Source organism: Nicotiana sylvestris, chromosome 11, assembly GCF_000393655.2.
Source record: "Nicotiana sylvestris chromosome 11, ASM39365v2, whole genome shotgun sequence".
Classification (NCBI taxonomy): Eukaryota; Viridiplantae; Streptophyta; class Magnoliopsida; order Solanales; family Solanaceae; genus Nicotiana; species Nicotiana sylvestris.
Window position 1 is genome coordinate 152,806,724 of NC_091067.1, and position 72,089 is coordinate 152,878,812.

The following is a 72,089-nucleotide window of genomic DNA, read 5'->3' on the forward strand; positions in this document are numbered from 1 at the left end:
AATATAGGCTGTTTAAGAAGAATTGACCTAAAGCCGGTTATTCAACTACTTAAATTAAAAATAAGCGATGAATATACAATATTGCATAATCATGTATAATCAGTGTATTATTTATGTATACCAGATTCAAAAAGTAAACAGAGAATCCAATCTGCTATTTGTGTAAAGATCTCGTTCAGTTTAAAAGGTTACAGACCAGGCCCATCATGAGGCCCAAAAACCCAGGCCCATCATAAAGCCCAAAAAGCTACGGCCAGCATGAGATCACATACTGTTAATGCAAGACTTAAAGACAAAAGATTTTTCTTGTTACCTTTTTTGTAACTGGATTAGTTAGAAAATGCAAGTTCCTTATTATTGGAATGATTACAAAATTCGAATTAAAAATTATTTTTAATTTAACACTAGTTTCATAGTGTTAAATAAATACGGAACTAGTAACTGTTTTAAAGAAGGAAAAAAATAGAACGGAAAGACCAATTTTTTTTTTTTTGACATCTTTACTGTAGAATGCTTTTTTTTTTTTTTTTTTTTTTTTGTCGAAAGAAATTTTTAATTTCAACTAGTATTCAATGTACCACGCTTGCTCTTTTTGATTCAAGTAGCAAGTCTCAAAAATAACCAAAACTAGGATAACTATTTAAAGTATTCAATATAGGTTTCTATTTACATTCTTGTTGACCTGTTATATACACTTGAAATGTAATGTCTTTTGTTCTGTCTATAGCTTTCCTTTTCTGGTCTTGAAATCTTCTACTATTCCTTTCCATCCAGATATGATACACCACAACTGCAAAAATAACCCCTAGGATTGTTTTTCTTGGATTCCTGTTATTGACATTAGTTGATAACCAATTCAATTCAGACTCCTAGTTAGTGATGCTCCTTTGGTACCTTAGCCATACCACATTCCCTTCCACAAGCTTTTCGAGTACTGGACATGTGTTTTTTCAATATCTCTGTCACATAACACATATAACCGGGGCATCTGGATACCCCATTGTATGCGGCGAAATCAGAGAGTTCAATTTCTTGCTATTAAGTCACTTCATAAGAACACCTCAAGGCCTCGAGGACGCGAAGCTGTGATCGAGTTCCCTCTCTCGAAGCTCGTTGAGGCCCGACCTAAAGAGAATATTGATCGAGGCTAGAGTAAAATAGGGGATTCCCAAGGCATCCGGCTAAGTCTGACAAAGATGGCCTGTCCGGAGCCTGTATCAAGGTGTCGCATCTAGCCGTCCCATCTCCATACCTTTACAATTAATGTATTTCGTATTATATTGGGATCTCCCTCCTATATAAAGGGGATCTTTACCATTTTGTAAAGGGCTGTCGTTGCTCCAACTATTCTACATAAGATAAATAACAATTCTCTCTTTTCTCTCTAACTTATTCTCTCGATATTATTGCTCATATTTATTTGCCTTCATACTTGTTCTTCACTTATTGCTCGTCACTGGCCATAAAAAACCTCCTGTAATTATATCCTAACTGTTAGCTCTTTTCCGATTATCCCCGATAGCTCGAGCCGGGGCCAGGCATCGACCTCGAGGCCCCTCATCGGTCAGTCCGAGGCCAGAATAGCTAACCCTCCCGTTCGATTGTAATTCCATTTCAACTCACATTTCATCTTCTATTTTCACATATCTAGCATCAACTGCTTAGCAACTAGCATAAAAATAGATCACGTATTTTTAGAGTCTCATCAACAAATTTAATTGTTATTACTATTTTTACGGTAAACACTTTGATGCCCACCGTTGGGCTAAAAATAATTATAATTATTTTCTTGCTGGTTTCGTTACACAACGCAAGTTATCTTTCACACTTTTTCTTGTCCTAAGATCTTCGATTTCGGAGCTGGCTCAGTGAACAGAGTTGAGAACGGCATCTTCACCTTCTTCTAACCTAGAACAAAACTAAGACCTTAGAACAAGGACAAGAGCTAACCATGTAGGATCTCGATTAACACAAACAACAGACCCTTCAGCTGGAAACAAAAGAACCACCCCTGTTCTCCATCGTCTTCAGCACAGCCTGCGGCTTCTTCTTGTTCTTGAGACTAAAACACAAAAAGGCACAGACATATATACAAGGAGAAGCAACGGCCGTCGCCTCTTCTCCATCTCACAACCTGATGAGAACACCCTTTCCTCTTCCACCCTCACAAAACGGAAAAGATCTCCAGAATTTGAAACCAAAGCAGCGAAAATCGACGACAAACAGACCTAGACCAGCCGACGACCTTCAGTCCAAAACGAATAACAAATCAAGAACAGTAAAGAAAACAAAACAAGTAAAAGCTGGAAACAGTAAGAGTCCGAAAGCTCATTTCGAGTTTTCAAATTGAGTTTGGATGACTGTTTCTATCGGTTCTTTGTTGAAGTCGTTGTCCGAGGTCACGGTCAGTCATACGTCGAGGCTGCTCTCCGAGGTTGTGGGTTCCTAGAGTAGTTTCGTGTTTCTGCTATTTTCCGGCCCTCGTTATGCTACTTGAGGTCCAATTTCTCTTTCTTCCTGCGATTTTTATATATTTTCTGCCTTTCTAAAATTTGCTGTCTTGGTTGATATTATCGTTTATTGAGTAGTTGTTATGTTTGATTCATTGCTTCATAGAAATGAACTTGTTTGAGTTGCTGGGTTTAGTCATGATAATTAAAATCAAAAAATAGATATTAACGTGAAATAAGAGAGGGATTTGGGCTTAAGAATATTTTAATTACTACTGTAGCTTTATTTTATTCCCTTGGGTTGAGTAGTTGGGTTTAAACCAAAAGAATCAGAATTGGGTTTAAGTTGACAAGAAGGGGAATCAGAATTGGGTTTAGTATCTTTAGTTATTAATTTACTATTTTAATTTACAATAATTTCTTTTACCATATTATCAATCTTATGTCTTAACAAATATGTTAGGGATAAAAGATGGAGTAGTAATGAAGCAATACTTGAAAGGGAATTGTATCCCTTATTCCCTATATTGGTTATATTTTTCATATATCGTGTGATAGAAATTGATTGAGCTTTGTTTGATCTCCCAGAAGCGAAAGCTGAATCAGTAACAGGCTATAATATAGAATATACTGAGGAGCGATCTGTAATACTGGAAGCCAATGTCTCGATGACTCATTCTGACTGAAACAAGAGGCGAATCTTTATCAATTTTCAAATATTTTATTTTACGGATGCAAAAAAAGTTTTCAAAAATTTAGAAGGGATGTAAAAATTCTGAATTTGCAACATTATACTGTGAACTCTAATACATGCAGACGTAATTTTTAACGTTCTAATTCAAGTGTTCGAGCTTTAAGTGGAGAATCACATTTGATAGGGAGCACGCTCAAAGTAAAACTTTCTAGCGCGAATGCGGATTAATCGGTCCCAAGTATACCGAGTTAAAAAATAATGTTCAAAATATTAATTTTCATTTTTTCTTAAAAATATACAGTCAAGTTTTACTTTTTACTAAAAGAAGGAATAAACCATAATTTAGTCCAAGAATTTGACAAAACTACTTTTCCATGGCCATTTACATAGAACTTTTTCATTCACGGGTATGCCTTGGACTAAGGAAAATAAAAGTTAAGAATGTTCCTAGAACTAGATCTATAGATTATTATATAAATTATTTATTAAAAAAATTAGAGACTTTTTAACTAAAGAACAAGCTTTTTAAAAAAGAATTATTAAAGAAAACCATCAAAAGAGGCACCCAGTAACATGCGTTCTCTGAAATTTTAGTGTCAATCTCTGATCTTTAGATTCTAATCAATGTAATTGTCGGTTAAAGAATAAGTAATTTTATGTTGAACTTTTAGGAAATTTTTTATAAAAGTTAAAGGACTTTAATACACCTTTATCAAGAATGAAGTTTAAAATTCTTGTGTTTTTCTTTCTTATTTTTGTTATATGAACAAGAACAATATACGAGGAGATAAGAGAGAATTTAATATTATATATATAAACAAATTTACCTATATATACAGTGTAATTTTTCAGCAAAAAAATGTCGAACAAATACAACTTTAAGTTGTCAAAAGTTACAGCTACTGATTTATTAAAATGATCATATATATATATATATATATATATATATTTAGTTATTAACTCTACTTCTTTTTCTTTTAATTTTTCTAGTGGCATCTTTTAAATAGTAACATCTTTTTAGTTTAAAATTATTTTCGTATAAGTTCTAGAGGCTGATTAGCTTGTAAAAATCTATGTATGTACGTGAAACTAGTAGCTTTTATCTAGATGATATGTGTATTAAAAAAGTTATTAAGTATTTCTAAATATTTGATTGTAGATCTAATTATTTAATTTAATATCGTTATAAGAGCTCAAAAATTTAAATTTTTAATCTGCCTCTGATGATTTGTACTAGTAAATTTACAAAGCTTATACTACATGATAGTCACAAAAAATCCTTTTTAGGAAGATTTGAGCATGAGACTCAGATTTCAATTAGATAATGTTATTATTATAAGATAAGCTTAATGACCAAAATATTACACTTGGGCACAAAAATTTAGATAAAGTATAATTAAACTCCTAGTTTTTAAATGAAATCACAGATTAAAAGTGATTTGACCCATTTGACTTCTGAAAAAATAACTTATTTTATACAACAAAACTGAGGGTGGACATGTTACTCAATCCAAAAGGCAAAATGGAGAAATTATTGTTTAAATAGTTAGTTCATTTATTGGATCTCATTATATACCAAATCTAAAGCGATATAAATATAATACTGACAAAGTTCATATGCCCTTCTTGATGTAATAAATATAAGAAATGATCAGTAAAATGAGGAATTATTTAAGTGACAAAGAACTTGCTTCTAGGTTAATAGTGTAATTTTTTTTATACTAACACTGTATACAAATAGTTTAACTTCTGTCTACTAACATTGCATAATTTTTTTAAATCTTCAAATTATATCGATTGATCTTCAACAATAAATAACTTTATGTAACTCCTAATTTGATATATAATATAAAAATAATGTAAATGACCTACTTTAGCAAAGTATATACTGATATAACATAGAAATAAATTACTACAATATCAGTATAAACACGATAAAAGCTGGTGTTTATACAAAATTAATCATACTAATTTACATGGTTGAGTAATTAAGGTGAGATCATGTATTTCAAAAAAAAAAGGGACAGTATGGTGCACGCAACATCCCGCGTTCATGCAGAGTTCGGGGAGGGCCACATTCCAAAGGAGTGTTATGTAGGCAGCCTACCCTTATGCATGAATCAGTGGTTGATTCCGCGGCTCGAACCCGTGACTTATAGGTTCACACGAAGACAACTTTACCATTGCTCTAAGGCTCCAAGATGAAAATATATATTAATTAACTATAATTTAGTAATAAGAATATACGACAACAACAATAAACCTAGCTTAATCTCATACGTGGGGTCTGGGAAGGGTAGTGTGTACACAGCCTTATTCCTACCGTATAAAAGCAGGGAGGTTGTTTCCGATAGGTCCTCGTCTTAAGAAACGGTAAAAATAAAGTAACAAGCAATAACAACAGTAATATAATAAGTAATGAAAGCGAGTGACTTAGTAATAAGAATACGTGTGAAGATATATATATATGTCGTGCATTTATTGAATTGGTGTAAACGTAAACTAATATTACCCTATAAACACACACATGTGCACATGCAACTACAACATAAGCACACATTAAGAAGGGATAGAAGACATTCTTTTTCTTCCTTAGAAAAACAAATCTTCTTTCTTAACTAAATAGGTTATCCTTAATGTCTTCTTCAGAGATGATTTCCACAGTCCAAGATTGTCAAAGGGCAATAATGGCTGCACCATTCTTGACAAAAACATACCAATTAGTAGATGATCAAAGTAGTAATCACATTGTTTCATGGGGTGAAAATGACACTACTTTTGTTGTTTGGAAACCTCTTGAGTTTGCTAAAGATCTTCTTCCCAACTATTTTAAACACAATAATTTCTCCAGCTTTGTTAGGCAGCTCAATACATATGTGAGTTACCTCCTCCTCTCTCTTTTTATTTAATGATACGAGTTCAACTTAAATAAAACATTATTCATGATTCATATACACCTCGACTTGTTTAGGATCAAAGTTTTTTTTTTTTGTTGTTGTTTCTCTCGGAACTTACCAAGAAATATTGGAGTTTTATTCCTAGATTTCTTCTGCACTTCTTTTCTTTGATAACATCATGAATTCAGCTTAAATGAAACAGTGATGATTCATATAGTCGACCCCAAATTATTTGGGATTGTGGCGTAACAATTGTTGAGTATTTGTCAAAACTTACCAAGAAATAGAGTTTCTCTCCTGAATTTCTTCTGCATTACATAATCCTTTTTGCTCCATTTCTTTTATTGAAAAATATTTATGATTTTATAGAGAAATGCATATTTTCTGTTGCTCCTAAGGATATTAGCCGACAATATATATATTTTTTGTATATGTGTATATTATATACAACACATATACACATTTTAGCTAGCAAATACAATTAGTTTCGGCCAACCAACCATATTTGTATTTTGTTATATTTTTCATCTTCTTTTACTATTATTTAGCGATATAGTGTTGCTTTGAAGGAGACATGAAATTTTTGAGAGTGTTCATATATTAATTAATAGTGAGATTGTAAGAGTGAACTCAAAGAAAAAATTTATCCTTTGCTTTGTGTAGCTTAATTTTTAGACTAGTATTATTAATTTGTTCAAAGAATTGGTGAAATTTAAACCATATTAAAAAAAGAAATTTTTACACAAATAGTTGTTCATATTCATTGTTTACTTTTTCTATCCATATATATAGATTATACATTGATTAACATAATTATATACATATAATACATAAATTATGCATATATTATACCTTCACCTGCTATTTTTAATTTAAGTAATAAATAATAGCTAAGAACCTCAAATAAAAAAATAAAAAGAATAAGATAAAAAGTACAGCCACAAACAACTCCATTATCCAAGATTTGATATCTCATCCACATTATATATCTTGGTTTTCTAGTTTCCATTATGTATGGTTGGGTGCTGAGGCTTATTTTCTAACAACATAATCATTTTGTTAGGAAAACTTTCCATAATTCTACAAAAGGTACTTTATATTTATAAAGATTTGATATATATATATATATATATATATATGATTAGCCATGAATTGGCAAGTTTTACGCTGACTACCAACTTACCGCAATATGTCTTGTTTTTTTCGACCTTCAGACTGACAATATAAGCAAGCTCACACGTGCGAAGTTGCTTTATTCATGGAGTATCAAATTTCTGGTTTTTATTTATTTCTTTTTTCAGGGATTTAAGAAGATAGTTCCAGACAGATGTGAGTTTTCCAATGAGAATTTCAAGAAAGGGCAAAAACACTTACTTTGTAAGATCCAAAGAAGAAAGAGTACAACTCAACAACTTCACCATTTGAAACCCTACCATGAAAATATCACAAAAAACATATTGTATCAGCCAAAAACACAAAATAACCCTAGTACTGATGATTTCCTTTTGTTAACACTCACACAAGACAATCAAAGGCTGAGGAAAAGAAACAATTTACTATTATCTGAACTCGCTCACATGAAGAATCTATATAACAACATTATTTATTTCATTCAGAACTACGTTAAACCTGTTGATCAGAAGTCCTGTTTGTTTTTACTTAATGAAGGTCTGAATCTTAGAGTCAACGATCATCGTCATGATCATCAAGTAAATATTGAAGATGAAGAGCCAAAGAGTAGTAGTGTAAAGTTGTTTGGAGTGAGTTTATGTGGGAAGAAGAGATTGCACCATCAATTGATTGATCAAGAAGTATTAGAATGTTGATTAGTGAACATTTCCTTATGGAGCAATAGTACTGTAGATAGAACTTAGCTTTTTAGATTAAATTAGTTGCCCGATGCATAAATTTTTCTGCGTTTATGTAGGATGCACGGAAGGGCCGTGCTTCAAAGGTGTGATATAGACAGTCTATCCTAATGCAAGCATTAATGGCTGCTTCCATGGATCGAACACGTGGCATATATGTAAAAAAAGGGCAACCGAGTGAACTAAGCTCCCGTTATACGCGGGGTCCGGGAAAGGGCCGGACCACAAGGGTCTATAGTACGTAGTCTTATTCTATATTTCTGCAAGAGACTGTTTCCACGGCTTGAACCCGTGACCTATATGTAACAAGAAGACAATCTATCGTTGCTCCAAGGCTCCGCTTCACCAAATCTCTTCAATTATATGATTTTCGTTTAATTGACTTATTAGTTAGTGCCAAAACTTACACATACTGCTTAATACTCCTAATTATCTTGTCCCTTGCTTTATTACTTTGTAGTTCAAATTATGTTCTAATGATGCTGAATCTTCAACCGACGACTGATGTATACACAAAATCATATTAGTTCACAATAGTTAAGTGATACATTGGGTAAAAATATGTATTAACTAATCATGGTTAAGTATAAAAGTGCATATAAAGACACGTGTCATGTGTTTGGTTCAAACATCGGGTGTAATTAAATTTTTCTAGACCCGATATGTACAAGAAATTATATTAGTTAACCACGATTAAGTGATATATGAATGGTAGTAGTACAATTTTAAGTGTAGTTAAGATCTTGTACTTGCTATATGTATTTTATCATTTGTAGTACTTGCACAAAATCTTCAACTAATCAATTTGTAGTACCAATGAGTGAAGTAGAATGTGTGTAGTACAATATGTAATTTGTACTTTATTTTTGACAAAGACATCACATAATATACAAATTTATTGTCCTAGAAATACCAGTACAATTGTAGTACTGTGTTATACAATTTACACCTTCAAAATCTCCCCTTTATATGTTTTCAAGATCAACATGATTTCTCATAAAAGTTAAAGTGTCTTATATAAATAGGTGGAAGTGTTCAATAGGGGCAACCTGAGATCATATGTACGACGGTTTTTTTATTTTAATAATTTTTGTAATTGTGATACATATGTTCTCAGGTCGCCCCTGTTGAACTATTTTCCATCATATGATTTAATAAGATTTTTGATCGAGATTGTTGGTGTTGGCGATGTTGGATTTGATTCACTATCTCGATTTATTTTAAAAGATTGACCAAGGTGAGCTTAAGGATGAATAATTTTCTCTCTATTAACCCCAAATTGCATGTTAATTTTTTTTTCTATAACAATTATGCACTATTTCCTTGTCAACAATTTGATGAGATTCATGTCCCACATTATTCTTTGGGAAAACTATGCAATATAGTCACTTCCAAAAATTATAGTCGGTAAAAATATATTATTTGTATATTAAAGTATATATATATATATATATATATATATATATATATATATATATAAAAGTATGTATGTATATATGTATGTATAGCGAAATAATTATTTTTAGCCGACCGACTGAATGTGTAATTTGCCCCTTTTTCTCTTGTATCTTCTGGTTTGCCCTAGGTAATTTTTCATCCCAATATTGGTCCAGTTTCCTTTTGCAATGGGTGAGAGTAAGTTTATGGCCCAATTATATTTGGACTTAAGCCCAATTATTACCAGAGGCATGACAAATGTACAGACTTATTGCTTTATTCATTTTCCCGATGAACTTTTCAATAAGAATTAGAAAACTGGGATTATAATGCATATATATATATATATATATATATATATATATATATATATATATATATATATATACTAGTTTTAGTGTACGTGCGTTGCACGTGTATTTTGTGCCTATTAATTAAAAAATATATAGAATATTGAATACGAATGAATTATTATAATAGCAATTGATGTAGAGATATATACAACGATCATTTAAATTAAAAAAAATACTTTATCTGAAAATATAATTGTATTGACAAAATTAAATTCTAGGGATAACTTCAAGCTAGAAGTACTTTGGCCATGTTTATGGGAAAATTTACTTTTTTCAGCTTCTACCACTATTCGAAAGTACCTCAAAACACCTTAACTCTCCAAAATAAGCACATTTAAAAAGAAATATTTATCTTTGACTTCCCAAAAACTTGGCCAAACAGATTGGCTTACATATTTGGATGTGAGCAATGTGGTGAGAATCGACATTTTTTAATTTGTCTAATTCAATTTGAAGTTTGATCGTCCAATTCGTATAGAGGCGTCAAAAGAACATTAAACAACCAAACTACATTATCTTAACGAATTCATTCTATGAGCTATTGTAGGTTCGATAACTTTGGGAAAAGAAATATATGGACATATAATATAAGTATATAATGTAAATAATTAAAACATTAAATTAAAAGGAAAAAAAGAGAGAGGAGAAATTAAAACACAACCCTAAAATTTGTGAATTCTAATCAACCTAAAACTGCGTGAATCTTCTTTGATTCAAGTATCATAGTATGGTGTGATACAACATATGAACGAATATATAAGATTCAGGTTCACAACTAAAATATATAGGTAAATCATCAATTACAACAATAAAGAAAGCAACAATTACAACAAGAATATATTAACACAATAATTAAAAAAAAAAAAAGGAGAGCGTGAACAAAAGCTCAAACTTCTTATAAATAGATACAGGTAGTAAAAAGCCTATTGTATGCTAACACAAGGTACACATGGAGTTCTTTTGTTTATTAGCTAAGCAAAGAGGTTTAGCTATCCAAGTAATAATGATTCAAAGGTTAAGCCCTATAATTCGAGACATAAACCAGATTTTAGATCAGAAACTTGGAAGAACTATAGAGATCTAAGAGAGGTACTTTGGGAACTTGGAATTTTGTGTATTCACAATCAATTCATGAATTGCTTGATTTGATGATATTCCTAATATGGAAAAGCCTCCTTAAGGGTGGGTTAGCTTAGTCAATTCGGCTCGAGACGTCGTTCGTTGGCAAAACCGCCATAGAAATTTCGATTTTTCAATAGAACGGAGGCGAACTGATCAATAAGCAAGAGGCCCTACGTACTACAAACGAATACACCACAAGATCGAACTGCACTTATGCCTCTCCCGCATCAACCGCCCCCCCCCCCCCCATGTAGGGATTCTATATATTTATGTTTGGAGTGCGCGCGTTATGCGTGTGCCTGTGTCATTGAGTAATTTAAAAAAAAAAATATCTCATAAATGCTAGTATATGAGAAATTGTGTTTGAGCTATAAAATAAAACACATATGTTCCAAAAAAAGGATGAATATTGATCTTATATAGTTAACTCAAAGAAGTTGTCCTGTAGAAATCTTTCAATTTAAAATCTATTCCTGTTTCATAATTTTATAACTTTCTTTTCAGTTTTAGCAAGAATATGTAAGCCTTGAAGATTTAAGAGTTTTTCTAAAATACGTCTTGGATAGTTATTTTCAAGTTCATCCTAAAGACATAAATAGGGTCAATGAATCGAGAGAAAATACTTTTTTTTTATTTTTATTTTTATTTTTTTATCTTTGTTCTATTTCAATCAATAAAAAGCACCGCTAACAGCGTTTTCTTTGAGCGAGCGACATTTTTTGGAAATATATTTTAGTAAATAGGATTCTTCTAACTTTCTTTTGAATTGGATATTATGTACTTAGTAGTTAGTACATGGTAATTAATTATATCTTTTGATCTTATTTTTATTGCTATGATAAAAACATAGTAAATTATTTATAATTTCTTGCCAAATTAAAGATGAAGACAATGTACAACACTCATCAAATTAAAATTTCAAAAGCTTTTTGTATCTTTCATATTTAATCTAAAATGGGAAATATAAGATGTTTCTTTGTTTTTAAACTTTTAAGTTGAGAAAGATTTTCAACTTTTGTTGGTAGAAGGAAATTGTAGAGAGACCGAGGTTATGCCAAATTATTTATACGATAAATTTCTTTATAAGGTAATAACTAATTACATCTAAGCATTAATTGGTAGTATATTAGAAATTATTTTTAACTTGCTATCACAAGTTAAACTCACTATAATTTAAAAAAAAAGACTTATATTGTTAGTACATAGCCATGTCACAACCACCAATACATTAAGAAAAATGCTATAAAAAGATGTTGTTTATTTTTTTTTCTCAACATATAAAAGTTTTTGAGCTAATATAAAATGAAGAAATATGTAACTCAACAAATTTACTTTTGTAATTCTAAATATAACTATATATTTTTGCATGATTAGGAATAGGAGACACAAATTTAACTACATAGAATGGAAAAAATAAACGAATGGATAATTAGTATGTTGTAAATTTATATATTTATCGTTTATAGTTGTATTAAGCTTTAACGGATAAATGTATTAATAATTAATTTATTTAGTCTAAACTGATACCAGAATAAGAAAAGAAATGGACAAAAACTTGGGACAAGCAAGATAACTACGTTTCGTTTTCAAAAATTGAAGTCACCTACAAGGAAATAAATTATATTAATATGCTAATATTTAGGACTTTTTTACTTAGTTCAAATAAGGAATGTTTTGACAAGTACAATTTTTAATCAATTTTGAAGTACTACATATTAGGAAAATAACTTAAATTACAATTTTGTCCAAAGTTAAATTTATTTTTAAAGGGTAAAAAAGGCGAATAACATTTCGCTAAGGGCCTTCGTACTTTTAATATGGTATAAATATGCGAGATTAATAATACTCAGTATGGCTAATATTAATATTAGATATCCTATATTGTATGAAGTTTAAGATAATATTTAAATTGAATTATAAATCATACCGGTATTAGCTATAGTGAGAAAAAAAATGACAATCAAACAAATGATAAATGATCTCTCACATTGTAAAGTATTTTCGTATTAGTATTAGTGCAATTTTACTTGCAATTAGATTTTAAATTATGTAATAGTTGTGACATTCTACACATACAAGTTAATTTTATAACCTATTATCTTACATTATCCTAAAAGTAGTTTCTTATTTATTATTCCAAAAAAGTTAGAAGATTTCAGATGCCCAGAATTTACTTTACAAAACTCTCTGTAGTAGTGACACGTAAAGCAGCATTTTAGGAATGCGACTTATAAAATGAGACGTATAAAACCATTTATTTAATGCAAATTATAAGTCGCATTTATCATTTGGCATTTATATATTAACATTTCCGACTCTATAGGTTTAACATTTCCAGCTCTATAGGGAACTGAAAGTCAATGGAGTTTTGTCACAGAGTTCAGTTATTGATTCCTTTGGTTTATGTGATTGCTCTTTTTTCCACAATTTTCGCTGTTGTTTCTGCATCCAACGAGGTATGTCAATGTTTCTGTATTTGATTTGACCCTTTTTTTTCTTGTTATCTAATCCTAAGTCTAATAAGATTAACTTGTGTAATTGAGTTGATTGTTCGTCTTTCTTATATTTTGAACTTAACGAATAGATGATTAAATTCTCCTTTTCTGAAAGGAAGTCCGAATTTGAAAATAATCAATAAGAGTCAGAGTAGCAAGTTTGTAATTTTACAATAATGGCAATAATATACATAAGAATTTTGAGCTAATGAAACAGTCCGATTTTTGGAATCTCAACTTTGATGAGTTGGAATGTTGGATTAATATCGGCATTATTATACATTGAGTGTGAAATTGGTTATTTTAATTGAAATTTGACTATTATAGTACTTAATTCTTATAGGTATGGTATTTTAAATTATTTGTAAATTGTGCGCATGCCTTTTAGTTCTCGCCTTTTACTTCAAGCTCCACAGACCTTGTTGCTTTTTTGCGCGTTTAATAACACTGAAAATTGGAAAGGAAGGAGTACTTTCTAAATTGAACAGAAAGATGCAGTCTGGTGGGAACTTTCTTGTGGGATTCCTAAGAAGGGGATTTCAACGGGCATATCGGGGAGTCTGCTAGTGGCTATGGCGAGGTTTATGGCGGCTTTGGTTTTGGGGTTAGGAACGGAGGCGGCACTTCTCTGTTGGATTTCGCTAAGGATTTTGAGTTGGTGATTGCCAACTCTAGTTTTCCAAAGAGGGAGGAGCATTTGGTTACTTTTCAAAGTACGATGCCAAGACTCAGATTGATTATAAAGGATTGCAAGGTTATCCTGAGCGAGTCACTCACGACTCAACATAGGCTCTTGGTGATGGACGTCAGCATCATGATATAGAGGAAGAAGAAGGTTGTTCAGGGTCGTCCGAGGATTAGATAGGGTGCCTTGACGAAGGATAAAGCTCCGGAGTTGGAGGGGAGGCTATAAGGTCCTGGAGGAGTAGCGGGGATGCAAGCAATATATGGATGATGACGACAAACTGTATAAGGGAGGCGGCGAGAGAGTTGTTAGGTGTCTCGAAGGGTTACTCGCGGTCATAGGGGAGACTGGTGATGGAACGTCGAGGTCCAGGGAAAGGTGGAAGATAGGAAAGCGGCGTATCGGAGGTTATTGGAGAGTACAAACGAGGAGGAGAGGCGGAGCAACGAAGATAGTTAAGCTAGGAAGGTGGCGAAGTTAGCGGTCGCAGAAGCTAAGAATGCAGCGTTTGATCGCCTGTATGAAGAACTGGGGGCAAAGGCGGGGACAAGAAGTTGTTCCGGCTAGCCAAGCCGAGAGAGGGGACGGCTCGTGATTTAGACCAAGTGAGGTGCATCAAGGACGAGGAAGGCAGAGTGTTGATGGAAGACGCTAAGATTAAGCAGAGAACGAAGGGGACAGAGACATTGTGCTAGGTGAATTGGAACACTCCGAGAGTCACCCAGATTTTAGCTACTATAGGTGTATTAATGTCGAGGAGGTCGTGGGGGCTATGCGAGATGAGCAGGGGCAGAGCGACCGGGCCAGACGAGATTCCGGTAAAATTTTGGTCCCTAGGGAAGTTCTTTGGAGATGCCTGGAGGTGAAAGGTGTTCCAGTGGATTATATTAGGGTGATTAAAGACATGTATGATGGAGCTAAGTCTCAGGTTAGGACAGTGGGGGGCGACTCGGAGCATTTTCCGGTTGTTCTGGGGTTACACCAAGGATCTGCGCTCAGCCCGTTCTTGTTTGCTCTGGCGATGGACGAACTGATACACCATATTCAAGGAGAGTGCCATGGTGTATGTTATTCGCTGATGATATAGTTCTGATTGATGAGACGTGAGAGTGCTAATGAGAGGTTGGAGGTTTGGAAACGGATCCTTGAGTCTAAAGGTTTCAAGCTGAGTAGGACTAAGATAGAATACGTGGAGTGCAAGTTCAGCGACATGTCGGGAGAAACGGACATGGACGTGAGGCTTGCCGCTCAAGTCATTCCCAAGAAAGGGAGCTTCAAGTACCTGAGTCGATTATCCAGGGGGATGGGGAGATTGACGAGGATGTCGCGCATCGTATAGGAGTGGGGTGGATGAAATAGAGGCTGGCGTCTTGTGTGACAGGAAGGTGCCTCCAAAACTTAGAGGTAAGTTCTATAGAGCGGTGGTTAGGCTGTCCATGTTGTATGGTGTAGAGTGTTGGCCAGTTAAGAATTCCCATATCCAGAAGATGAAAGTTGCAGAAATGAGGATGCTGAGATGGATGTGCGGGCACACTCGGCTGGATAAGACTAGGAATGAAGATATTCGGGTGAAGGTGGGCGTGACTCCCATGGAAGACAAGATGCGGGAAGCTAGGCTTAGATGGTTCGGGCATGTGCAGAGTAGAAGTATGGATGCCCCCGGTTAGGAGGTGTGAACGGCTGACCTTGACGGGTACGAGGAAAGGTAGATGACAACCTAAGAAATATTGGGGAGAGGTGATCAGGCAGGACATGGTGCAGCTGCAGATTTCCGAGGACATGGCCCGTGATAGGAAGTTGTGGAGGTCGAGCATTATGGTTGTAGGTTAGGAGATAGGAGGCTAGTCTGATAGTGTTTTGTTTTAGGCTACTAATGGCCCCAGTTGCGTCCGTAGTATTTCATCAGGGTTGTAGGTTAGGTTGTAGGAAGCTAGTCTGGAAGTGTTTTGTATTAGGATGTTAGTGGCTCTTGTTGTGTCCATATTATTCCATCGTGTTCGTAGTACTGTGCCATTATTACAGTTTAGTGTTATTACTTTTCTCTATTTTTTGGTTATTACGTTGCTGGTGTTATCTTTCCGGATTCCTTTGTTGTTACTACTACACTGTCTTGTTTTCATCTTATTCTGCCGAGGGTCGATCGGAAACAGCCTCTCTAATCCTCCGGAGTAGGGATAAAGTCTGCGTACATACTATCCTCCCCAGACCCCATTTGTGGAATTTCATTGGGTTGTTGTTGTTGATTCCTAAGAAGTTTAAGTGTTAGTTGTTTCTTTGTCCTTTTGTACTCAATAAACTGAGGATTAGTTGGAAAATGGTTGGATCTTCGTAGTGGAATTCTTGTTCTGTACCTATGCAACTAAAATATTGGATGCCAAAAATGTTGGCATGAAGGGAAATGAGACTGGAGCTTTTCCTTTTGATAAAACTTAGAGAAAGTTTCAAAATTTGAATGCATTGAAAATGAAGAGTAGTTGAATCTTCTGGTGTGATTCTAAGAAACTGATTTGTTTCATTTTTCCTTCTGCTTTTGTACTCATTACTCAATGAACGAGAAAGTTCAAATTTGTGGAGGACCTCTCATTTGAATCATGGTGGATGAGTAGAAATATGAACTGTCATATGCACATAATCTTGTGGAGTAAATAAAACAAATAGGATCGTCGTATCAATGTCAAGCAGTTTCTTTTCTAGGATGGTCTAATCGATTTTTTATGTTTTGCAGTTTTGTGATGCCACATTTGTTTATGGAGATTCTGGGTGCAATATTCCACCGTCAGTTTCATCAAAGATACTGATAAAAGGAGGAACAGTAGTGAATGCTCATCATAAGGAGGCTGCTGATGTGTATATAGAAGATGGAATAATCGTGGCAGTGCAGCCGAACATTAAGGTATCTGTTAAAGTTTCTCTTTTTAGTTTGAGTTTGTTAATTGAGTGGGAAGTGAATAATAAATGATCCTCAGGAGAGCTAGTAGGGTTGGTCAATTGTGATTGGCCTCTATGAGCTGATAGCTAATTCGATGCCAATTATTGTTTTTGATTTATTTCTGGCTGTGTTTTATTCTTATTATGTGGGAATAACGAAAGGGTCTTACAAAGAAATTTGTTATTCGGTTAACTATCTGAACAACGGAAAAAACAGTTCTCATCTGTTTCAAGTTTGACTGGTATGATTGTGAAATAAATGGAATCTCTGTACTTATAACTTCTGCAACTTAATTCATGATTTGAATAAAACCTGGTCCCTCGTATACCAAGATCGAAAGACTAGCAAGCAAGGAAGTAAAGTATGTTTTAAGTAGTCTAGAGATGGATAAGACAAGATTTTCAAGGACATCTTAAAAGCCACCTGGGCGCAGTGCAGTGGATCTATGGATGTAGGATCCTATATAGGCTTTTACTTGGGAAAGAATAGCTTTTTTGACTTTGGTACCAGCTTGCTAACTACCACATCATCATTGCTGAATATATGTTTTCCCCATTCCTTATCTGGATAACAATAACTTCTTTTACGACACTGAAGTTTGCTGAGGAGAATTGTTTTGGTCTTTTCTTGGTCCTTCACTTTGTCTTCATGTTAGCATGTGTCTCACTTGTTGATCAGCGAAATGGTTCACATTTAATCCATTTACCGCTTGAGTGTATTCCTGAAACTCTTTGTATGTTCTCAATGGTTGATAATCTTTATGTTTGGCGAGTATTTCCATTGCTGTTCATCTGAATAGGATGCACATCTCAGTTTACAAGACCATCTGCAGGTTGGTGATGATACCAGAGTCATAGATGCAACTGGAAAATTTGTTATGCCAGGTAGAGTTTCTTTCTTCAAGGCCATGGTGCTCAGTTGATTACGTCTCTAGTATCAGAATAATATTTTTGCTTTTCTCTTCCAGAAAGACCAATAACGCATGTCTACTTTAGACAAAATACGTTTTGTTGTCATATATGCAGTTCTTACATCCATTCTACCTATTGTAGTTTCATGTGAATAAAAAGAGAGTTTTCCTGTAGTGAGATTCCCTTGCTTAATGTAAAAATATTCAGCTTTGAGTGGTAAAATATACATCTGAGCATTTTCTTGAAGTTATTGTTCCTTATAAACCTGTCTCACTAGTAAACTGGCTGACAGATAATTTATCATTGTTTGCTTATTCTCATGATGACGACAGGAGGAATTGATCCTCATACACACCTTGCTATGGAATTTATGGGTTCTGAGACAATTGATGACTTCTTCAGTGGACAGGCGGCTGCATTAGCTGGTGGAACAACAATGCATATTGACTTTGTTATTCCCGTAAATGGAAGCTTATCTGCAGGTTACAAAGCTTATGTAGAGAAAGCAAAGAGGTCATGCATGGATTATGGTTTTCACATGGCAATTACAAAATGGGATGAAACTGTCTCAGAGGATATGGAAATTATGGTCAAGGAGAAAGGTTCTTATTTCTAGAGAGTGTGTCATTTGTGTGAATACTTTTTAAACTTTCGGTTCATACTTGCAGAGCATGCCATGGGGAAGCATTTTTCATTCTGACTTTTTGTTGTCTCTTTGCTTTACTCTTCTTGACTATCTTTCTCTTACCCTAGGCATCAACTCTTTCAAGTTTTTCCTTGCCTACAAAGGCTCTTTTATGGTTAATGATGAGCTTCTGATGGAGGGATTGAAGAAATGCAAGTCCCTTGGTGCCTTAGCTATGGTTCATGCAGAAAATGGGGATGCTGTATTTGAAGGTCAAAAAAGAATGATTGAACTTGGTATTACAGGTCCAGAGGGACATGCATTATCAAGGCCTCCAGTGGTAAAGTCAACCAATTTTGCCTTGAGCTTTCATACCTAGGGATAATGCTGCTTTACTTTTTTCCTTTATCTCCTAGCTTGTCAACGTACATGCATGTACTTTTTCTCCATTGCCACCAAATAATGGCGCTTTGATTTCCAGAATGAACTAATTATTTGGTAGGCATTTGTGCTGTAGGATGGTTATTCTTTCTCATTATTTAGAACCAGCAAAGTGATAAGAGCAGAGAATAATGTCTAGGACATTGAGATGTAGGAAATATTCTTCATTTTCTAGCAAAATGTATATTACAAGGCATAATATTTTGAGATGAGATATTAAGGCATGCTGACCAACCTTATGAGATATAGATTCTATCTGTGACAACTCAACAGAGATAGTGAAGTGAAGTATTTTTACTTTAAGCTTTTATGTGGTTAAGGCTCCTTTGGAATTCTCCCTTTCTCTTTCTTAAACATTTGTGCTGTTTCTCTTTTGGTAGAAAAAGTTTTAACAGTTCGCCAACTGCGTCTCAAAAGAAAAAGTATTCATCGTTGTAATAGCTTACGTTGGTCAACGGTCAACCTCACCAAATAATATCTACGAGTCTTATTCTTTTTTGATGTACAATGTGAAAGTGCGGTATTATATTCTGCTGATTCTCTTTCGTGAAATTAATTAATTAAGAGTAGGATGAGAATTGTGCAGCATAGAAACAAATGTGAGTGAATTGTTCGACATGACAGAACTTGCTTTCTAGATAAATTATAGGTGATTGAGATGAAGAAATGGAGGTACTAGTTTTATTTCTATTAGTGGGTTAAACTGATTATATGGGCTAATTCAATAAGCTATGTTTTGTGTAGACATATAATTGAATTACATATGAATAAGTAATAAACATGTTTAGATCTTCTGCATATATTGACGGCTTAGGATAGACGTGTGATCGTTGGTCAGATAATTGGAAGAAATTTTGGACACAGCAAAGCTTGGTAACTATAGTTGTAAGTCATGGATAATCAGGGACACGGACATTTCAGAAGTGTTCATGCTACATAGCAGAAGGGATTAGGACAATATTAGGTACTCATAATTATATGAATTAAATATTTGTCAGATTATGGTGTTTTCTTCAAGTTTGTTGTTATTTTTCGTATTTCTGTTCTTTCTAGCCAACAATGCACCCACTGTGACTATGAATTTTTGTGCTTTGATTTGGCAAGGCTATTTCATTCTTTGTTTAACTTTTCCTAATGCTGTTCCTTGCAATGTCATCAATAATTGCAGCTGGAGGGAGAGGCTACTGCTCGAGCTATTCGTTTGGCTGGCTTTGTGAACACTCCACTGTATGTTGTTCATGTCATGAGCATTGACGCGATGGAAGAAATTGCCAGAGCTCGGAAGTCAGGTTTGGCATAAACTTTTTGAAGAGTGTATTTGATGACAATTTGAATGAGTGGCTTTGTAATGCCTACTTTATGGCGAATGTGCCTTGATTCCTTGTCCCATCTAAGAATTACTAGTCTGTAGTAATCTTCAAGTTCTTGGTTTCAGCCTCATCAAATCATTCATGCAAACCCAGTCTGGAGTTAAAATTTTTGTTCAGTGTTTCCTAATTGACCATAGAGCTCCTCTGGTTTGGTCCTTTTCTGGTCTCTAGCAGTAATGAAATTGTTTCCTCTACTTTGAAGTGGGAACTTGTAATTAAAACTTTACTTATACCTGTAGTGTTTTTACCTCTAATAATTCATCAGTTTGCGTTTCTGTCTGCTCTTTGAAAGACATACTTATTTGCATGCTTGTAGATTTGAGCCTATTTTGCTTCCATGTCAATGTTGTTTATCAAAAACTATGCTTCAGATGCCAGTTTCATGCCACTTGACTTATGCCTCTAGACTACATGTACCATCTCATTTCAGGTCAGAGAGTTATTGGGGAGCCAGTAGTTTCAGGTTTAGTTCTTAATGATTCAGTACTTTGGGACCCTGACTTCCATTTTGCAGCTAGGTAAAAATCATTTTCTCCTCTGTGGTTTATAATTTCTTTTTTCTTTTTCCTTTCTTTTTCTCCCGTCATAGATGGCATAAAATGTGCACTTTCCTAGTTCAGGTATGTCATGAGCCCACCAATCAGAGCACCAGGTCATGGAACAGCTCTTCAAGGAGCTCTTGCAACGGGGCTTCTGCAGGTTTTCATCTTGATCATTGTATAGATATGAAATGTGCTTTTTTGTGATGTCGCAAATTTAAAAGCTACTTGGGGTTCCATCTTCCATAGGCCATATCTGAATATTCCACTTTCCCCGTCGTATTATTCTGTCCATCAACTCATATGAGCAAGATGGAAGTTATTGGTATTCTTTTCTTGTCTGTACAAGTGATCAGCATGGCTTCATATTTGCAGCTGGTAGGAACTGATCACTGTACCTTCAACTCAACTCAGAAAGCCCTAGGAATTGGTGATTTCCGGAAAATACCAAATGGTGTTAATGGTATGCAAAGTTTTCTCTTTCCTTTCATATATCTATCGCTTTGTCTTTAGCTTCCTTTTACGGTATATTGAAGTTCTTCAGTATAACCCGTTTCTGTATAGGTATGGAGGAAAGGATGCATTTGGTTTGGGATACTATGGTGGTAAGCTGCACCATTATATATTGTTCTTAATATGAGATGATGCTAAAATGAATTGTGTGATATGCAACTATATTATTTACTTTCTTAGGACTTTTTTGTCAGGCATCTGGTCAAATATCTGTCACTGATTATGTTCGCATAACAAGCACTGAATGGTAAACTTGAGCCAAAACTTTTGTAGATCTTCTGATGTTTATTTCAATCTGAATCTCCATCCACCAGCCTAATGCTTATACTCTCTTTTTTGGTTTAAATCCGCTGTACGAATTCAACTGTCTTATAACGGAAGCTTAACTGGAAATACCTGATCTTGTGTTGTAGTGCTCGGATTTTCAATATCTATCCAAGGAAGGGAGCAGTACTACTTGGGTCTGATGCAGATATAATCATATTAAATCCAAATTCGAGCTTCGAGATTAGTTCAAAGTCACACCATTATAGAACAGATACCAATGTCTATGAGGGTTGGAGAGGCAAGGTAAGCATTCGCAAATTATTGAGTTTTATTTATCCTATAATCCTTGCCAAAAGTATGTTGCAGAACTTTGTCGAATACAGTGATTGTATTGTTTGATGTTCTAGTGAATTTACTTAATAAAAGTAAGAAAGTACTACTACATCAGACCTTCATTTTAACTTTTTCAGACCCAGTTTTCCATTCTTCATAATATGATTTGCTGAAATGTCCTTTATTTACATAGATAGAAGCACTCACGTACTCGATTATTGCATTTTTCGGGAATCTATGCTCTCATGCTGGCTCTTCATGTGAAAGGTGTAATTGTCCAATTCCATAAAGAAAATCTCTATTGTCAGGAGAGGGAACACTATGTTTTCCTATGCAGTATATTTTCTATAATTTAACCTTGCCCTCAAGTCACCCAATTCTCGCAGCCCCCTTCTTTTTACTGCTTCTCAAACATAGCAACTGCTTTACGTTCGCGATTTGTTAAATCTATGCTTTCTTCTTTTTCCTTTTTATTCTTTATGCAGGGAAAGGTTGAAGTTACAATTGCAGGAGGAAGGATTGTTTGGGAAAATGATGAGCTGAAAGTTGTTCCTGGTGCTGGCAAGTACATTGAAATGCCACCTTTTAGTTATCTCTTTGACGGGATAGACAAGGCAGACGCAAAGTACCTGTCTTCCTTAAGAGCACCAGTAAAACGGTCAACAACTTGATTTAGCAGGAAAAGAAATGTGTTTCTATTCACTTGTAAATACAGAACCATAAGGACATTTGCGCTCCTGCAGTTGTAGCTAGGCCATTGGGCACATAATGTTATTTAGTCAAATTGATGTTTATTCCATAAAGGATATTGTACAATGTTGTATAGCTGGATTACTGAATGGAGATTAAGATTTTACCTCATTATGCAGAAAATAAACAGATACCAAGAATCACATAGCTATTGATTGTAACACTGCTATATTTACTTGAGTTTTACTCCAAGCAAGAGGCTTGGATGCATACATATACCCTACTGAAAAATTGATAAAACTCTCTCATGCTTACTTTTAAGAACACATGAGAGAAATAGTCAGGTCAAGACTGTTAAAAGGAGGCTGCTCGCGCACACTAAAAAACCACGGCATCATACAGGAAGACAGCAACTAAGATAGGTCAGGAACTTGTTCTTTTTCCTCTGCACAAAGGACATGTCCAAAATGATTAGAGGTACGGTTACAACTTGCATAACTACAATGTATATGGAAGCTATGTTGGTATATAATGTTTGGCATGTTCTGATCCTAGGGCGTTAAGCAAGTACGAATATGGATCTGAACAAACCCCAATCTGCACTTATGTTCAGTTACTTGAGGAAATTCTGTCTTGAGAATCTTATAATGCATAGTATTGAAGATGCGTTTACCGTGTAACACAATTTTTTTTGAGTTTAGGATGTCTTACCCTGGCAGCTTGCTCTCGCTCCCTGCAAAGAAGGTCCTGCTCAAAATCATAGCTACGATAAGTTAAATCACTTTTGTGATGCTTCCTGTTGGCGCGCGCTTGAGAGAACACCACAGAATAATTGGTCTCGCTCGGAGTCTTTTGATCCCACTCTCCAAATTGAGGTACAGACAACCAACCAGTTTTCTACAGATTTAGAAAACCATCTGATAAGTTATTAAGAGCTTGTGAGTATTTTCCGTTTACAAAGCTCATAGTATTTTATGGATGATTATTATGGAATTCATGACTAATACAACTTTGCAGTGCATGATTAAAGTTGTGAACATAATGAATACATTACTCATTAGCTAAATAAGCAATTTGAGGGAGAGATTACTGTAAAGGTTATAGATTCACATATGAAGTAAGACATCTAGGTGCAGTAATGATCACTTGTTGTTTCTGGCAGTGGCTGGTGTTACTGTCAAAACAATTTTTCATTCTTAGCAGGCTATATGCATTCTATTGAAATTCAACAATCCACATTGACTACTGCAATTTCAGTTTAATGCAAGGATGTAGGAAAAGAAATGAAGTGTTGCTACTTAAGGAATACCGGAATAGTTTAATCTTAGGTATGGTTCAATTTCCTTTTTCTTACATCCATACCAATGACATATGGAACAGAAGAGAACACGTCAAATACAAATAACAGTTTCTATTTGTGGCCATCACTGTAAAACTGTAAAAATAGGAAGGGAGGAAAATGACTATTTTAATGAGGGATGTTATATAATGCACTGATCCGAGATATTGTAGATCTTTGAGATAACTTCTAGTCATGTGATTTTAGGTATAGCTCATCTTCTTTTATCACTTTCAATGATCATATTGCCGTAACAACATACCAATGCATATGGAGATCTATGCCAAATTTAGAGGTAAGCCAACATCATATTGTCCTGTGTTTCAGTTCACATAGAGAGTCTACGCAGGATATCACCAAACTATCCAGGTGACGTTATCTCATTTTATCTTCTATGTATGGTAGAACATTCATGTTAATATTCACATTTTTATGATACTCATCTTGTGGATTTTATCATGCTTTTACCAAACCAAAGAAAAGTCGTATTATATGACTAAAGGAAAGTTTTCTCCAAAGTATTATGTATCTGCATATGTAAATGAACTTTCATGAGTTTAGGAAACAAAGTTTTCCTTACCATCGGTGAGACGTCCTGGCGCTTGCCAAGCTCTTGTTCATTTCCCAGGCTGTGGGGTTTATGCTGCTTCTTTTTAGCATGAGCTTGGGAGAACACCATGGGATAATTAGGATTGTCCCCCGTCTTTTGATCCTGTGCTCCATGTTGAGGCATGGCCACAGGACTATTTTTCTTAAAATTCAGAAAGAGAAGGAAAAAAAAACTCTCAGTGACACGATGGCACTAGATTAACCCACTCTGTGGAAGACTTGAAATATTATAAGTTTTGAATCATTAAATATATCATAAAAAACTATGATGAATGATATTTATGAAATTTGGAAAAAGGTCATGAATGATGTTCATGGGAAACATAGTTTGTCTTTTCTAGAAATTTATATTCTCGTGGTCAATGCACATTAACTAACAGAAAACATGATGAACATAGTGGTAAAAAGTGAAGTTAACTTACTGACCAGATAATATGCATGTTGTCGCTACAACAAAATTGTGCTCTAAAGATATTGCAACAGAAAATTTGTCATTCACCAATCATACCTTACTTATTCTTTTTCCTTTTTATAAAATTAATAGAAGAAGGAAATGTAACTTGATTAGGATTACCAGAGATATTGAATTAAAACTCGTGACAGTGCAATTTAAATTCTGATCTCTTCGTTGAACCTTTCTCAGATGCATTCAGTATTGGTATAAATATATGTATTTTTGTTTACTTTTCTTAAAATCTATTCTTATCCTGGATACAGATTGGACATGTCTATGAATAGTTCTCTCCAAGTGACTGGTGACAACTGCTAATCTCAAATCACCAGTAGCATAATTGATGTAGTAAAATGGAGAAGTAGTAGCAACAACAACAACAACAGCAACATACCGTCATACTCAGTGCATTCCCACAAGTGGGGTCTTGGGAGGGTAGTATGTGTTGATTGTCAAAAGTCCCACATCGGTGGGTGACAATTTGGGTTTGGGAATTTTTCCCTATAAAAGGAGGCCTAATGTTTAGGATTTAAACACACCTCTCATTTGCCTTCTTATCTTCTTAAGGCATTTGTATCTTCTCTCTTTAGTATTATTTTACTTGTATTTTGGAGTGGAATAAAATATTGGTTGTGTCCGAGGAAGTAGGCAAAATTGACCGAACCTCGTAAATTCTGGTGTTCCTTTTATTGTTGCTTTACTGTCTTATTTATTATTTGGTGGCTGCCATAATTTTTGGTATAGTAGTTGTGACTCATTCACACTATATACATTTGGCTTCCACAACAATTGGTATCAGAGCCAAGGTACTGTCTAAGTATACTCTGTGGTTACAGCATAGTCTGATCTTCCATATCAGAAAAGATTTATTTTGGTAACTGAGTCAAGGTTCTGTCTGAGTATGCTCTGTGGTTGCAGCTTAGTCTGATCTTCCACACCAGAAAGGAAATAATCTTGATTTTTGTCGTCAGCTATTAAATAATATTTGTGTCAAAGATGGGAGACAATAAACAAGAAGAATCTACATCAAGTGTCAACAATACGTCATCATTGACATCTTCGCTTATGACAAGAATTGTGTCAAATGCGAAATTTGCGGTAGAAATTTTTAACGGATCAGGACATTTTGGGATGTGGCAAGGCGAGGTTCTAGATGTTCTTTTTCAACAAGGGCTAGATCTTGCCATTGAAGAAAAAAGACCAGATGTTATTGGAGAAGAAGATTGGAGAATTATCAACCGTGTTGCTTGCGGTACCATTCGATCCTACCTTGCTAGAGAGCAGAAATATCCATACACAAAGGAAACTTCTGCAAGTAAATTATGGAAAGCACTGGAGGATAAATTTTTGAAGAAAAACAGTCAAAATAAATTGTACATGAAGAAGAGACTGTTTCGCTTCACCTATGTTCTTGGTACCACAATGAACGAACATATCACCAGTTTCAATAAGTTGGTCACAGATTTGCAAAATATGGATGCAACTTTTGATGATGGTGACTTGGTCTTGATGTTATTGGGGTCACTTCCTGATGAGTACGAGCACCTTGAAACTACTTTACTCCATGGGAATGACGAAATTTCTCTCAGAGAAGTTTGTTCGACTTTGTACAACTATGAACAAAGAAAGAGAAAAACAAAAGGGCGGAGAAGGAGAAGCACTGGTTGTGAGAGATCGTCCTCAAAATCAAATGAGGACAAAGAAGGGAAGATCCAAGTCAAGATCTAGACCCAGCAAAGATGAATGTGCCTTTTGTCGAGAAAAGGGACACTGGAAGAAAGACTGTCCGAAGTTGAAGAATAAGACCAAACATAACAATGGAAAGGCCATTATGGATTCAAATGTAGCCGATTGTGATGATTTAGACTTCTCATTAGTTACAACAGAGCCATCAACATCATCAGACATATGGTTGATGGACTCGGCTTGTAGCTATCATATGTGTCCCAACAGGGACTGGTTCGTGGATTTTCAAGAAGGAGAATATGGAGTCATCCACACAGCAGATAACAGCCCTCTTACCTCATATGACATTGGTTCAATACGATTAAGGAACCATGATGGAATGATCAGAACATTAACAGATATTCGATATGTACAGGATTTGAAGAAGAATCTCATCTCTGTGGGAGCCCTAGAATCAAAAGGGTTCAAAATCATTGCAGAAAATGGAGTGATGAGAGTATGCTCCGGTGCACTAGTGGTAATGAAGCCCAATCGGAAGAACAATAACATGTACCGTTATCGTGGTAGTACAATTATTGGGACAGCGATAGTAACATCCAGTGACGAAAAAGAGGCAGAAGCAACCAGGCTATGGCACATGCGCTTGGGACATGCTGGAGGTAAACCCTTGAAAACTTTATCAGATCAAGGATTGTTAAAAGGAGTAAAGGCTTGCAACTTGGAGTTTTGCGAGCATTGTGTCAAAGGGAAACAAACAAGGGTTAAATTTGGTACAGCGATCCATAATACTAAAGGTATTTTGGATTATGTACACTATGATGTTTGGGGTCCTCCCAAAACACCTTCATTAGGTGGGAAGCACTATTTTGTAACCTTTGTTGATGATTTTTCCCGAAAATTGTGGGTGTATACAATGAAGAGCAAAGATGAAGTGTTGGGAATTTTTCTCAAATGGAAAATGATGGTGGAGAATCAAAAAGGCAGGAGGATCAAGTGTATTCGCACAGACAATGGAGGTGAATACAAAAATGATCATTTTAATAAGGTCTGTGAAAATGATGGCATCGTCCGACACTTCACTGTCAGACATACACCACAACAGAATGGAGCGGCAGAACGTATAAACCAGACCTTGCTGGAGAAGGTACGGTGTATGTTATCCAATGCTGGCTTGGGAAAAGAATTTTGGGCTGAGGCAGTTACATATGCATGCCACCTCATTAATCGCTTATCATCTGCTGCTATTGATGGCAAGACACCATTTGAAAAATGGTATGGAAAGCCTGCTGTAGATTATGACTCTTTGCACGTGTTTGACTCAACTGCATATTATCATGTGACAGAGTTAAAATTGGATCCAAGGGCAAAGAAGACTATTTTCATGGGGATTACTTCTGGAGTTAAAGAATATCGCTTATGGTGTCCTATGACAAAGAAATTAATATTCAGCAGGGATGTTATATTTGATGAATCTGCTATGGTAAATAAGGTAACAGAAGATACCAAACAAAATGAGGGTGCTTCTAAGCAGGTGGAGTTTGAGGGAAAATTTATTTTTCCTACGCAAGAAGCAGAGGAGGAAACAAATGAAGATTATCCTCTGGAAGAAGAGCCAGTAGAGAGGGAGATTCCAACTCAGGAACCTCGACAACAACTTGAATCAATTGCAACTAGCAGGCCAAAAAGGACAATAACAAAACTTGTTCGTCTTATAGAGACGGTTGCTTGTGCCGCCTCAATTGTAGCTGATGATGTTCCTACCACTTATAAAGACGCAGTCCAAAGTTCAGAAGAAGATAAGTGGAGGATTGTCATGCATGATGAAATACAGTCCCTTCATCAGAATCATACATGGAGATTGGCCAATCTCTCAAAGGGAAAGAAAGCAATTGGGTGCAAATGGGTATTTGCAAAGAAAGAAGGATTTCCTAACCAAGAAGATGTTCGCTACAAAGCAAGATTGGTGGCCAAAGGATATGCTCAAAATGAGGGAATTGATTACAATGAAGTGTTTTCTCAAGTTGTAAAACATTCCTCCATTAGAATTATGTTGGCTTTGGTAGCACAGTTGGATTTGGAACTAGTTCAGATGGATGTAAAAACTGCGTTTTTACATGGAAACTTGGAGGAAATCTACATGACTCAGCCAAAAGGATTCAAAGTTGCTGGAAAAGAAAATATGGTATGCAAACTTGAAAAATCATTGTACGGATTGAAACAATCTTCTAGACAATGATACACGCGATTTGACAAGTTTATGTTGCGGCAAGGGTACAAGAGAAGCAAATACGATCATTGTGTGTATTTGCGCAAGCTTGAAGATGGTTCCTTTGTATATCTTCTCCTATATGTTGATGATATGTTGATAACTTCCAAGAATTCGGAAGAAATTGATAAGTTGAAGATTCAACTGAAGAAGGAGTTCGAGATGAAGGATTTGGGTGAGGCAAAGAAAATTCTTGGCATGGAGATAATAAGAGATAGACGTTCAAAGAAACTCTGTTTATCTCAGAAAGAATATTTGAAAAGAGTACTACAGCGCTTTGGCATAGATGAAAAGACTAAGCCAGTTAGTACTCCACTTGCTCCCCATTTTAAGCTAAGTACTACTATGTCGCCAAAAGATGAAGCTGAACGAGAGTATATGTCAAAGGTACCATACGCAAATGTTGTTGGTAGCTTGATGTATGCAATGGTCTGTATGAGGCCTGACATTTCACAAGCTGTTGGAGTTATTAGCAGATATATGCACAATCCAGGGAAGGAGCATTGGCAAGCTGTGAAGTGGATTCTACGGTATATTCATAATACTGTAGATGTCGGGTTAGTTTTTGAGCAGGAAGACAATCAGTCTGTAGTTGGATATTGTGACTCAGATTTTGCGGGTGATCTGGACAAACGAAGATCAACTACTGGTTATGTGTTTACTTTTGCAAAGGCACCAGTTAGTTGGAAGTCTACTTTGCAGTCAACAGTTGCTTTGTCTACAACAGAGGCAGAATACATGGCTATTACAGATGCTGTGAAAGAGGCAATTTGGCTTCAAGGATTGCTAAAGGAGCTTGGTGTTGAACAAAAAAGTATCACAATTTTTTGTGATAGTCAAAGTGCTATTCAATTAGCGAAGAACCAAGTTTATCATGCAAGGACGAAGCACATTGATGTTCGGTATCATTTCGTACGAGAAATCATAGAAGAAGGTGGAGTCACGGTGAAGAAAATTCATACTACGGAGAATCCTGCTATATGCTGACAAAGGTGGTGACTGCGGTCAAGTTTCAACATTGTTTGGATTTGATCAACATTGTTGCACACTGAAGATTGAAGATGAAGACCCAACCAAAATTTGTTATTAAGAGAAAGTTGAAGATGTGGAATTTTGCCAAGGTGGAGATTTGTTGATTGTCAAAAGTCCCACATCGGTGGGTGACAATTTGGGTTTGAGAATTTTTCCCTATAAAAGGAGGCCTAATGTTTAGGATTTAAACACAATTCTCATTTGCATTCTTATCTTCTTAAGACATTTGTATCTTCTCTCTTTAGTATTATTTCACTTGTATTTTGGAGTGGAATAAAATATTGGTTGTGTCCGAGGAAGTAGACAAAATTGGCCGAACCTCGTAAATTCTGGTGTTCCTTTTATTGTTGCTTTACTGTCTTATTTATTATTTGGTGGTTGCCATAATTTTTGGTATAGTAGTTGTGACTCATTCATACTATATACATTTGGCTTCCGCAACAGTTTGTACATAGACCTTACTCCTAGCTTGTGAAGGTAGAGAGGTTGTTTTTGGTAAATGGTATGCAATAAACAGTTCTATAACCTTTCTACTTTTCTCTTCCTAGCCAACTAACAAACACTTCTAGCCTAACTGGGGAAAATGGATTTACAAAGTCTCGATGGTCTGGGACAGCTGACCTGACCTATGTATGATTCTCATGGACCTAACTGAAAAAAATAGTTAAGGTACTTGAAATGGTGCCAAGCAGAAGCATTACTATCACTTTCTCATTTTCCTAGTTAATTTCCTAGGAAGCACGTCCTCACTGCCAGAAGATGCTGTCAACTTGTACTCGTAAAGCAGCTTCACATCCAACTGGTTGGTTGGGTGTTTTTGGGAGGTAAGTAGGAACGCTGTTGAACCCCCTTAGGTGGTGAAGGAAAAACATATATATCCATTCTCTCACCTAAGTAAAAGCCATACTACTTGTGATCTAAGATTGTTGATTCACATATGCAGAATAGGGTGTGGTAATTATGTTCTTTAGGCATGCCATGGACAAGCTTCTATTGTATGACTTGTTGAAGACATAACTAAGTAAATGGAAGTGGTTCCTCTCTAATAGCTTAAATATTTGGATGAGATGGTCACACAGTTAAACATAACTAAAAGGAAGTGTGTCTCGAGTCTCATAAGAAACAAGTATTTCTTACCCTAGGTGAAGCCTCGTGCTTACGAAGCTCCTGTTCATTTCCCAACTTGCGGCGTGCTGAAGCATGTTTATGCTGCTTCTTCTCGGTACGAGCTTGAGGGGACACCTTCGCATAATCAGGACTACCCCCACTCTTTTGATCCCACACTCCAAATTGAGGCACAGACATTGGACGTTTCTACAAATTTAACAATAACACTATGATCAGTTATCCATTCCTAGAAGACATGAAATGTTAAAGGAACTCCCGACAATATTGTTAGATGAATGTTTTGATAGTTATATAATGCATTAGATGAAAATGCATCTGCATGTGTAAATGAATTGTTCAAGTATTAGAAACAAAGTAGTATTTCTTACCTCTTGATGTTTGCCAAGTTCTTTCTCATTTTCCAGGCTTCGGCGTGTTAAATCATGTCTATGTGGCTTCTTGTTGGCATGAGCTTTCGGGGACACCTTGGAATAATCAGGATTTCCCTCAGTCTTTTGATTCCCTGCTCCAAATTGAGGCACTGGCGTCGAGCTATCTTTCTACAGATTCAGAAAAACTATTAGTTAGACAATGACATTGTGAGTTACCTCCCCTCTGCAATACATATGAAAGGTTATCTGTGAATTAATTGTTAAATATATTGTATGTTAGAATAACTTTCATAAGGAGATCGATAAATGATCTTGATAAGGTGGTGGTTCCTCTTAACGCCAATCGTCACCTCATGAGTTAAATTTTAGAGTCAAATTAGGACTAATATCCGCATTCTTAACAAAATAAGGAGCAGTATTCATACTGTTGCACTACCAAAGATAAGTTCCCATTGTACTCAGAGACGGGTCTAGGATTTAAGTTTTATAGGTTCAACCTTTAAAAAATTTGGCATTGAACCGATTGTCTTTTAAAAGTTAGGGGTTCATATTGCTATATATTACAATATTAATGAATTTTTAAAAATAAATTTATACTACGCGTCCTATAAATAGAAGCTTCTTTCAGTCTATATTTTCAAAGAGAGACGTAGAAGTCAAAAAGAAATACTTTTAGTACCACTTATTCCAACAACACTGAAATGGATATCGTCGTACTGGGTTCAGTTGAACCCGGTGCCGATACATTGCATCCCCCTCTGATTGTACTACTAAAGGAAGGTGCATCTCTTGTTATATTATTGCAATGCATGAAATGAAGTTATTTGTGCATATATAAATGAATTTTTATGATGTTAGGAAAAAAATCTTACTCTGGGTGAAACTTCTTGGAGCTTGGCAAGAATCTCTTGTTCATTTCCCAAGTTGTGCTGTGCTAGATTATGTCTATTCTGCTTCTTGTTTGCACGAGCTTGGGAAAATACCATGGAAAAATTAAGATTGTCACCAGTTTTATGACCCCAAGCTCCAAACTGAGGCACAGACGTCGATCCATTTTTCTGTATATAGAGAAAAAATAAAACTGTTTAATTAGTTAAACAATTATACTATAGAGTTACCGGATATGTGTGATGTGAGATGATATATAAGCGTTGGATAAGTAAGCATAGTGTAAACTACATTGACTTGTCCAAGGAGAAAGGTTATGAGTAATTTGGGGAAGTATGCAAGTAAGTTCCTTTTTCTAGATACAATTTTGGGAAAACCAAATACATAAAGTAGGATAATTAACTTGGAGACCATAGGTATTGGGTCGAGTCATGTGAATGGAGTTGCCTTTGATATTGCGTATTTTACCTTTCAATGGGAGTTAGGCCCCAAAATAAATATTAGACATCGAGTGTGAACCAAAGAAAAACTTAAACTTTACAACAACGTGCCCCGACACCCCCACAACATGTACACCATCAAGATATATCTTAGGGGATGGATCCTTATCACACGCAAATAGGAACATGACCAGTATGCCCTCAAACAAGTCACGTCCTATAATCATCTCAATATACATGGACCCGCACGAACAACTCATGTGCAAATAGAACTTGGGAGAAAGAATAGCTCTTCATCCTATGATATTGTTATGATTTCTCATATATTGCTTTTAAACTAAAATATAGTACGAGTGACAATTGAGTGAATAAAGAGATGAAAGTAATTTCTTATAATGTATGCAACTTCATTGTACAAATAATAAGACAAGACTAAAAGGGTTTTATGACTTATGTCTACATTAAGAATAAATGTATCCTGTTATTAATTAAAGAAAAGAGTTGAAATCTCTAATGATACAAGAGAATCATAAGGGTATCTCTACAACAATTAAAATACACGCTAACAACCATATAAATTAATGTTTAACATTAATGATGATGTAGAAAACACTATTTAATACTAATTTTTTTAAAATCATATTTCAATATTATTATTGTTATTCCTTAGGAAATCGTGAAGGCCATAAACAGAAGACACAGCAGGAGAAACAAAATCAATAAAGAAATATCAAGAGAAAAGTACAATAATATTTTTTTTTAATGGATCCTGAGAAACAAAATCTCCAACTCATAAAGATACATTAACTACTCTATCTTCCTGATCATATTCCATTAAAAAACTTAAACAATCTTCAAAAGAAAAGAAAAGGAAAAACAAATATGTGAGAAATACATAACAAAATTTACAATCTTTCAAGATAACATAAAAACAAAATAAAAGACATACCTCCCTTTGTTTCGCCATATTGGAGCAGAAAGAAGAGAGAAAATGTTGGAAATTTTTTTGGGAAGAGGTTAATTATGTGTTTGTCTCGTTTATATAAGCCTCTAATTTTTATGGAGTTTAAATTAACTTGCCACATATTCTAACTATTCAATTATATCCATTGCCTTATGAAACGACAGGTAAAAATTAAAAGGTATACATTAGACCAAACAAAAGAAAACGAAGGAAAAGCATAAAGAGCAATGGAATTGCTAAGATTAATTTGGTTAGTTTATAAAAATAGAGGAAAAGTAAATCTTGTATTGTTTTTAATTCTTTCCCTATTTTCCTTAAATCTTTGCTGAGGAAAATTCCCTTTTAAACAATAAGCCCTTTTATAGAATCTCTTACATAAATTAAGTTAATAGGGGATTTTCTTCTCGCCACTCTCCTTAAAAATTCCGGATCTTTGCACAAATAACCGATCATATTCATTATTTACCTTTTTTAGCCATATACATGGATTATACATTACTTATACACAATTTTACACCAATATTATACTTCCACCTGCTATTTTTAGTTTAAGTTGTTAGGTGGGCGGCTATTTGGATTAATTCTTTATCGTGCATAAAATTTAAACTCTAGTTAAATTAAACCAAATTTATCCAAATACTTCTATTTTTTATTTGGGATTTTTACCTATCTATACCATATATGAAACTTTATTACCCTCAATGTTTAAGGTTTGTGTTTATTACATTTAAGCATACCAAATTACCATTTCTATACCATAATTCAAATTATGGGCATAATTAATGCTTTATTTATATTAGGCGTTAATTTAGGAGCGTATATTCTCCCATTTTCGTTTACCCGCCTCTCTCTCCTCCCACCCCCATACCTCCCACGTTTCTCTCTCCCCTGGACTCGACGACCTCAAACGGATTTAACGGAATTCAAATCTGACTGAAACGCCCTTTTTTCGAAGAAGAAAGGATTCGTTTGATTTTTGTTTTCAGGTGGGAACGACTGTTATCTTGGGAGCTAGGGTGGTTTTTGATTTTTCTCCTTCTGGTTTTCACTTTGAGTTCATCCATAGAGAGAGATCTGAAGATTTCCAACTTTCCCTTCTGATTTTGTTCGTTCATATAAAAATAGAAACAATTTATTCGTAAGATCTAACGAGCGTCGTTTTCCCCTTCCCATTTCTTTCTCTTCTACATTCTTTCTTCTTCTCAAAAAATACAGAGAAAGGTTGGTTTATTTGTCATAAAACAGCATGAGCGATATGTTAGTGTCGATCCAATTAATGGAAAAGACGTGATATTAAATCACTTCTAAACTTCTTCTCATATTTCTTGATTGGAATTATATGAATTGCTTTTTTGGCAGCTTTTATTTGTAGTTTTTTGTAGATGAAGAGCCAATTGTAGAAATGTGACATCCACAATTAATCTGCAAATTGTCTGCAAAATTTTACAAAAACTACAAATTAACTACATTTAACCTACATTATAACTACAATCTGGAAACAATTTACACATGAAAGTTCTTCAAGTTGGAATTGGCCACAACTACATTTCTTGTTTTCTTGAAAGAAATTTTGTAGTTTTTTTTAAAGAAATTTTGTAGTCAATATTTTTTTTCAACATAGATTGTAGTTTAATTGTAGTATAAATGTAGTAATTTTGTAGATATCCTTAAAAACAATACAGCTTTATACAATACTAAAACTGATTTGTAGGAATTTTGTAGATGAATAGAAATTTTGTAGTCAACATAGATCGTAGTTTAATTGTAGTATAAATGTAGTAATTTTATAGATACCCTTAAAAACAATACTGCTTTATACATACTTAAACTAATTTATAGTTTATTTGTAGATAAATGTAGGAATTTTGTAGATATTAACATAAAATCAGACTTCATCTTCTCTTCCTTCTTCTTCACAAAAAATACAGAGAAAATTTTGTAGTCAATATTGTTTTTCAACATAGATTATAGTTTAATTGTAGTATAAATGTAGTAATTTTATAGATACCCTTAAAAACAATACAACTTTATACAATACTTAAACTGATTTGTAGTTTATTTGTAAAAAATTTGTAGATAAGGATTTGTACTGAAAAAAACTATTTTATACAATTATTAAGGATAACACGTCACTACAATTGTGTGTTATATACGTTAATGCATTTATATGGCCATTATGAAGTTTCCATTTTGGTCCTTTACAATATATTATTTTATTCATCCGTAACTGAAGAATAATGACCGAATTAAGACTTTAGTGACTGGATTACCTTTAAAGTTTTTTTTATTTTAGGAATTTTTACCTTCCTATATCACATAAGGAAACAAATATGATGTGAATATGAAAAGATATTTAGTCCCAAATTTTTAGGCGCCTAATTTGGAAGGAATAAGCTATTCAAATATTTATCCCAGATTTGTAGGTGCCTAATTTGGAAGGAATCAGCTCTTAATATTGGGTATTTAATGAATGGTATAAATTTTGTAGGAAAAATATAAACATGGCGGGTAATAATGGAAATATGCACATTTTTAGTAATAAGGTTATAGATAGGTAAAAATACAAATATGTTTATTTTTTGTGTGTGTCCTTCAACTTGCACTATTTAGTTGATCTTTTCCGATTTAAACAAACTTATGTTTCTCTCCTCAGAGGAAAAGCTCAAACCCCATACAGAATCTCACAGAAATGGCATCCAACAGATCTGAATCGATCCCCGCCGATGCGGCGGATTCAAATGGAGATCGCCGGAAAGTAGCTCTGATCACCGGCATTACCGGTCAAGACGGCTCTTACCTCACCGAATTCCTCCTTGACAAAGGCTACGAAGTCCACGGCCTAATTCGCCGATCCTCCAATTTCAACACGCAACGCGTGAATCACATCTATATCGATCCACACAACGTTCACAAGGCACGTATGAAGCTCCACTACGCTGACGTTACCGACGCGTCATCACTCCGGCGTTGGCTCGATACGATTCTCCCCGACGAGGTCTACAACCTCGCCGCACAATCTCACGTCGCCGTCTCCTTCGAGATCCCCGATTACACCGCCGACGTCGTTGCCACCGGTGCTCTCCGCCTTCTCGAAGCCGTCCGTTCTCACATTTCCGCTACTGGTAGGTCCCACATAAGGTATTATCAAGCCGGTTCATCCGAAATGTTCGGATCTACTCCTCCGCCACAGTCCGAAACCACACCATTTCATCCTAGATCTCCTTACGCTGTATCTAAGTGCGCCGCGCATTGGTACACCGTTAATTACCGTGAAGCCTATGGGATCTTCGCCTGTAATGGTATTCTTTTCAATCATGAATCCCCTAGGCGGGGCGAGAACTTCGTGACCCGGAAGATCACTCGGGCTGTGGGTCGGATCAAAATCGGGCTACAAAGCAAGCTGTTCCTGGGTAATTTGCAGGTAGAAATGGGAAATGTTTTCACAAAAATATTAATTTTTCAGCTCCTGTAATAAAAAATATACTACTTTTCAGCTCGAGTAATATAAAATTAGTCACTGTAATGCCCTGCAGTTTCAGTTTCACTATTGGGATTTGAAACTATAGGACATCGGTTATTTTTCAAAAATATGAATGTCACCAAGTAGCGGTTTTAACTGGAAAGCTCGAAGTTCTAAAAATTTAAAGAGCCAGTTAAATTTTGAACTTTTTGTTTTTCAGCTATGCTTTAAATAAAAAGCGGCTATTTGTGCACTTTCCAGGCATCCAGGGACTGGGGTTTTGCCGGGGATTACGTGGAAGCAATGTGGATGATGCTGCAGCAAGAGAAGCCGGATGACTATGTGGTGGCAACGGAGGAGTCACACACGGTGGAGGAGTTCTTGGAGGTGGCGTTCGGATACGTAGGATTGAATTGGAAGGATCATGTGGTGATTGATAAGAGGTACTTTAGGCCCACAGAAGTGGATAATCTAAAGGGAGACTCGAGCAAGGCGAGGAATGTTTTGGGTTGGAAGCCCAGAGTGGGGTTCGAGCAATTAGTGAAGATGATGGTGGATGAGGATGTTGAGTTAGCTAAAAGGGAGAAAGTTCTTGTTGATGCTGGTTACATGGATGCTCAACAACAGCCTTGATTCATCACATTATTAAGTTTTCTCTATTGTCACACTTCCATTTGCAGTTTTAAGAGCGGCATCATCATGTTATTTTGTATTGTTAGTTGGTTTTTTAACTCAGGTGAGTTTCGGGTCAACTTACTCGTACCTCAACGGGTACCTACTACCTCACACAGCAAAGATATCGGGGAACTTTGTCCTAATTCTATCTACCAAAGCTTAGGCAAATAGAAAGAAATGTCTTTTGTACTGTTGTTCATTTGAATACAAACATATTGTATCAGTTGTCAAAAAATTCTGAGAACAAAATTTTCATCTCTTATGGAGCAGTAATTATTTTTTCTATGTTCCTAACAAATTGAAATTTAGATCCCATACAAAGGGGATATTAATTTTTCTTTCTCGCAGTTTTATTAGATCTCATACAGTGTATGGTGGACAGAGAGGAACTCAAAGAGTTTTTGAAGACAGATATAATACTCTTCAGAATGTTAAGACGAATTGTATTTTTTTGTTTCACTTTTGGTGTAAAGAAAGGCATGTAGAGAATACAGAGTCCTTGGTTGACATGTTAGGAGAAACAGCTAAACAATAATGCAAAAATTGAAGGGGAAGTCAGCCAGGGTCCTTTTCATCAACCTAACTGGAACATTTAGACAAGCTAAAATACAACAATTCATTGATCACCTTATGTCTATCAAAGTTAAAAATGAAACAGTGTTACAAATACCATTACAATGAAATGAACAAGGACTGAACTGGTGGCTGAAAATCTAATAATTATATCTGTTAAAGCTCGGTAGCTCTCCCAGAAGAAGGTTTCTCATTTACAAATGTTACCATGAATATTTCATAGCAGAGTATTAGAAGAAAGCAGTTTGTTATTCCCGGGGACGAGCAAGCCAGAGAGAGCTCAGTGCTCGAAGCCGAGAGAAATAATCACTGATCGCAAGAAGAGCACGAGCTGATTGGCGAGTTGTCAATATACGATGCATTTGCTGCAATGTTTGTTGCCGAAGGTTATCAGCCTGAGGAGACATTTCATAGATTAGCCTATGCATGCAAAGAAAAGCTTCAACATGTATGAAATGCAGGTAGACGTTCCCCATATGTTCTGAAGCAAATTTATGTAAATTATCATCACTATACTACAGCCACCCTTTGAGCAATGAGCGGGGAGATCAATAAACCCCCTTCTCCTCTCCTCCATTTTTGAGAGAAAGACACAAACTTAAGGCTTTAAGAAGAGAGAACATTCCCCTGGATAGATCTTAAAATCTTCAATCAATAACGACTCATCACGGATCTTTGCCAGTCAGATTCGTCCAACTATTTCACACCAGGAGTATCTACAGCTCCTAAAATAACAAGGAGTAAGCAACTTACAAATAAGGTCATGGCACAAACTAGGACATAGACTTTTACTTTATCAAGGCAATAGTAAGCGACTAATACTGATACGAGGAGGCGTTTATGATGAGAGACGTTAGATGGCTCTATGCTGCTTGTGGCATTAATCCATTCTCTGGATGTTGCAAACGACTAAAAAGGATCTAACAAAGGGGCTTGGAATATTGTAACTTCCCCTTTCCCTTCTTTTTTTGCTTCTTCCATTTTTTTTTCAAGGAGGCAACTCGGAAAAAGTTAGGCAACAGAAAGATGCAAATGTATGACACGTCAATGATGAATTTTAGGCTGTTAAGAAGCTCTTCACACAATCAAGCGTATAATTTCAAAGGTATAGAGTATAGACACAGAATATGAAGGATTAAGCACCTGTCGTATGAAGCCCTCGAGAGTTCCGAGCTTCCCCATTGCCATGGCCATTTGACCCATATAATTGGCAACATTCCCTGAGGAACTTGAAGGTCCAAGGGACCCCGCCAGAGTCTCAGCCAAAGACTGCTGCAGTGCCTCCATTCCTTGGGATAAAGCATCTTCAGCCTGTTGGGATGACTGTTGCAAGTTGTTGATTGCCAATAATTGTTGTTCGGTTAAAGGCTCCAACTGGTTAATGAGGAGCTGCAACAAAATGGCAAGAAATTCAAGAACTAGCAAGAACACTAAGTCAATAATGTCTTCCCGTCACCTTTACCCCTTGAAAAGAGAAAAAGAAGGGAAATGTCCACTGTGTATTAGACAGTAGGAATTTTTCCGAATTGGACGATACGGGTTGAGGGAGAGGTTTGACTAAAGCAAGACCTTTATTTCACTAACAAGAACAGCAATGTAAACACAACAAATGGAGTTGCAAGCATGACGAAATAAGAGCAGTGCATCCCAAGAAAGAATCTTTACCAAGAACTTCCAGCTAGAGAAATACGCAGAGGTCATGCAAATGGAGCTGTACGCAGAGAAGTAAGCAGGTGGAGGAGGGTAACGTGCAAAATTATTAGATGACTAAACCTAATAAGAAGAACCAGAATGTAAGAAGGTAAGGGTGGAGGGAGAGTTGTAACAAAAGCGAGACTGTAGGGATCTCAGAGATAATTGAGCTGTTCATTCTCTGCACAAGAACCACCATTATAGGGACAACAAATAGGAGGCGGAGGTGCGGAGCACATTGGAACCAGAGTAGTGCACCCCAAAAAGAGCATGCTTACTGAGAACTTCCAGCTAGAGAAGTAAACACAGGTAATTCATGAACATGTGGCAACAACTTAGGTCAGAAATCGATATTTGACCTCTACAGTTCATGTTGAAGGTGAAATACAGAAAAGGAAACTTCTTTTACTAGAAAAACTGACTTCTATCACACTAAACGTGCTTGGATCCCTTTATGGGTTGCTGAGCCATTGGGGTTAATTCTTGAAATTTAAGCCTCAAAAATTGAGAACTCTTTCCAGGCTATGAACAACTACAATCCCATCATAAAATTTCCAAATGCATCCTGTTTTATTCTAGCACAGGCATCATCATCTCACATGTCCAACCGCCATTCACTAATTTAAGAGCTTTTCTTTTTCTGTTCTTTTATTAGCCAAAGGGAGGGGGGAAAGCTATTCATCAAGCTGCACAATCACTTGTGGGAAGTAAAAGGCTCTCACCTTGAGGAGTTCAGACGAACGGAATCCACCAAGCCACAAGAAGCATCTCTCTGCTGGAGTTTTCCACATGCCCGACAATATGTGAAAAACGTCGGACTTTGCAGCATCCCCTTTTATCCTGAATATGTCATCATAGTGTGCTAAGATACCGTCGACAATTATGCGAAGTTCACCATCACCAGCATGAGAATTTACAGCTCCCCTTAGCTCATTAATTCGTCGGTTCTGCTCCTCCAACCACCGGGCATATTCTACATCAAATGCCAAAGCTCCTAGAAGGACCGGAAGTTAGTTTTACTTACTTTCACGGAGTTCTATATTCAAACTAGTTTTTACAAAATCAAATATTCTGAATTCAAGGGAATTCTATGTTATCTAAAGGAATAAAGACGACCAAATAGCAGATGAATCACTACTCCAAAGGAGAATAATTGTTAATGACTATCTAAAAGCTGCCTTCATGGCTAATGCTCCTCCTTCATAACAGCGGATAACCAAGGAGGCGGCAAATTGCCACGGGGTGCTGCTGCCTATACAAGAGGCTAAGAGAGGACACATCACAGCTATAGGAGTTGTGTGCTCCTTCTCTAGCATCTCATAGGTGTTCACTAGAACAATCGAAGAAGTAATGTAAAGCTCGAATGCAGCTTGAAGACTACACTATTGTACCCTTTTTGGATTATTTGGATCGGAAGAAATAGGAGATTAGTCTATTATAGTGAGAATGATATGAAGACTACAGAGGTTCTTGTTTTGCTTATACTTCTGGTGCAAGGAGAGAATTCCTTTTTGTATAGAGAATTGGATTTTAAGCACACGCCCTATGTGTGCATTTGACTTATCCAGAAAAGGAAAAGGAAAAGAATGCAATAACCTCCATACTCAACTTTCTTCGCTACTCTAGTTAGATTCTTCTTCACCCTTCACAAAGCTATAGTGCTTCCATTTTCCTTTTTAATTAAATATCTGTAACACGTCCAATGCCTAAAACTCAGGCAATGATTTCCTCGGCATGATGAAACATATGGATGAATATAGCACCCTAGTCCAATAATTCCAATAAAGAAAGCCACTAATGAAATTTGAAAGTCTGTAGAAAAAATAATACTTGTCTATAGATTACATTTTAAATTAAATGCCACCAAAAAATACACAAAGTACAGAAAGTAAAAGTTCCTTTTCTAAAGCATTTATCCAAATATTTAGTCATATTGACTACCACTGGAAACCCATTTTCATGTGGTATATTTTCATCTGTAGACAAATTTGGTCCTTGGTTCTGTGTAGTTAAAATAGTACGGACACTCACTTCTTCAAAATCTTCAAATACAGCATTTCGCTTCAATCCCCCCACCCCAAAGCAAAAAGGAAAGAGAAGAAAAACCAAAAAATGCCGTTTGATTACCCACTTTTAATGCTTTTACTTTTCACAGACAGATTAATACACAAGACATCTTGGGCTGAACTGAGAAATATGACAATAAGATATCAAACTGGTAAATGAAATAGCCTTTATATACATAAAAGCTAGTACATTGGAAAAGACAGAATAAATCAGTCAACTAGGGAATATATGATAATTTCCGTAAGTGAACAAAATTCATTTAATCGTGTATTTACTTGTCCGAGTCACTGAGACACCTTACTATTAACTACATTAACATTATGTGAAACCAACTCGAAGTCAGCAATAAACTACTCAGAGGGCATTATAATCATCAGAAGGATACCCATGCATCAATATGGACAAGAGGGTTAGTTCAGGTTCCACGCAACAATTCTACCACTAATCTACTTTAACTTTATTATAACAGAGAGTTATACCCTTCATTAGTCAGCCATACCATAATTCCTTGTATTTTACTATAACCGAGAAATCCCCTAGGGATAGTGGTAGATAAATTTGTTAATTTTTTTGATAAATCAGTCATACTGGATTATCCAACATAAAATTGAGAAGTGCATAACTTTTAAAGAGAGAAGTCTGAATGCGGAAGATGAGCATACCATTTCCGCTCATCGACTGTGATTGATCTCCTGAACCTGAAATAAATATGCCCTGCGACAAAAGAAAAAAAAATGTCTCAAAAAGCTGATCCTCTGATAGGCCGCGAGCTAATAACTATGGAGGTGCTAGCTGTACGTGTTAAAAGTGAAAAACAGATGAGGACACAAGAAATGCCGAACAAACCTGTTGTCGAGCTCGTTGAAGTTCCTGCTCTAGTTGTGTCAGCTTCATCCGGCTGCTCTCTAACTGTTGAACATATGCCTAGACCAACAAAAGCCATAAAATAAGGAATTACTATATTTGATACTAGATCTATTTTCACATTACAATCTGTGCACATGTATGTAGTATGATACCCATCTCACAAGCATAGATAAGGGATAACACCTATTCTATTAGAAGGTTAACTTAGTTCAACAATGTTTTTCTAATGCTCCGAGGATATCTAGAGCAAGAAATAATGTTACTCATCACTTAAACAAGAAACCTCAAACTATAAGTTCTCAAAAAGTAGTCTACTGTAATGTTCCAAAAAAGAACTAATAGATGTACATTAACACGCATTAAACTTCACTAACATCCCCCAGGTTTCCAGTCATGTTCAAGAATGGGGTCCACTGAGATCTCGAGGTTATGTAGTAGATACCAATTTTGTTCTTTGCTGTGAAATACTCAATACCACATTTCGTTCAGAAACCTTCAGCATAATAATTCATTTTCATTCTTATCTCAACGATAAGAATAACTCTAAGCGCCCACCTCAATACTTGAAAGAATAAAGTGTTCTATTTTTCTTTACGATTTTTCCTAAAAATGGAACATATGCACATCAGCCCTCTTTTTTATTAAGGTAAATAAATTTATTAAAGATGGGGAAAACCCTATATACGAGTTGTATACCAAAAGGTAGAGAACCTACACCAAAATTTGGTTTTTCACAAAAGAAACTCAACCTTCTATACAAATACGGACCTCATGGGTACACATAAGCTCTCTCTTTTTTTGGTGAGAAAGAGGTACATGTAAGCCCACTTATTATCCACCAATCTTCTACTGGATGCAGAAATCCTTCATTTATTCAGGGTACACTAGATTCCGAGCTAATAAATTGAGGCGCTGAACCTTTTTTTTCCATTTTGACTAGCATTATGACATCAAACTTTCAGATGCACCAGCTAAAACTTAAATGAGAGGACCTACTCAGGCAGGTTTTGGATGAGCACAAACCAAAAGGTCATTAATTACAATTCCAAATTTAATCTCAAGCACAACTAATAGAGTATATACCAAATGAACAGAAATAGTGCTGTAGCAAGAGAACTTACCTTTTTCCTTAGACGACTTTTTCGAGCTGCTTCACGATTTTGGGCAAGTCTACGAAGTGTCTGCACAACAAGAGTTCAACATCATATAAACTTTTCTTTTTCCACTCATATTCTGTCATTCTAAATGAGACAATAAATATAGGATACCTTCTGATCTCTTGTCCTGTCACTTCCATCAGAAGCTACCGCACCCAGTTGTTGAGAATTTAGGAACTGCACCAGCAGTGATTGAATCTCAGTTTCATCAAGCATTTGTAGTACGGATTATTTTACAGGATAAAATGTAGTGAAACCACGTTCAGGGAAGTTCATGGGCTAATATGTAAGGGCACAAACATGTTTATTTTTTCAATCAACTAAAAAAGAAAAAAGCTGTACTTTTTTATGTTTTTAAAGGAAAACCAAGATTGAACTTATGAAGTCAAACCAGTCAACCAAGCCTACTTGTGCTTACTGAAGTCAAGAATAGTCATAGCTCAAAACATATAATTACAAATTAAATACTAGAGATGGATTCGAGAAGTAATTGGTTTACCCTGTTCTTATCTTCCGTATCGGCATCTGTTGATGTACTAGGACTGATATCAGCCATCGTGGACTACCGCCAACTTTTTGGATGATCGATTCAGATTGGTACACAAATCAGATGTAGTATCTTCTGTAAAAACACCAAGGGAGAAGATGATGTCAATACATATTGACGTGCGGATATCAAATTGTTAACTGCTAAAGAAATTTGGTAACAACATTAAAGCACAAAAGACTTGTCTCTGCAATAGGCAATACAGTTTGGCTTAGTTACAACGAGAAGGCATCTTGTTTAGCACATCTTGTTATTTAACTTTACATATTATGAACACATGAGTATCTTATCATCTCCCTCGACGTAGTAACATAGTTTTCTGAAACAGAAAAGAAACCAACAAGCTGGCTAAGATGGATATTGGAAAGTCAAGGTCTATTTATGCATATAGCATTCGGCAACAAGCAAATTTTGTTCACCATAAAACCAATAACAAATTCAAGAAAAGATCATGTCCTAAGTATATATCTAGCAAGAAAATGCGCACTCCTCGCTAACCCAAAGCTTCAGCCTCATGAACATTGGCCAATAGGTTCATTCATCAGATGAGCAGCCAACTGGGGATATGTTTTTTTGATGATGGTGATCCATAAAAGTTTACTCCTTTATCTAGCCCCCAGGGCCTAGCTCAAGTGGCAAAGGGTGGTGGATTTGTATCTTAGGTCACAGGTTCAAGCCCCCACACCATGCAAAGCAAAGCCTGGTATTTAAGTGGAGAAGGGTAGAGGGGTGGGCCCATTATCCACCGAGTTTCGAAGGCTGCGGTTGGTCCAAAGGGATTGGCCCCAGACGGATTTCTCGGTCATCCAAAAAAAAAAAAAAGTTTACTCCTTTAGCTATCAAGAGGCTTCTGAATGCTTTATTCTACAAAACCTCAAGGTGTTATGGTCAATATTAGAATCGGTGGTTGCTTAATACCCAACCCCTCAAACTATTGGCTGCAAAATGCAAAATCGTCTCTTTCATTTTGGTGGGGGTGGTAGACGAAGGGGAGGGATGAATTAGGTTGGCAAGGTGAGCAGCAACGGACTTGAATTCACATGGTCCCTCTGAAAGATGCTAAAAGTTTCATGCTGAAGCAAAAAAAAAAAAAAAAAACTAAGCTGCAGACTAAAAGACTTGTTATTCTGGCACCTTATACAACAAGATTCCATCAACTAATAAGTTACATCTGGGAGAACAAAAAAGGTTGACAACATCTAGTTGACACCTTTTTTCTTTCAAACGCTTGATAAAGTTTAATTCTCTATTCTATATGAGTAAAGTTATTCATCTTACACCAAAGTACAGCAAATAGAAAACAACGTACTGAAACCTAAGCAATACTAAAAAAGCAAATGAAAACCCAGCAAGTACCAGACACGTATCACTAGGAGTGAGGACAGAACTATCAAAAGCAACAGAATTGATGAATACACAGCCTCAGAGATAAAGTATACAAGCATAGACATTGCTGTAAAAGCATTTCTAAGAAGTAATTTGGCCTAAGCTGAAGAACATCTTCAGAGATCATACAGCTTTTCTCATATCAAAAGCAAAATAACACAAAATGTTAAAGAATTGCTCGTCTAATTCTCTAATCTTTATTTTCTAACGGTGGTGCCCGGACCAACTTGCGCGGCACCTCGACTATTCCATCAAGTATCGATAACCTCCCACTAGCACAGATACTAGTAACTCTGCCCACCAAGTCTTAGCTAGATGTGAAAGAACTCACCTAGTATTTTCTTGCCTCTGCTTGGATTTGAACCCGAGTTCCCCGGAGGGATGGGGTTTTTATTCTCTTAGACACCACTACTCTAAAATTGAACTTACTAAGCTATACCATGATCAAGAATCAAGCTCACAACTCATATCTAGTAAAATCCAAACAAAATCTCCTTCCCAATACTTTTTGCTCATCAAGTCCTCCCTAACAGAAAAATAAATTAATACTTTTTGCTCATCAAGTCCTCAAAATCCAAACTTTATAACCTTCCAACCCCAAACACACACACCCAACTTCAAAAAACAGTTTGCAATATAGTAGCAAGTAACATAATAACTGTAAATTAAAGCAATACAGTAGCAAGTTACATAATAACTGAAGATTACAGAAAGGTAAGCAACTTACAGTTCAAGAAACGAAAAGGGTCTATAGCAAAAGGCTCAAACTTTGCCACAAAGCCAGAGTTAGACAACAAAACCATCAAATCTTGTTCCTTTTTCTGCTATTTTTCTTGGGTTTTTTTGCCTCAGCTGTTTCTGTAAATCAGTGAGATTTCAACTGAAGTTTACTATCAACAAAAAAAAACAATCAACCCCAGTTGTTGGGAAGTTCCTAGATGAGAAAGAAGCAGGTGAAAATTTGGGAAAATGGGGGTGACGTCTATATTTTGTCAGCTCTCTTTCTCTCTCTTACCAGCCAATTTTGACTTTTTGGTCACACTCTCTCTCACTCTATTATTTCCTATTTTTTCTTGTGGGGGTAATTTTATTTTACTTCTATAATTTTTGAAGGTTGGTTCCAAATATTCGTGGAAATATTTTTTATTTATTTTATTTTATTTTAATATAATAGTGAGGTTCGGATCAGTTTGTGTCTATTTTTTGCTATTTTACGAAAAAATATTACCTATATAATTCTATTAAACAAAATTCTTAGAACTAAGATTAAATTCTCTTTTTTTCTCCAAAATTTAGTCGCGTTTATGTTTAAGATGATCAATTGCACCGAATATTAATAAATAATTTTAAATTGTTTCAAACAAGAAAATAAGTTTTAGAATTGTTTTTTATTATTTTATGTAGTAGGAGGGTTGCAATAGGATTGCCAGGTTATGAAATATCCTTATAATACAGAATATATTATTGAAAGTCTGAATTTTAAAACACACTCACTTAGGCACACGCTATAATGTCACTGGAAAATATTAAAATAAAAACTTTAGTCAGTGGCGGATCCAGGATCTTGTAGTCGTGGGTGCTCCGCCTCTTTATCTACAGTTGTTACGGTCAGAGGCGGATGTAGTGTTCTACCGACAGGTTCAATTGAACCCGTAACTTTTTACGTAGAGTAAATTTTTTTATGTAAACATTCAATAAAATTGCAAAAATAGTGGATATGAACCCATAACTTTAAAAATATATATAATGGGTTCAATGCTAAAAACTTAACAGTTAAACCCATAGAGTTTAAATTCTGGATCCGCCTCTGGTTACGGTCACAACATATAAGTGCACAACTACGTCTTATCCCACGATAGTAAAAATATTTAACAAATATACTAAAATTAATATTATAGTTAAAAGATTTAATTTATTCACGATTATTCCTTGCGATTTTCATTTTTTAAATACACAATATGCAAACAAATATCATTTTTTACTTATTTTACGTTTATTTTCAGAATTAACCTTCAGTGCAAAACTATTAGCTTTAGATTGAACATAAATTGAATATTTTTAATTAATTACAAAAAAGTTTAAACTATATTACCAATTTTCTTCTACAATCGCAAAAGATGGAGTTTCGTCAGCTTAGGTTTGATGGGGTTTGGGGGAAAGAAATTAAAAAAAGCAAAGGCACTTAAAAAGAAAAGAAAAATATGAAAGACCATTCATTTTTGGAGCCGAATGGGCCACGATATTGGGGAAGAAAACAGAAAGAGAAAGAAGAAAAATTAAAATGAAGCAAATAAAATTAAAAGAGGAATACAAGTACTAAAGGGATTATTAATATCAAAATGGAAAAAATATTTTCAGGAATTCGATTTTGCGACTGTTTCATCTAGAGATCTCTCAAGTGCACTTTCTAACCAAAGCACCCACCTGCTTATTTTGTTCCTGGGTGCTTACTAAAATTATTTGTTAATTTAATACTAATTGTTTACATAAAATAATGGTTCCGCACCAAAAGCAATGGGTGCTAGAGCACCCATATGGCTCCACGTGCATCCGCCCATGACTTTAGTACTTTTACTTTATTATAATAAGTATTAGATTGACATAAACTTAAATAAAATGGTATGGTCATAAAAAAATTATATAGCGAATTTTAACTTATTTAAAATTATGATGTTGTTATTATTCTGGTGGAGTGAAAGAATTTTTCATGTCAAAATCAAGTTGATAGATAAAAAGTGAACAAGTTAAATAATTTTGTCTTGAGTAATTTGTATTTAGTAGTGACCAAGGTGGAGGCTAATCAATTGTCATCTAATCCCAATGACAAGTGAGGTAAACAAATTAAATCATAACTAGCATGATTTATGACGGGATGGATATGATCCCTTTATCTTTAATAAGACGTTTTGAGTTTGAGTCCATAGAAAAAATTCGGTTAGAGAGTGATTACCCTTTAAATGGATCATATACGATGTGGATCCGAATATAGTCGGATTCCAATGCAGATAGCGGACATCGAATAGGTAAACTCAACAATAAAATAGTAACAACAACAACCTACTGAAATCCCATTAGTGGGGTTTGGAGAGGATAGTGTGTACGCAAACCTTACCTCTGCCCCCAAGTAATAGAGAAGTTATTTCCGATAGATCCTCGGCCGAAGAAGACCAAATGAAGACGAAAAGAAACAGTATATCAGTTCAATAAACCTTAGAAAGAAATAACAGCATTACAAGAACATAGATGAAAAGCAAAACAATAATCAGTAGATAAAGTCTGATACTAAAAAAGCAAAAGATCAATGTAAACACAACATTAATCACTAGCAATCTAAGACAAAATCCTAGCGGAAAAAAGTGAATTCTACTTTTCTTATTTGCACTGATTGAACGGTCTATAACACATGAAAAAAAAGTGTATTGAGAATATTCTTTTATTAAATAATTTACATTTTGTTCTTCAGTTAAAAAAAGGACGACTTTAAGGAAAAGGGCTAAAATATCAAAGAAAAGGATAATATAAAACAAAACAAAAATTTTATTATAATAATCTCATCTATGATCGAAATGCTAGAAACAAGGACTTTCGTGTTCCAGTTTATGTAATACTTTATTTAATTGAATTTGGAATTTTACATGTTTTATTTGACTTGTTTATTTAATAAATAATAGAAGAGAAAGTACTATGTAAAAAGTGAAATTCTAGTTTTATGAAGGAAATATCATATCGAAGGTGACTTTTATTTAATTTAATGAATTTGAATAATTGGTCCTTAAATGATATATTTATAAAATAAAAAAAAATATTAGATTGAGTTGATTGAAATTGGGATAGGGAAAGTACTATTTAGTGACATTTGGACACAAAGTGTTTTACAGTGAATTTTTATACTCATCTTCCGAATAAAGTACTTAAAATAAATAATATTCGATTTTAAACTTTTATAAAAAGGTCATTAATGACATTTGTGATTTTGGTCCTTTTGACTCTGAGATTACCTGGATTTTCTATTAAACTCTTTATTAAGGGTCCCCATAAACCAAATCATTTGTGTTCGACAATTTAAATTGATGCTTTAAACCTTGAATTGACTCGTCCTAGTTTGACCAAGTCAACTAGGATCAGTCGAAATACTGGAAATACAAAAAATAGAATTAGTTTTGAAGTTAATTATTTATTCATCAAATCTATACTATCTATATCTATATCTATATCTATATATATATATGTATATATATTATATATATACTATATTAAAAGCACGAAAGTCCTTAGTGAAATGTCGTTCACCTTTATTACCCTTTTAAAATTGATTTCACATTGGACAAAATAGTCATTTAATTTTATCTCTAATATTTAGGACAATAGTTATTTAATTATTTTTTTAATATTTAGGACTTCAAAATCAACTAAATTTTCTATATTAAAACTTTCCTTATTTGAACTATGTGATATGCCATATTTGTGAAATAAAATAAAATAATGACATATCATAATACGGTTTTTAGGCTTAAAATCTTAAGGAAAACATTGCACATTCATATTAATAAGACTTCTAAGCCACATAGGTTAAAAGAAACGAAAATTATAAAGAGGAAGATAGAAAAAAAAATTGAAAGACTGAAACATTGCAAATTTATATTTGGAAAGTTTCAAAACATTTTGCAGTTCTTTTAGATTTAAAAGTCCCATTTTTTTTTACATAAAAACGTGATTAATGAAACTATTTAATTACAAAAAAAAAAAAAAGAGTGAGTCCCTTTTCAAGTTAATAAAATATTTACAAATATAATTTTAAAGGAATAGTTCCAACTACATAATACAATTTAGCATTGTATGCTTCCAATAAGCTTTTATAAGTTAAAACATAATTCAATATGTTTGCAATAAATTTATGCAGAGAAAAATAAAACTATAATCACAAAAAACTATAAAGAAAAAAGGATTTTATTGATAAACATTGCAGGTTACAACTTTATTTATCCCTTGATTCTTTCCTCCGATTTATTCTACGTGATTCGAGGGCCTTAGCGGCGTATTTCTCGAACGTAGGATGATGCTGACCTTCCTCGGATGTATTTGATCTCCATGAAAAGGAAGAACATCTGTTGATCACTTCAACGGCTTTGAGAAAGACAATATTTGATGTCTTTGATCTCTCTATGAATATTCCATGATTTTTTTATGGAATTTCGAGATCGTCTTTAAAGGATACATGTAGCCTTATTTATAGGCATAAATTAGGGTTTGGATGGAGTAGCCACCGAGTAACCTTAATAGACTTCTAATTTTTCAAGAGTTGTCTTGAAATAAGAAATTATCTTGATCTGTTAAAATTTCAGTATCTACAAATGCCCCATACTTCAAGGTTTGTCGAGGTGTAGGCTTGCTGAAACTTGAAGACGAGACTTAAAGTACCCGACAATCGCAACAGATAATCTTGAAACTTGAAGTTTTTGATTTGCATGAGGAAGAAATTTTAGCAAAACTGGTCCCACTGGACGTGCCAATTTATTTGTAATAAATTTATGCAGAGAAAAATAAAACTGCAATCATAAACAACTATAAAAAAATAATTATTGATAAGCATTGCAGGTTACAACTCTGTTTATCCCTTGATTCTTCCCTCCAATTTATTTTACGTGATTCGAGGGCCTTAGCGGCATATTTCTCAAACGTGGGATGATGCTGACCTTCCTCAGATGTATTTGATCTCCATGAAAAGGAAGAACATACGTTGATCACTTCGGCGACTTTGAGAAAGACAATATTTGATGTCTTTGATCTCTCTATGAATATTTCATGATTTTTTATGGAATTTCGAGATCGTCTTTGAAGGATACATGTCGCCTTATTTATCGGCATAAATTAGCGTTTGGGTGAAGTAGCCACCAAGTAACCCTAATAGACTTCTAATTTTTCAAGAGTTGTCTTGAAATTAGGACTTATCTTGATCTGTTAAAATTTCAGTGTCTACACAATACTCTAATCATTATTAAAAGAATATTAATGGATATAAATACTTATAAGTTATTATTCACCAAACACTAAATATTAAGTAATAAGTTTCATCACCTACAAATATGATAAAATTATTTTCAAACGAAATAAAATAAAAGTCAAGATTTGAAGAAAAAAATTATAAAGAATTCAACAATATCGACCTAACAAAAATTATAACATGAAGAAATTTTGGATGGAGGGTTTCTAGTAAATTCACTTTCATGATGTAATATTAGTATTTTAAATTTTTGAAATGCAATTAATTAAGAGAGCTTTTTACAAGTTAAAAGATTATTAATGAATTTTTTATGATCTACAAAGCTAATTACACAGAGTAGCACACAAACCGTGGGAGGAGCCCGCGTGTTAGGCGTCAGACACATACCAAGCATATGTCGAGCGCTTGAGGCGTAAGATTCCCAAATTGTGAAGACCCAAAAGGCCATCACTTGTGTTGCAATGAAATTTTACGTTTCGTGGCCTTAAAAACCTCCCTTAGCACCATTTCGATTTGCGTACACAGTCCGGACGCATAGCGGAAAGCTTAAATGTGAAAATCTGTGAAAAATGATAAGTTTTGACTGTAAAATAAATAAATTTGACTTCGGTCAACCTTTTAGGTAAACGGACCCAGACCCGTAATTTGATGGTCCCGGAGGGTCCGTAGGAAAATATGGGACTTGGGCGTATGCCCGGAATCGAATTCCGAGGTCCCAAGCCCGAGAAATGAATTTTTTAAAGGAAATTATTTTCTGAAATTGTTTAAGGAAAATTAAAATGAAATTTTCTTAGAACATGATGGTACAGGTCTTATATATGATTTAAGATGTTTATGTGGAATTTGGTGAAAAACGGATGTCATATGACGTGATTCGGACTTAAATCGCAAAGTTGATGTTTAAAGAAGTTTTTGAGAAAATTTCATTGATCTCGAGATTTAACTTGATGTTCATGATGTTATTTTGATGATTTGATTGAACGAATAAGTTCGTATGAGGATTTTTGTGTATATTTGGTTTGGAGCCCCGAGGGCTCGGGTGAGTTTCGGGATACCTTAGGCCTAAAAACACAATTGTTGCAGGTTCAGCGAATTTGCAGATCTCTTAACCCGCCACTGTGGTCCGCACGAAAACGTGTGTGACCGCAGAAGGGGCCAGTGCGGTCCGCGGTCGGCCTTGTGCGGTGCGCGGTGGAGGGTTGTGCGGCCGCAGTCCATTTTTGCGGTCCGCACAGGGCACTGGACCGTCGTACCCTCAGGAAGGCCTGTGCGGTCGCAGTCCATTTTGGACGGTCCCCACAGGGCACTGGACCGCAATACCCTCAGGAAGGCCTGTGCGGCCGCAGTCCATTTTGTGCGGTCCGCACAGGGGGTCTGAGAGGGGTATAAATAGATGGGATTTTTAGTCATTTTTCATTTTTCAAAACCCCAAAAACATAAGAGGCGATTTTTCAAACAACTGTTCTTCTCCAAAACGTTGGTAAGTGATTTCTAACTCATTTTCTTCAATCATTAACATCTTCTAACATGATTTCAACTTCAAATCAATGATTTTCATGGGGAAAATTGGGTATTTTGGGTAGAACCTAGGTTTTTCAAAAATTAGGAATTTGAACCTCGATTTAAGGTCCGATTTTAAAATAAATTACATATTTGAGCTCGTGGGGGAATGGATAATCGGGTTTTGGTTCGAACCTTGAGTTTTGACCACGTGGACCCGGGGACAATTTTGACTTTTTGGGTAAAAACTTTGGAAAACTCATTTTCATGCATTCAAATTGATTCATTTAGCGTTTATTGATGTAATTAAGTAACTTGTGGCTAGATACGAGCGAATTGGCGGCGGAATCAAGGGGTAAAGCTATAATTCAAACTTGAGTTATGTTCAGGGCATCGAGGTAAGTGTTTGGTCTAACCTTAGCTTGATGGATTAGGAGTTGTGTCCTATTTGCTACATGTTAATTGTGGAGTATGACGTATAGGTATGGTGACGAGTATCTATACGTTGGTGTCAAGCATGCCCGTGAGTCTTGTATTATAATTGTTATGTCTTCGTTGTGGTTTATTGCGCTTCATATGTTATTATCACCTTTGTTCCCTTGTCGGGATGTTTGTTTGATATTAAAGATCCATTTCCGGGATGTTTGTTTTGATAACATTGTTCCCTTGTCGGGAAGTTGCTATATTGCTTTTGTTCCCTTGTCGGGATTCCTTGTGATTATTTTTGGCTTGTAACTGGGAGCGGGTGGTACGCCTACCACAAGATAAAATGAAATGGGAGCGGGTGGTACGCCTACCACAAGATATGATGAAATAGGAGCGGGTGGTACGCCTATCACAAGATATGATAAAATGGGAGCGGGTGGTACGCCTAGCACAAGATATAATAAAATGGGAGCGGGTAGTACGCCTACCACGAGATAAATTGAAATGGGAGCGGGTGGCACTCCTGCCACGAGATACAGGAATCGGGATCGGGTTGCACGTCTGCAACAAGATGTGAAAAGAAAATGAAATCTGCCTTTATTTTTCCTCATTCTTGTTAGTGATTGATGTTGATTCCTTTATACTTCCCTTGAAATTCTGTTTTACCTGTATTTCCCCGAAGCATGTTTCCCCCTCCTATCATTAGTTGTTTTTTTCGGTATTTCTTTTCTGATATATATATAATTACACAGGTTTATCTAGAGTCTGGTCCTAGCCTCGTCACTACCTCACCGGGATTAGGCCAGACACTTACCAGCATATGGGGTCGGTTGTACTGATGCTACACTCTACACTTATGTGCAGATACCGGAGTAGCACTGGGTCAGCAGCAGTAGCTTGGGAGCCAGCCTTCAGTCCACCGAGATCCCGAGGTAGTCCTGCAGGCGTTCACAGGCCCGACGTCTCTTCTATCAGTTATTTGTTCTGTTATCATTGCATCCGAGACAGATAGTGTTCCTTCTTTCAAACGTTTGTATGTAGTAATCATAGATAGTCCGTGAGAGTTGTGACACCAGTTTCTGGGTAGAGACATATGTTGATTTCCAAATTAATTTGGGTTCTTTTGTTTAAGTCTTCCGCTTAATCTCATATTCTGTTGTTATTTAAATGTTTATCACCTGTTGAAGCAAGTTGTTAAAAGGATTAAAACAAAGAAGTAAAGAATTTTTCTAATTTCGTAGCTTGTCTAGCTTCTACGAGTAGGCGCCATCACGATTTCCGAGGATAGGAATTCCAGATCGTGACATAAACTAAGAGCCCATACGAAAGTCCAAGAGCGTTTCACGAGTGTCTTGCCCCCGTACCAGTTCCTATTTTGCCTAATCCCCACTTTGCGAATGAAAACAAAAGTGATTTGTAATAGTTAAATACAAAGATTCAAAATTGAAACATTCATCAATTGAATCCTTCTTTATTTTAAAATATGTTGGAAGTTTAGATATTTAAGATTTAAAAGACATTCAAGATTTTACCTTCTTATTTTAAAAATGTAACATGTCCATAATTTTATGTCATAACATGACTACAATTTATTCGATTATTATATTTAAACTCTTTTAATTTTGTACTCAAATAATATTTACTCTTCATTGACTTTTTAGGTGTAATTTTAAAATGACACTCTACAACAAAAATAAATATATAAAAGAGAGAGAATTAAAGAAGACAATAGATAATTTTGATAATTGGCGGAAATAGAATAATAATAAATCATATTACTTCATTTATCGAACCAACTAAATAGGATAAGTGTTCATAACTTTTAAGAACTTATATTTTTATTATTTTTAATGCGAATATATTATTTAATAATATTTATATGATTTCATAAAAAATTGTTTACTCACTGACATGGGTACACGCGCAACGCACATACTATAAAACTAGTATTATATTAAAAGCACGAATGCCTTTAGCGAAATATCGTTCGTCTTTTCTACCCTTTAAAATAGATTTCACATTGGATAAAATAGTCATTTAATTAATTCCCTAACTAATCATTTAATTATTTGTCTAATATTTAGAAATTCAAAATCAACTAAATATTATGTATTAGATTTTTCCTTATTTGACTATGTAATATACCATACTAGAAAATATATTTGCGCTTCGCGCGGTACATTACTCAATTTAAAAACCTTTTTTATATAAATTTTACCATATCAAATGAGATAAAAGAATTTCATATATATATATATATATATATATATATATATATATATATATATATATATATATATATATATATATGCATAAAAATATTAATTTTTTAAATATTGATGAAGTCGCAACTGTAAACTAAAAGTATTAATGTGTATGTGAAGTCACAATGTTAAATATTGGTAAAAATATTCTTCGCTTATTACATTTTTTTCTTTAAAATGGAAAAATATATAAAGTTTATTTATTTTTTAATATAACGTGTATGTGATTTTAATACATAATCTCTTAGTTGAGCATATATTAAATATAAGTATTTGATTTCTTTCTTTCATTAAACAGTATAAAAATATTATTTTTTTAAAATTTTCTTTTAATCAAATAAAAAAAAATTAAAAAAACTAAACACAAAGGAAAAGAAGTGGCAACACAGGTCTCTGTTCCATCTTCGTGCCTACCTACATATCTCCTTCAATCTTCTTTTCCCAATTCGCTGGCAATTTTCCAAAGATTTTGCTTCTTACAATTTAAACTTTCCATTGATCACCCATAATATAAATTGGAAAAAAAGTTAAAAAGTTAAAAAGAAAGAGTTAGAACTTGAAAAGGCATAACGCTTCCGAAGAGGTGCGATAGATGCTGACCTTTTAAAATACAATAAATGAAAAAAATAAAAAAAATAAATAGAATTCCTACACTATGGAATAAGCTATATCAATATAAATATATTTGCTCGCACGGGAAAATGTCTTATAAATACAAAAATTATATATTTAATGAAATAAATTAAAATTAAAAAGTTGACCTAGATAAGTAAAATAAAGGTTTAGACGTTAATCCTATATTTGATTTAATCTTTTCTATGAAGGAAATGAAATTTTACTATATAAATGCATAAAAGTAGAACTAATTAACATGCCAATAAGTCATAGACTGACTAAAAAGTAAGAAAAAAGATATGGAGAAAAGGGGAATAACATAACACGTAGTATCTGCTAACCTCGAGCCTCTCTTTGAGAGCATCAGCTCTATACAAAAATAAAGGAAATCAAAACTCAAATAGAATTATCCAAAAGTACAAAATAAATAAATTTAAGAAAAACAATCAAAATTACCTGTCGATTAACAAAACAGATGGAAAACATAAACGCACACTATAGAAATAGTCATACTCTCACTAATGACCAAAATAATGATTTTAAACCTGTAAAAAAATTAGTCTTTCCCAATTGACAAAAGAAAAATAGGCACACTATAAGAATAATCCTAATCTTAAATGACAAAATTGAAGTTTACCTTGATATAAGCAAATCTTTTGTTGATAGTTTAGCATCGGAGTGTAAGAAGGATAATGAACCTTTTTCGAGCCAATTCCACTACTATACATCTGTGACCAAAAAAAGAATTAGCATAGATGAAAAATGAGAATTTTTTGTACTCACTACAATTTTTCTATTAACTACACGAGAAAATAAATAACCCAAACTCAGCATAAGAATGTTATGTAAATGCAATTTCTTTGTCGACAAGTACAAAGTTCCAAATTCGCTAGAACTGTCACCTAGAAAATGTGATCGCGCCTTGATTGCAGTCAAAAAACTTACCGTAAAAAAATCTAACTATAAGATCTCTTAAAACAAAATTCACAATTTTGGAGATTTATCATACTTTTTCCTTGACAACCAAGACAACAGGAAAAGCACAAACCCTGTCTTTCATATTGCAGCGTTCTGCAGTAAAATGGTGATAAGAATTGGTGTAGCTTTCCTTCTGTAGTTCCATTCAAATTAAATAGGCTGAAAGAAGAGGAAATAACGTTACTTTTTTTTTCGAAGCAAAAGATGTTACTTATTAAATTAAAGAACAAAAGAAGACGAAAAGGCGTAAGTGCAATCAACTCTATTCATGAGACGTGACTTTTCATTTTTTATTTTATTTTAAAATTAGCAGATAAAAAGGGATATATGGGGAAAATGGCAAAAAAAAAGGAGAAAATAGATAAGGAGGTTCCCTTGTTCAAAAGATTGCCGCATCACCTTGCCTAAGTCCCTACTTTATATATATATATATATATATATATATATATATATATATATATATATATATATATATATAGATTTGCAAAAGAAAAGTAACAATACATAACACAAGAAAATCACGTTTTTAGGGTTGATTAGAATTGGGTGAAGCTATGTCCTATTTTAATTTTTCTTTTTTCATATTATATTATCACTACTTCTGTTATATGTCTAAAGACTTCTTTTCGTTCTAATTGAACTTACTGTCGATCGAAGTTGTAAAGAAAATATAATTTTAGGAGGATATTTTGATTCAAGATGACTTTAGTCTTTTTAACTTTGTTTACCGCATTCTATGAAGATTAATTTAGAATTTTGATTGTTTATTTTCATCTTTTAACTATGATACTACTTGAGTCTATTGTTTTGATGATGAGATTTGAGCATAGGAATTGATACTTTCCAGCTCTAGTTATGGTTGAAAAAGGGAATGAGTATGGCTTGAGGAACAAAAATCTTTCATCTTTAAATATAGAGAAAGAATGCAAATATGATTGACCCATTGAATGGCCAGATTATGACTATAATTATGACGTTTAATTTAATAACTGTTTCTTTAAAAGTTTGATTGATAATTTATATTTTTAACTATTCTTGACATTTGATTAATTAGGCAAATATTTCGACAAGATTCTTTCTACAGATATATAGTATCTAATAGGATAGAAACGGTAGTTATTTGAAGTCTTTATTTATTGAAATTTGTTATTGTCAACAAAACTATGTATTTTTGTGTTTTTGTATTCTTTGAACTTTATGTCAAAATTATTTTTACGTATGTGTGCATTTTTTTTTAATCTTGTTTAACTAATTTTCATTAATGGTGAAAGAATTTTACACTACCTACTTTATTTTCAAGATTACAAGTTATTTGTGGATATTTTCTGAATGACTTGACAATATAAAATACTCCATTATTTACACTGTCAATACATATTAGTTAAACTTTTATCTTTTTATATTATCCAATATGCAAAGAACAAATGGCTTCGCTTTTTACAATGTTTCGAGCCAATAAACACATGGAGGATTATGGCAATAAAGAAATGAGAGAAATCTGTGCACAAACTAACTTACGGGAATTTTATCAAAAATAAATAATAATATAATACATGATGGATCAACTTTGTTGCTTATTGTAACGACTTGGCCAGTCATTTCATGAGTTATAGCACCGCTTCCCCCATTTCAGCTTCTTTATGTGTTGTTCAGCTGTATTTCATCGCATCGTGTTGGTCGTTTTGTGTTCGGAGTGGCCTTGGAGTGGAATGAGACACTTAGTCTCTTATTTAGAAGCTAAAGTTGGAAAAGTAACCGGATGTTGACTTATACGTAGAAGATCTCGGATGTGAATTTGATGGTTCAGATAGCTTCGTTAGGTGATTTTGGATTTAGGAGTGTGTTCGGAATATAATTTGGAGGTCCGTGGAAGATTTAGGCTTGAATTGGCGAAATTAAAAATTTAACGTTTTTCGGGCGGCTGTGAAAATCTTGATATCGGGTTCGAAATGGAATCCTGGAAATTGTAGTAGGTCAGTTATGTTATTTGTGATGCGTGTGCAAAATTTCAGGTCATTCGGACGAGGTTTAATATGTTTTGGCATCATTTGCGAAATTCGAAAGTTTGGAAATTCTTAGGTTTGAATCCGAGGGTGATTTGGTATTTTGATGTTGTTTTGAGTGTTCCGAAGGTTGGAATAAGTTTGAATGGTGATATGGGACTTGTTGGCATGTTTGGTTGAGGTTTCGAGGGCCTCGGGTTGAATTCAGGAGGTTGTCGGATCAAAGATGGGATTTGAGGAAGTGCTGAAGAATTCCTTGAGCTGTCATAACCGCACATGCAGAGTGGGGACCGCAGGTGCAAGGTCCGCAGAAGCGAGGGAGCAGCCGTAGAAGCGGCCAAGGCCAAGGAAGCAGGAACTGCAGGTGCGCACATGGGACCGCACCTGCGAGATCGCAGATGCGGGATCTGACCGCATAAGCGATTTTCGAGGGTTAAGTGAAAACCGCACCTGGGATGAATTTTCCGCAGGTGCGGCGTCGCAGAAGCGATTTATGGACCGCAGATGCGGAAGTTCTGGGTAGAAAGTCTATAAGATCTCCTTCGTGAATTTCAGTCCATTCTTCGCCATTTTTTGGACGAGTTTGGAGCTTAGAGCTGTGATTTCAAGAGGGAATTGAGAGGTATCAGTGAGGTAAGTTACTTTGCTTTATATTTTGTGTTTGTGATGATTTTTCCACTGTTGAATCATAAACTTAGTGGGGGATTTTGGGGTGAAGTTGAAGGGATAGGGCTTGAGTCTTGGAGAGCTTTGATTGGGGATTTGATGGGTCATTTGAGGTCAAATTTTGATGATTTTGGTATGAATAGACTCGGGAGTGAAAGGAGTTTCTAGTTTTGCGATTAGATTCCTATATGTGGGCTTGGGGGCCGGGTTTGAGTCCAATTCGAGATTTTTGGTCTAATTTGATTATTTTCGTGTGGAATTCATTCCTTTAGCATATATTGATGATAATATATTGATTTTGGTTAGATTCAGAGCATTTGGGGGCCGAGTCGAGAGGCAAGGGCATCGCGAGTTAGAATTTTATCCAGTTTGAGGTAAGTAATGATTGTGAATCTTATCCTGAGGATATGAAACCCCGGATTTCACATCGTTTCACTATTTTGAGGTGACGCGCATGCTAGATGACGAGCGTGAGGGCGTGCGCCTTTGGGGGTCGTGACTTAGTCCCTCTCGAAGCCACTATTAAGTTGCGTATTTGACTGGAAACTATTTGATACTTATGTATTTTAGAAAGTATTACTATGTTGTCTGCTGAATGCCATATTTGGGCCTCGTGCCAAGCTGTTGGACCCTTAGGGGCTTTTTACTACTATTTCCTCACTGTTTTTTATTTAAGATCTATACTCGGTCATGCTGTGTTTACTGATTTCATAACTCAGTCTTTATTACTCCGTTTTGATGCATAAAATGATATTTTGTGCTGAGCACCCTTTTTATTGATAGCTCGAGTGGCTTGAGAGGCTTCTGACTAAGTGAGACCGAGGGCCTATGTTGTTAGGATATCATGGGATTGGGCTGCGCGCCGCAACATATTGTACTGATTTGTGATATATGAGAGGCTGAAGGGCTGACTTATTATGCCACGAGATGGCTTGTGTTGTAGGCGCCCCTCCGGAGTCTGTACACCCCTAGTGAGCGCGGGTATCCTGAGTGAGTGATATGATGTTGCCCGATGGGCTGTTCTTGATTCATGTTGAGCCCGAGAGGCTGATTACGAGTGATTGTGAGGTTGCCCGAGAGGCTGATTACGAGTGATTGTGAGGTTGTCCGAGGGGATAATTTTGAGTGATGTTATGCCCGATGGGAGGTTTATAATACATGTTTTGCCCGAGGGGCTATTTATGATTTTCATCACTTTTCTCTAAACTTCATTAAACATCTATTGAAATTATTGTAAAAATGTCTTCAAATGATTTTTTTATTGAAAATGGATTTTAAACGAGATGATTTGACTGTATTCTATTTTGAAGGCAGGTTGTACTTACTGTGATTTCATGACGTGGATTTATGTGTTTCTTACTGCTCAGTCTTTATTTACTTTTATTACTTAGTGAGTTGGTGTACTCACATTACTCCCTGTATTGTGTGTGCAGATCCAAGATTTGTTGGACGTGATAGCGAGCGTTGCTCTTTCATCCATCGCGGGTATTTGGAATCGGCAAGGTAGTTGCATGGCATTCACATCCTTGCTATTCTCCCTCTTATCTTACTTAGACTATATTAGTGTTTTCTAGATTGCAATAGTCTTAATTGTATTCAGACAGTCCTTAGTAGATGTTCATGACTTGTGACACCCTGATGTCGGGCCTTGGTTTTCTTTCCGCACTTGTTATTTAGATTTATGTTGTGAAATTTTATTAATTAATAGCTTGAAACATATTTATTATGAAATATCGATTTGTTGTGGGATTGTGTCGGCTGGCCTAGTTTCATGATAGGCACAATCACGACGGTGGTCGATTTTGGGGTCATGACAAGTTGGTATCGAAGCTTAGGTTACATAGGTCTCACGAGCCATGAGCGGGTTTAGTAGAGTCTTGCAGATTAGTATGGAGACGTCTGTACTTATCTTCGAGAGGCTGCAGAACCTTTAGGAAAAGCTTCGCATTCTTGAATTCTGGTCGTGCGAATCTGTTGATTCTGGTAACTAAACTTTTGTTATTCTATTCTCTCACAGATGGTGAGGACACGTGCTACCGGTCAGGATGGATAACCACCAATACCATTAGTTAGGGCCACTAGAGGCCGAGGCTGCGGTCGAGGCCGTGGTAGGGGCAGGGGTGTAGCCCGCACAACAGCTAGGGCAGCACCCGTAGATCCACCACCCGCCCCAGTTCATGATCAGGTCCCAGTTGCGGACGCTCCAGCAGGACTAGCTCAGACACCGGCTGTGCCTAGTGTTATCCCATGCCTTCAGGAGGCCCTAGCCCAGATTTTGTCAGTATGTACTGGCTCAGGCGGTCTTATTTACTACGGCCGCAACTACTTCTCAGGTCGGGGGAGGCACTCACACTTTCCCCGCTCGCACACCTGAGCAGGTTGTACAGGGACTTCAGACACCGAAGGCACCTCCAGCCCAATCGATTGCAGCTGCTCAAGACTATATAGATCATGTTATGCTAGAGGACGAGCAACGCAGATTGGAGAGGTTTGGGAGACTCCAGCCTCCGTCATTTAGTGGTGCTGAGAGTGAGGATGCACAGGGTTTCTTGGATAAGTGTCAGAGGATGCTTCGGACCGCAGGTATTCTGGAGACCAGTGGGGTCTCATTCACTACTTTCCAGTTCTCCAGGGTTGCACTTGGTTGGTGGGAGGCTTACGAGAGGTGTAGGCCGGTTGGCGCAGCGCCCCTTTCTTGGCAGCAGTTCTCCATTCTCTTTCTAGAGAAGTTTGTACCTGAGTCTCGCCGAGAGGAGCTGCGCAGGCAGTTCAAGCAGCTTCGTCAAGGTGATAGGTCTATTACACAGTATGAGATGCGGTTCTCCGAGTTGGCTCGTCATGCGGTCTGGTTGGTTCCCACAGACCGAGAGAGGATCAGGAGGTTTATAGATGGCCTCAGTTTTCAGCTTCAGTTGCTTATGACCAGAAAGAGGGTGTCTGGTGCCACTTTTGATGAGGTTGTTGACATAACTCGACAGATTGAGATGGTTCGTGGTCAAGAGAGAGTGCAGAGGGAGGCCAAGAGGCCTCGTGGTCAGGGTGGATTTAGTGGTACTCCTCACGGGGGTCAATTTCAGCACGGTAGAGGCCGTCCATTCAGGCATGCTTAGTCAGCTCGCCCAGTTTATCGTGGGGCATCATCGGGCTATGGTTCTCACAGTTCTCATCAGGTCCATTCATCACTTAGTTCCCTTCAATCCCAGAGTTCGTCTCGTGCTTAATCAGTTTAGGGCTCTTCCATGCCAGGTTCTTCTACTAGTCATCCCAGTTCTAGGGGTTCCTTTCAGTCCCCGTCTCCAGCACCAGGGGGTTGTTATGAGTGTGGAGAGTTGGGGCATATGTGGAGGCAGTGTCCTCGTTGTCATGGGGGTCCGCCTCAGCAGAGGAGTCAGCCATCGACTTCAACACCAGGTACTTTACCACCCACCCAGTCAGCTAGAGGTGGAGGACAATCAACTAGGGGTTGCCCAGAGGGGGAGGTCGATCAGGTGGTGGTCAGGCCCGTTTCTATGCACTACCAGCCAGACCAGATGCTATTGCTTCAGATGTTGTGATTACATATATTGTCTCAGTTTGGCACAGGGATGCCTCTGTGATATTTGACCCCGGTTCCACTTTTTCATATGTGTCATCATATTTTGCTTGTTATTTGGATACGTCCCGTGAGTCTTTTGTTTCATTTGTTCCTGTATCTACTCCGGTGGGTGATACTATTGTTGTGGACCGCGTATATTGGTCATGTGTGGTGACTATTGAGGGTTTGGAGACCCGAGTGGACCTTTTGTTGCTTTGTATGATTGATTTTGATGTGTTATTGGACATGGATTGGTTATCACCGTATCATGCTATTTTGGACTGCCATGCTAAGACAGTAATGTTGGTTATGCCAGGTGTGCCACGGATTGAGTGGCGAGGTTCGATAGATTATGTTCCCAGTAGAGTGATCTTATTTTTGAAGGCTCAGTGGATGGTTGGGAAGGGTTGTCTTTCTTACTTGTCCTTCGTGAGGGATGCCAGTGCAGAGACTCCTATAGACATGTGATTTTTGATCCTCCCCAAGATTTTACATATTTTAACATATAAATATTTAGTTTAGGCTTAATATCGCCATTTCAATAAGTTTTGACTCTTTTACTTTATTTTTTATCACAAAAAATAAAAATTATAAAAAAATCATTCATTTTCATCTTTAGGTTAAAGTCAATTAGTATATTTATATTTATAGTATTATAACATTTGAAAATATAAAAATTAGTTTCACTTTTAGTATCTAGTTTTATATTAGTTTATTTTAATTAAGAATGATTTTTACACTTTATAGATACATTGCATTTTTTTGGTCTTCTTAGCCTAGATTCAAACCCAAAAGACATGGTCCAACCCAATTTCCTGAAAAAAGGCCCAATTTCGGATAGCCCAAAATATTGAGACTAAATCAAAAAGAAGAAGCGAGACTAAAAAAAACGGCAACAACATTTGAAAGAAGTGAAGAATGAAGGCAATCTTTCATTCGATTCCTAAATTCCAAAGTGAAAAACGGACAAGAGAAACCATGGCAGGGGAAAAAATGATGAAATAGAAAGAGAATAAAGAGAGTGGAAAGGAAGGGATAATCTATTAAATTGGAAGTTTAATCTTTCTCCATAGCTAGATTTTAACTTCTTCCACCATTTAGAACACCCATTTTTCAGATTCTTGCTTTTCTCATCACATATAGACACAAACACCCACCTCCTCAACCCAAAATTGAAAACCAATTAGCCTTCATTCGGTTCGAGTTTTTTGGTTGCTCAGATTTGAGTGACGATTTCAGAGTTCAAAGTCTCGAGATAGGAATTGAGCCGACGAAGTGCTATTTGAGGTCTCTGGCTTTCCATGGTTCGAGCCCGACATTTAATTTTGGAATTCCGGAATTTTGTTCAATAAATTAAGGTCCATCTCTCAAACTTGTTCTTAACTTCATACATTATTGTTAATTTTAATAAATGTTAAATCAAGTTTATGTTTATTTTGTGACTAACTAAATATTTATGTCATCTTCAAGATAGCTCTAGCCTGAATGCCATGATATTTGAGTTTGTTAAAAATTAATTTTCAAAATTTTCCGTGTATTGTTGTAATGTGAATATAACTATCTTTGGATCTGTTATCTGTTGTCGTTTTTTTTAAGTTTTATATTAAAATTAAACGTTGATATAGCTGTAATGGAAGTCATTTTCCCCATGAAAGAAAGGTAACTCCAGATCTAGTAGTAGATGAACTTCTCTAATTTCAGGAAACACATCTTTTTAAGCTACTGCTTAACAACTGAGTTTGAAGTCTTTGCTATCTTCTTGCTTGGATATGGATTCTATTATCAAACAATAGCATTGCTTTCTCTCTTTGTGTGCTATTTGTGTGTGTATGGAGGGTGCAGAACTAAAACAATTTGTTAATATGATGTTGTTAGTGCTTTGGGCATTAATCTGGTGTCGTGAATTATATTTGGGCATATCTTTGGGGCTTGTCTCTTAGTTACACTCTAGCTCTATATCAGTGGTATGAGAAAATTAAATAATTAATTGCGCTAGTTGCTTTAGGCGCGATTAACAATAATCATAGTGGCTATGAGTACGGTTCCCGTGGCATGGTCGCGATACGTAAATCTCAATTCGGGTGTGCATTTCATGTGACCCTACCATGATTTTGAATAATAATAATAAAATTAAACACGTTGTAGATCGTGGGTACGGTTCTCGTGACGCAATTCGCAATGTGTACCAAATCGACAAGTGTACGACAATCATGCCTTGTTCTAGAAAATAATTTCATAAATAATTAAAAGTGTTAGAAGGAATAAAATGCACAATAGGTTTTAAACATGTGATTAATCAGATAATTAGGCCAATAATAATAATAATTGAGCGACCGTGCTAAAACCACGAAATCCGGAAATGCCTAACACCTTCTCTCGGGTTAACAGAATTCCTTACCCGGATTTCTACGTTCGCGGACTGTAAAACAGAGTCAAACTTCCTCGATTCGGAATTTTAAACCGGTGACTTGGGACACCATAAATTATCCCAAGTGGTGACTCTGAATAAATATAAATAATTACGTTTCGATAATGTCACTTTAATTGGAAAAACTCCCCTATACCCTTCCAGGGTAGAAAAAGAAGGTGTGACAGCTCTGGAGACACTGCTGGGGACAAGGACCCAGGATTTCTGATTTAGGGTTCAAGAATTCGAGCTTAGAATAATTGTTATATTTGGCTTTATTTATTATCTAATTTTATTTGCATGTTTGGGCCTAATATGCTAAATGCCGCTTTTTACCGCTTTGATATTATGTGAACTGTATATAAACTGTTGCAAAACCCTCTTTTTCTAATCTTCTAGGAAGTGCACGCTAGCGTGACTTTTTTTTGTTAGTGTCATACCCTAGTTTAGAATGAGGTTCGGACAATTTACAAAGCCGGATGATCTTTTGGTTACAGGTACGTTGCCCCTCCCCCACCCCCTACCCCCGGCTCGAGTTGTCCGCTGGGATAAGCCAAGTCTAGAACAATACACTCAGGTTTTAAACCTAGAAAAACATAGCCTCATGCCGGATCCCTAGTAGGAATGCTTGTTTGCTCACGTGCATTTGACTTTGGGGACTCAACACAGGGGTTGGGTCCGTCTAGGACATGTGTACCCAAAAATAAAAGACTATTCTGATGCATCATATGTGCTACATGTTGCAATCTTCAAGGGTAAAAGGGGTTATTTGGCGGACTAATGAGGGTTGAGGGTAAATGAGAAAGAAAATAGGGTGAAGTATAAAAATGAAGCAAATAGGGCCCAATTATGTTTTTCTTTCACATTTTTTTTAAGAAAAAGACAAAAAAAAACATGAAAAATCCAAAAAAAATTGCACTTTCCCATCATTTTCCAAAAAAAGGAAAAAAAAAAAGGAAAAAAAAATCCAAAAAAAGTTTACATGTTTCATCATTTTTCAAAAAAAAAAAGGCAAAAAAAATATATTTTTTAAATTATTTGTTAATTTTTAAGTCTCGCCCGTATCCAATTTTCCCGAACTATGCGAACTAGATTCTCGTCTCTCGGGGCAGGATACGTAGGCAACCCACATATGATCCGGTCTTCTTAGTGAGTCTTAGGTTATTGGCTTCGAGGGTCGTAGCCAAATCTTGCATGTCTAGCCACTTTTGGCCACATCGGTCGTTTTGCAAAATAGGGCTATTTTAGCAAAGTGTTTTATTGAATTGTGTCGGGAGAGTCTCTAATCCACAATTAGGTGTCTATTTACCTTAATTTTCATCCTTATCAAATTTGCATGTCTAGCCGCTTTTGGCCACATAGGCCATTTTGCAAAATAGGGCTATTTTTGCAAAAGTGGTTCAATTAACCCATGTCTTAGAGTCCTAAGTCCACAATAAGGCGTTCTCTCTGTTTAGGGTCCATTATGTTGAATTTGCAATGTTTAGCCATTTTCTGGCCACACAAGCCATTTCTACAAAACGGGTCATTTCGGCAAAGTGATTTTCCCATGTCTTTGAGGTCACCTTTGTTGAGTTTGCACTAATAGAAACTTTTGGTCATGTAGGCCATTTTGCAAAAAATAGCCCCAATCATGTATTGCATGTGTCCAACAGGAAGTGTTATTGTCTCACATAGTGTTCTAGGTATTTAACTTTATTTGTTCTTAATTTTCTCATACAGGTGTGAATCTACTTACCGGAGTTTGAGCATGATAGACACCCCGGAACCATCCAGTCAGGACCGCTGCATTTAGGAGCTGCTTAAGGAGATTTTTTTTTTATATATGTTTTGAGTTTGTCTTCCTTTTATGTTGTCTTTTACTTTCAGTCCTTTCTAATAGTACTAAGTCTTTTAGGTGGTGTCAGAATCTATCATAGTCTAGCTGAGTTTGTTGAATCTTTTGTTATCGTATTTCTGATTCTGTATTAAAAAAAAAGGTTGTAAATGAATAATCCAAAAAGATTTTATTTTTTTAGTTTAATTTATCCATTACTTTTCCGAATTATGCAAAGATCTGATTCATACGACGTCATGATACGTATGCAACCTACATAGGGTTCGATCGAATCATTTTTTTAGTTAAAAGAAAAAGAAAAAAAGGAAAAAAAGAGAGAGATGAAATTATGGGATGTGAGAAATGAGAGGAGAGAAAAGAGTAATAATTAGAAGAAAAAAAAAGAGGAAGGAAAATGAGCAAGCCAAGAAGTGCTAGAAAAGAAAAGAAAAAGAAGGTTGAAATGAACAAATTGGGATGATGCCATACGACCTTCATACCCTCGAAGTCATTTTAGAACCAATAACTGTGACTAGGTGCATTGCACATAATGTGAGATTATCTTTTGTTAAATTCCTTAACGCTAACGTGATGACTTCATTTTGTTCCTCTTTGTTATTTTAATAAAGCAAAAGGGTGGTTGGTTTGTGGTTCTTAAAGTGGTAACTCTTCTCTACAATATAAAGTTGAAAGGCAATGACAGATGACAACAGAATTGAGTTGGTTGATACTGGTGTTCAAATACAATTGGTTGAACATGATAATGGGTTGGTTGAAGAGGTAAGGATGTTGAGACAATACATGACGGACATGTATCGGGTTTGGATGACTAGTAAGGCAGCACCCCCGCTACCACCTAGCTTCCTAGATGCTACCCTTACCCAAACTCCGGTTATAGTACCAGATGATCCCCCATACTCTCTAGATTCTCCCGCTTATCACAACTTTCCCAACCACCCTAGTAGCTCCCTCACTCGTCCTCCAACTGCTTTTCCCAAAAATTGCCCTCCCGTCATATCCATTATCCCCATGATCACAACTTCTCAATAATCTTCCCTTCATAGATCCAACAATGAACACCTACTCAAAACTCCTGATGCCCAATATTACCCCTCAGAGGTTGCCCACAAGGGCTCTGACTCATACAATCATAGCCCTCAGAATGAGCCTCATGTTGAAAATGAAAAGTTCACAGGAAAAGAAGGGCGAGATGAGATATCCAGGAAGCTGAAAGGTATAGAATAGTCCTGAAGGAGCATGCAAGATATGTAAAATCAGATTAACATGTCTTACAATGACTTGTGTATGTTCCCTGATGTTTATCCGCCCGCGGGGTTTAAATGCCAAAGTTTAACTTGAATGATGGGCGTGGAGATCTAGTAGCCCATCTGAGGGGTTATTGCAGTGAAATGAGAAGTGTTGGAAGGAAAGATGATTTGTTGATGACATATTTCAGTGGCAGTTTGAGTGGGGCAGTCTTGGAATGGTATACTCGTCAATATGTCAAGAAGTGGCATGCATGGGATGACATGGCTCAAGATTTGGTTCGAAACTTTCAGTACAATCTAGACATTATCCCAGACCGCTCCTCCTTATCTAAGATGGAAAAGAAACCCGAGGAAAGTTTTAGGGAGTTTGGGATCAGATAGAGGGAACAAGCTACTCGAGTCAGCCCCTCGGTTGGTGAAGAAGAAATGATTGAGCTTTTCCTACAAGCCTAGGGGCCCACCTACTTCAGTCATTTGATCCCGGCCTTGGGTAAACCTTTCAATGATGTGGTAAAAATGGGGGAGGTGGTAGAGGAAGGAATCAAGTCAGGCAAAATCATGAGTTATTCTGTATTGAAAGATATTAGAGAAGACATTCAGAACATCTCAGTAAGTTTGAGTGGAAGAAAGAGAAATAGAAAAGATGTTGAGCCATGCCAACGACAGATCCAGTGGACATTCCTGCTCAACGCTTTCAGCCTCAATATCGACCCCATGGATATCCCTATGCTCCAGAGAATCCTCCCCAATGCTACTTCTCTCCACACAATCCCCAAATTCATACCTCACTTTCCTAGTACTCCATCCACAATGCACCGCCATATACTCCACATCCACAAGACCCGTAATGGCTTGCACCGTCTCTTCAAATGTCTTACCTACCTCTACAAGCATATCAACCACTTGCCCGCAAGAGGTTCCAGTCGAGGTCGGAGTACAAAATGAAAAGGCACCAACAAAGAAAAAAGTCTTTCACTCCTATTGGAGAATCATATGCCAGCTTGTTCCAAAGATTGAGGCAATCAGGCATGTTGAAGCCGATTCAGATAAAAATGTCGAACCCCCTTCCAGAGAATTTTGATTATTCTTAGAGGTGCACATATTGCTCAAGTCCCCCGAGGCACAGTATAGAAAAGTGTTGGCATCTGAAAAGAGCAGTCCAAAAGCTTATTGATGCAGGTGACATTACCGTGTAAAATCCAGGTGCAGCGGATACTAGCCAAAGTTCATTGCCTATTCATAACGAGACACATATGGTGGGAATGATTTGTGTTGAAAATGAATATGAGAACTCTTCTGAGCTTCTTGGAGGGCCACTTGTCGCAAAGTCTTCAGCGCTATCAGTCTCAGTTCCCAAAGTTGATCTTAAGAGAGAATTGGCAAAAGGGACCCAAAAGCTATTTGCTCAGGTCAATGTGATTGAAATTGGTAATGGTATTGATAATATTGATGTGGAACTCAGTGGCTAAGATGTCAAGCTTGGTAATTGGAAAGACGCTCCTTTCTTGGCTAGCCCGGGGAGTCCTGGTGGTTTATTTTATTGTCATTTCTGTTGTTTGGGTTATTTCAGGGTTGTAATCCGGATATTGTCTTGTGACTCAAACCCTTATATCCTTTTATTTTGCCTAGTTCATTTGGTCGCAGTAACTCGTTTAGTGTTATCTAGGTTTTTTCCAGGGTCGTAACCTATATTTATTTCGCGTGTTTCGTTGTTCAAACCTTTCACCGTCTTTCTAATATAATTTTTTGTTTTCTGCTATTTCTAGTCATTTTTTGTTAGTTATCTTCTCCTTTTATAGTTCTTTTCATGCTGGCTCTAGTGACATGATATGCATGCATAATTCTAGGTTTGGTCTTAAAAGTTAGTTTAATCACAAAACAATAAAATAATTTTGAAGATGATAGGGATATTTAAGGGAAATAAGCACAGATTTGGACATTTTGAGATCATTTAAAGTCCGAACTGTGTGAAACTGGGGCAGATAATTTTGGAAGTTAATAAGATGACAAAAAGTCGTTAAAGGAGAGTGCATCCTAGACAATTTGAAGCGAGCAGTTTTGAGTTCAAGTGCACCTCAATTTACAAGATAAAGTCAAGAGAGTTTGCTCCGAATTGACGGAGGATATCCATTGTGAAGAGGGAATCACCCAACGAGAGTTTTGTACTTGACAAGGCACTAAAAAGTGGAAGGCATATCAGTGATATCAATGTCGAAGCTGCAAAAGAAATATTGTGCATGATCTTCAATTTTCATCCTCAAGTTGCAGGTATTGTACTTGGCATTTTCAGAGACTGGGAGGCCCTCTTTCAGCTACCCAAATACTGTATACCATTCGGTACCCCTTTTGAGCCT

General features: G+C 35.8%; 4 protein-coding genes and 1 long non-coding RNA gene across 9 annotated transcripts; 3 read left to right on the plus strand and 2 right to left on the minus strand.

The window, feature by feature from the left end:
- The first annotated feature begins 5,721 nt into the window (after positions 1–5,721).
- Positions 5,722–8,293, plus strand: LOC104241757 (uncharacterized). Its single transcript, XR_011403913.1, has 2 exons — positions 5,722–6,020; positions 7,343–8,293. It is a non-coding gene; the product is annotated as an uncharacterized lncRNA (long non-coding RNA).
- A 583-nt stretch (positions 8,294–8,876) lies between these two features.
- On the plus strand, positions 8,877–22,790 carry LOC104241758 (dihydropyrimidinase). Of its 3 annotated transcripts, none has more exons than XM_070161569.1 (14): positions 8,877–9,146; positions 13,145–13,277; positions 16,727–16,894; positions 17,730–17,814; positions 18,174–18,443; positions 18,595–18,806; positions 20,076–20,196; positions 20,708–20,795; positions 20,898–20,976; positions 21,192–21,279; positions 21,381–21,421; positions 21,524–21,576; positions 21,743–21,899; positions 22,415–22,790. In XM_070161569.1, exons 2-14 carry the CDS (start codon positions 13,182–13,184, stop codon positions 22,598–22,600), a joined length of 1,644 nt encoding a protein of 547 aa, XP_070017670.1. In that variant the 5' UTR covers positions 8,877–9,146; positions 13,145–13,181; the 3' UTR covers positions 22,601–22,790. The 3 variants fall into 3 exon arrangements, with proteins under 3 accessions (XP_070017670.1, XP_009794991.1, XP_070017671.1); XM_009796689.2 differs by having other exon boundaries at positions 8,879–9,146; positions 17,763–17,814; XM_070161570.1 differs by lacking the exons at positions 8,877–9,146; positions 13,145–13,277 and having other exon boundaries at positions 16,830–16,894; positions 17,744–17,814.
- Positions 22,791–22,830: 40 nt separating this feature from the next.
- LOC104241400 (uncharacterized) lies at positions 22,831–33,861 on the minus strand. Of its 3 annotated transcripts, XM_070161571.1 has the most exons (7): positions 33,779–33,861; positions 32,374–32,559; positions 31,499–31,669; positions 31,140–31,316; positions 24,539–24,709; positions 23,331–23,516; positions 22,831–23,064 (listed from the first exon to the last, which is right to left on the minus strand). In XM_070161571.1, exons 1-7 carry the CDS (start codon positions 33,794–33,796, stop codon positions 23,014–23,016), a joined length of 960 nt encoding a protein of 319 aa, XP_070017672.1. In that variant the 5' UTR covers positions 33,797–33,861; the 3' UTR covers positions 22,831–23,013. The 3 variants fall into 3 exon arrangements, with proteins under 3 accessions (XP_070017672.1, XP_070017673.1, XP_070017674.1); XM_070161572.1 differs by lacking the exon at positions 24,539–24,709; XM_070161573.1 differs by lacking the exon at positions 22,831–23,064 and having other exon boundaries at positions 23,456–23,536.
- Positions 33,862–36,383: 2,522 nt separating this feature from the next.
- LOC104241399 (GDP-mannose 4,6 dehydratase 1) lies at positions 36,384–38,188 on the plus strand. The gene is made up of 2 exons (XM_009796335.2): positions 36,384–37,214; positions 37,515–38,188. The coding sequence occupies exons 1-2, from the start codon at positions 36,483–36,485 to the stop codon at positions 37,884–37,886; spliced, it is 1,104 nt and encodes a 367-aa protein (XP_009794637.1). The 5' UTR covers positions 36,384–36,482; the 3' UTR covers positions 37,887–38,188.
- Positions 38,189–38,496: 308 nt separating this feature from the next.
- Positions 38,497–47,275, minus strand: LOC104241397 (transcription factor TGA2.2-like). The gene is made up of 9 exons (XM_009796334.2): positions 46,945–47,275; positions 44,784–44,906; positions 44,396–44,461; positions 44,249–44,308; positions 43,107–43,184; positions 42,923–42,974; positions 40,916–41,187; positions 39,645–39,890; positions 38,497–38,896 (listed from the first exon to the last, which is right to left on the minus strand). The coding sequence occupies exons 2-9, from the start codon at positions 44,838–44,840 to the stop codon at positions 38,750–38,752; spliced, it is 978 nt and encodes a 325-aa protein (XP_009794636.1). The 5' UTR covers positions 44,841–44,906; positions 46,945–47,275; the 3' UTR covers positions 38,497–38,749.
- Positions 47,276–72,089: the final 24,814 nt, after the last annotated feature.

Excerpts from the sequence above, each read along its gene's own strand:
- LOC104241758 (XM_070161569.1), top strand. The coding sequence starts at position 13,182 with ATGGAGTTTTGTCACAGAGTTCAGTTATTGATTCCTTTGGTTTATGTG. Across the intron at positions 17,815-18,173 it reads TGGAAAATTTGTTATGCCAG|GAGGAATTGATCCTCATACA; the intron begins GTAGAGTTTCTT and ends TGATGACGACAG. Across the intron at positions 20,977-21,191 it reads TTGCAACGGGGCTTCTGCAG|CTGGTAGGAACTGATCACTG; the intron begins GTTTTCATCTTG and ends TCATATTTGCAG.
- LOC104241400 (XM_070161571.1), bottom strand. Across the intron at positions 24,710-31,139 it reads AGCACGAGGCTTCACCTAGG|AAAAATAGTCCTGTGGCCAT; the intron begins GTAAGAAATACT and ends CTGAATTTTAAG. Across the intron at positions 23,517-24,538 it reads GCCAGGACGTCTCACCGATG|AAAACTGGTTGGTTGTCTGT; the intron begins GTAAGGAAAACT and ends CTAAATCTGTAG.
- LOC104241399 (XM_009796335.2), top strand. The coding sequence starts at position 36,483 with ATGGCATCCAACAGATCTGAATCGATCCCCGCCGATGCGGCGGATTCA. Across the intron at positions 37,215-37,514 it reads TGTTCCTGGGTAATTTGCAG|GCATCCAGGGACTGGGGTTT; the intron begins GTAGAAATGGGA and ends TGCACTTTCCAG.
- LOC104241397 (XM_009796334.2), bottom strand. The coding sequence starts at position 44,840 with ATGGCTGATATCAGTCCTAGTACATCAACAGATGCCGATACGGAAGAT. Across the intron at positions 42,975-43,106 it reads TTCAACGAGCTCGACAACAG|GGCATATTTATTTCAGGTTC; the intron begins GTTTGTTCGGCA and ends CTTTTGTCGCAG. Across the intron at positions 39,891-40,915 it reads GTTCGTCTGAACTCCTCAAG|CTCCTCATTAACCAGTTGGA; the intron begins GTGAGAGCCTTT and ends ATTTTGTTGCAG.